Genomic DNA, 72,089 nt, shown 5'->3' on the forward strand with positions numbered 1-72,089 from the left:
AGCTCAAGAGTGGAAAGAAGAAAGAAAACACCCATAAAAGGCTTCTACTCGTCGAGTTGCCCCTTGACTCGACGAGTCCGGTCGCGGATTCAGGAAGATAAGCATTCGGAAGTCAAGATAGTTATCGGATTACGACTATTGTGAGAGGGACTCGATGAGTCACCATAGGACTCGACGAGTCGGAACGCATATATAAAGATAACTCTACAATGCGAGAAGGGGAGAATTCTGGGAAGTTTCAGAAGTGCTTAGCTGCGAATAAGAAGCCAGAAGAACCCTTGAAATCGACCAAGGAAGCTAGAATCCAATTCCGGGAGTAATTAAGGCGTAATTTCACCATTCTACTTAATTCTTTTGTTTTGTCAACATGATTAAGCAACTTGAACTTATTTGTTTGCTGTTATTTACCTTAGTTATGAACTAATTTCTTTAGACTTCTGTTTGGGGATACAAAGTTGACAATATGGTTTGATTGATTGGTAGGATTAATTCCAAATTGGTGATTAATTGTTATTTTAGCTTGCTAAAGAACCTTGTGTATGAATGATAATTAATTTTCTGTTAATAGGAAGATAAATGATTAGCATGAATATCTATTGATTATCAACCTCATATGATATGTGACCACTATATCATATGTCTAGGATTAATGAATATGAAACTAGGATTAATAAGGAAATTGAGTAAACTCATGTGCAAGCTTGTAAGATGACTATCGAACAAGAGGTTAATTAAGAATAACGAATTAATTAGCTATTGCAAGTCTAACTTAACCCGAATAATTAATCTAGTAAATATAATTAAATTAAGCAATTGGCCACTGTTTGAATTAGTTTATTTGCTAAGGATTAGGGTAGTGAACACAAACTTAATCACTTGAATCGGTAACCAACGAAAGAATTAATTCATTGCACTATTACCTTAAAATCAACCATAAAGTTAACCGAGTTGAACTAAACAGAAGTTTCTTTCCCATTATTGAATCTAGTTAATTTGTTCTTTTCTAGTCTTGCATTAGTTTTGGTTAGTAAGTTTCTAGTCTTGTAAAACTAGAGAAAAAACCCCTATTTGCTAAATCAACTTAGATAGAATTAGTTTTTAATTTAATTTGCCGTTCCCTGTGTTCGATACCCTGCTTATTTAGCTATACCACAATTGATAGGTTCACTGCCTTTTGTGTGTTATTTGATAATTAAAGTAGGATTAAAACTAAGTGAGTTTTACACACATCAAGTTTTTGGCGCCGTTGCCGGGGAACGGTTCTAAAATTAGCATTAAAATTCTAATTCAATCGATCCTTTGTGTAAGATTCATCTTACACAAAGTTAATTTCTGTTTCATTTTTTTTGTTTAAGTTTTAGTAAAAAAAAAAAAAAAAAAAAAAAAAAAAAAAAAACATATTTTAACTTGAACTCGCCGAGTGCATTCGCCCCGACTCGGCGAGTCTGACGCTGAATCAGATTTAATTTTTGTTCTTTTTTACGCGTTTTGTTTTGTTTTAGTTTGCAGTTGGTTCATGACCCGAGGATCTGCTGCGCCTCTAGTTCCCCCTCTTGAAGATCCAGAAACCACATTAAGAAGAAACAAGGGCAAAACCGTTGGAGAAACCGCTTCTTCAAAGAACTCACCACTCAAAAACCTCAAATCCGTTTTTAGCAAGAAGAGGAGCAGCAAAGCAGGAGCATCCAGTGCGTCGTTGACAACCGAAGATCCGATCCCAAAAGACACCGATTACGAGACCGAAGAAGAAAGCGAGCACACATCCGAGTTTGAAAACGACTTAGCCACCGCTATGGCTAACATTGACGAAATCCCCATGGGGGAATGGAAGAAAAGGATGCGTGATGACACCGGCCCGGGACTTGTGCAACCCGCAATCCCCACTACCGCTACGTTTGAACTAAAGGGCCATATTCTCGCTCAACTCAAGGAGATACCATTTCACGGGAGAGATCATGAAGACGCCTATAAGCACTTAGATGAAGTAAATGACGTGGCGGATTACTTCAATGTACCTAATGTGCCCCGCGAGATCCAGCTACTACGCATGCTTCCTGTCACATTTAAAGGAGCTGCAAAGGATTGGTTGAAGTCACTCCCTCCCGGATCGGTTACCACATGGGCCAAAATGAAAGAAGAATTCATAGATCACTTTTGCCCACCTTCCAAGATAGCCAAGCTAAAGAAAGTCATTGCCAACTTCGAGCAACAACCCAGCGAATCTCTTTATGAAGCTTGGGAAAGATACAAGAGCCTACTTCGAAATTGCCCCCACCACGATCTCAATAGCCAACAAGAGGTCTCTATCTTTTATGATGGAGTAAATGTCACCACGAGGCAACTACTCGATTCACAAGGCCCACTCACCCGAAAGCCACCTCCAGAAATAAAGGAGTTAATTGAAGAATTCTCCAGGCACTCTAGAGAATATCACAACCCAAGGAATGAAGTGAGTCGAGGAGTAGTAAATTCGGTAAACGATGGTATGGCGGCGGTGATAGCTAAACTCGATAGCCTAGACCGAAGAATGACAAAAATGGATCAAACGATCCATGCTATTAGAGTTGGATGTGAAAATTGTGGCGGTCCCCATCTTACCAAGGAATGTGATCGAGACGAGAATGGAAATAAAAAGGCTCACGTATTTTACTCCAGCGGCGATAGATACGATGAAGACTGGAGGAAACCGAAGAAGGAATGGCTCCCATACGAAGAGTACAGAAAGGCTAAGGAAGAGAAATATAAACAGAGGGAGAGGGGATATTATCAAAAGGAAGAACCGGTGATGGACAAGAAGACGAAGTTAGAAGAATTACTTACAAAATTCATAACCGCGTCCGAGAAAAGACATAATGATCATGATGTAGCAATGCAAGAAACCAGAAATATGTTGAGGAATCAGCAAGCTTCTATTCTCAACATAGAGAAACAGCTGGGCCAACTTGCACATCAAGTAAACGAAAGAAGACCGGGCCAACTTCCAAGCGACACCCAACCCAATCCAAGAAACGAGAACGTGAGCGTAATAACCTCCAGCGGTGAAGAAGAATTGGCAGAAACACTAAGAGTTTCCAAGGAGAAGGCAGAAAAGGAAGAAAAATCAGAACAAGAAAAACTCGATCCGACTCGTCGAGTCACCAAAATGGACTCGACGAGTCCAGTCGGGAATGAAGAAAATGCCAGTTTTCTGAAGCCATACAATCCTCCTTTGCCATACCCATCCAGAGCCATGCCTTCAGAAAAATTTCAAGCCTATAGAACCTTCATGGAGCATGTTAAAGCTTTACAAGTCAATATGCCATTTGTGGACACAATGCTCCAAACTCCTAAATACTTTAACTTGCTTAAAGGCCTGTTTGCTGCTAGGAAAGATCTTGCTGAAGTCGCGGAGATATTGATGAGTGAGCTGCCTGAGAAGAAGGGTGATCCGGGTAACATAGTAATTCCGTGCCAATTTGGTAATGAAGTTTTTACACAAGCATTGGCTGATTCAGGGGAAAGCATTAATTTGATGCCCTATTCATTCTTTAAGAAGCTGAATTTACCAGCACCAAAGCCGGTAAATATGAGAATCCATTTGGCAAATAAAACAATAATTCATCCACAAGGCATATGTGAAAATCTCCTTATCAGGGTGGACAAGTTTATTTTCCCAGTAGACTTCGTGGTGGTAGAGATGAAGGAAGACCCCGAAATACCAATTGTTTTGGGAAGAACATTCTTAAACACCGCAGGTGCCCTAATTGACATATGTGAGTCTACTTTGACATTAAGAGTGGGTGATGAGTCGGTGATGTTTAAAGCTAATCCAGAGGTCAAGCAAGAAGAAGTAAAAGGAATGGAGGTCCATCATGCCGATGTGGCATGCCTTGATACGATGCCATTTGGAGAAGAGTCGAGCACAAAAGAGGATGAGGACATAAATGGAAGCAGAGCGGAAGCTGATCACCAATTCACTACTAAACCTAGAGCACGGACCGCTATGAAATATGAAGTTATCAAATTTAAAGAAAAAGAGGTTCAAAGTTGGTGAAAAAGCATGGGTTGAAAAAGAAGAAGAGGAAAAGAGAGGCCCAACCAGCTGAGGATGATACAGAGAAAAAAAGAAGAGACGAATTAAAGAGGGCTTACAAGAAGAAGATTCACGCCTACAAGACTAAGTATAAACCACAAAAAGTGAGGCGTACATTCCCGATGCTTGAAGATGACAAAACGTAAATGGGAAGGAGTGTAGCTAATGACTCCTCAAAAAGAAGCGCTTGGCGGGAGGCAACCCGTCGTTAGAGTTTGCTTTCTTTTACTCTTTAGTTTTTTTATTTTTGTTTTGTGTTTCAATTTTAATCTTCCAAATCATCGGACTTGTCTGCTTAAGGGAGCGCCTAGCTTAAGAGTGGGGTGAAAAGATTTTGAATAAATAACAAAATTTTAAAAAATTAGTAATGTTTTACAAGAGACTCGCCGAGTCTGACCCTGACTCGACGAGTATATACTGATTTCAGAAAAAAGTTTGAATGCGCGATTGGACTCGCCGAGTCTGACCATGACTCGACGAGTCGAGTTTATTTACAGAAAAATTAAACATTTTTGAAATTACTTTTACATCTAATAGGATTTTAACCCTAAAAATTCAGTTTCCACACCACACTCGCCGGGTGCCTCTCTCTACAACTCTCTCTCAAGCATTCAAGAGTTCCTTCAACTTTTCTTCCAAATTCTCAAGGTTTAAACTCAAAAGGTAACAACTTTCTTCTTGATTTCTAGATAGAATGTGATTATAAGGTCATCTATACTTGCAATTTCATGAAAAAAACCCGTTTTTGAAAAAGTGATTAAATTCTAGGTTTTCGATTTTGTCATGAATATTGTTGTTTTGAACGTTTATTGTGGCCCTATTACTTAGTAGGAAGTCCCTGAACAAAACCCTTGCAAGAATTTAAAGGTTACATGGTTCAATTTTGTGAGACCCATCGACCGACTCGTACAGGTCGCGCGACTCGCCGAGTCGGGCATGGACTCGACGAGTCCAGTCGATTTCCAGAAACAGTTCGTTTTTTTTAATTATATTTTGTGTTTTCTGGGTCTGGTTTATATGTTTTGCAGGAATCATGTTTAGAAGAGGACAATCTTCATGTGGTAGCTAAGGGGAATTTCCATGGTTAAATTTCCCACAAATCGAATCCGCTTCAACAATGCGGAAGTGGAAGAAGAAGCTTTCCGATATCAAAAAGAAGGAGGTCTATGTACTGAACAGAATTGATTGGGAGTGGTTGCAAAATGTGCGATATGAAGAAGAGTTAGCTCCGTACCTTTTAAAGGAGTTTCAACATGATGGCGAGTCAATGATATGTGATGGTTGGAGCCGGGTCTTCCGCATACAAGAGCCGGTATATTTGGAGCTTTGCTTGGAGTTTTTCTCCACGGTGTCTTTTACCGGTGGAGTGGATTTATATCATCCAGCGAGCTTCACTTTTTGTCTTGGGGGCGAGTATCATCAATGCTCGGTGGTGGATCTTGCTTGCCGGCTAGGGATTTATGATCAACCTTTGGTTTCGACGAACCTCTGTCGGGCCTTTTTGGCAACCACTCACATGGTGTTTCCCAATGGGGTTACTAGCACGGGTTGGTGGAATACTATAGGGAATAAAGTTTATATCCCGAAGTCTGTGCAGGAAGGGAGCATCCGATCCCCGACCCACCGCCTCATTCACCGCCTTATTTCCTCCACCATCAACCAAAGGAAGGACGATGACAAGGTTTCCAACCTTGATGTTTTCTACCTATGGAGCATTATCACGCCCGGCGTCTTTTGCAACATCCCGTGGTGCATTGCTTCATACCTCTCAGCGGGTGCGGTCAAAGATCGCAAAACATCTCGTATCAATGGAGGAATGTTTGTCACTCGATTGGCTAATTCATTCGGGTTGATGAACCGTGGTGCCTGGAACCTCCTGACATTGATCCCGACACCCCCATTTAATCCCATTCTTTTCCGCAGAGCATGAATCATTGAAGACTATGGTGGTGGCCATTATTCCATCCCAAATGATGACCCAGTTGTAGGTCCCGAAGCACTGGGAAGGAGGGTGAGATCGCGAAGGGAAAGGGATGTGGAGGATGAGCCGCCAGTGATTCCGGTAGAGACTGAAGATGTACCAATGGATTGGTACAATATAGAGATGAGGCGGATGCAAGACCAAATGGCTAGGGGGCTAAATTTTAGCAACCAATCCCACATACGACTTTTTGACCACTTCCATATTCCACATATTGATGGTGGGAATTATCCATACATTCCATCGTGGGACGAGAGGATTAGTGCACGCCGAAGCGGAGCTGGGGGAAGTGGAGCCAACGATGATGAGGAGGAAGATGAGGATTGATATTCGTGTCTTTGTGTTTTTAATCAAACAATTTCAATTTTTATTTTGTTTTGTTTTTGGTGTGTATGCTTTAAGATATTATTTTGTTTAATAGTTGTTTGCTTTAGTTATTTTCAGGATTGCATTTTGATTGCTTGCTTAGGATGGTATAGAGAAGTAAAGCATGGATGTTTTTGCGTGTGAGAGCGAGTCAAGGAAGCGAGTTTTTAACGTCAAAGTGTCAAGTCCGGTCTTAGGGGTATGAGCGATTGAGTCCGCATGTGAGGAAGGGTTAACGAAGTTGTTAGAGGCTAAAACAGTTGCCACATACCAAGATTTTTCATTCAGTGGCCAACTCGTCGAGTGCACTAAGCTGACTCGACGAGTCGCTTTGTATTTCCAGAAATTTTTAGAAGGCACGCTGCTACTCTGCGAGTCCATCATCAGACTCGACGAGTCATTCATTTTTTTGAGCCGAACGACTGCTGATTTGATGCTAATACTTATTCCACTTGCATCCTTCTAATTCCATATCCATTCTTGAAGATCTTATGCCGATTTTCGCATATTAGAGCGACCCACACGATACATGGAATGAAGTTTATTGAAGATGGAGCTTAAATGAGAGTGATCAACCTATCCACTGCTATCCCAGGGGAGTTTGTTCCAATTCCCTCTTTATTTTTCTGTTTTTATGCATAATATGCAATGAGGGCATTGCATCACATAAGTGTGGGGTAGGGGGTTGGTTACATAATAGTCAAATTTTAAAATTTGCATACCAAAAGGATTATTTAGGATTTAATTTAGAAAATTTTGGTAAAAAATTAGGATTCCATGTTAGAATTGTGTTAATAATTGCATGATAACCCAAATGTTTAGTTGAGCCTATATACATTATAGTGCATTTGTGGCTTCCTTATTTCAGTGAAATCATGAGACAAAAACACGACCTTGCTCATCCTGAGGGATGCAATATGTTTAGCAGCCTAAACCTGAAATGTATCCAGGAAGATTTTTATCATTAGCCAATAAAGGTTGAGATTGAGCGCCCCTGCTTAAGCATGTAGGGATTTGAGTGAAAAAAAAGTGAGGTATACATGTAAAAAAAAAGAGAGAATTACAAGAAGAAAAAGTTTGAAGAATTTTTGGAGCATCAAAGTCAAATGTCAAATATGAAGATCGAAAATTCCGAAGAAATTCAAAAAGTTGAAGATACCAAAAATCAAACAACAAAGGTGGTGAATTCAAAGATATCCAAGATCAAATTATCAAAGAATGAAGAATTCCAAAGAGCTCCATAGTGGTATCGAAAAGTTGTAATTCTAGATTATGTATGCTTGGGTTGCTCAATTAAAAATACCTTGAGGGTAAAGAGGTTTTCTGAGGATGGATTCGGAGGGTTGCATAAAATGAGCATAGTTCGGGGTGAGTGGGCGAATGTTTATGAGGATTGTGAGTATTTGGAGTATGGGGGGTTTTAAGGAATTTTAGACACAAATGCATGCGTTGCGGTCTTGGCATAATGGCTGGGTTGGATTGGAGTTATTATATGTGATTCTAATGTGTTAAAATTCAGTTTTGCTTGAGGGCAAGCAAAAGACAAGTGTGGGGTATTTTGATATGTGCATATTTAGTGTGTATTAAGTGTAGTTTTTTATTCATATATTAGCTAAATTGTTGCATAATATGGACAAAAGGTACTTAAAAATGTTAAATTATGTTTTTCAGTCCAAAGATGAAGCTCGGAAGCGAAAGGAAGCAAGAGAAGCGGTTAGGAGCTCAAGAGTGGAAAGAAGAAAGAAAACACCCATAAAAGGCTTCTACTCGTCGAGTTGCCCCTTGACTCGACGAGTCCGGTCGCGGATTCAGGAAGATAAGCATTCGGAAGTCAAGATAGTTATCGGATTACAACTATTGTGAGAGGGACTCGACGAGTCACCATAGGACTCGACGAGTTGGAACGCATATATAAAGATAACTCTACAATGCGAGAAGGGGAGAATTCTAGGAAGTTTCAGAAGTTCTTAGCTGCGAATAAGAAGCCAGAAGAACCCTAGAAATCGACCAAGGAAGCTAGAATCCAATTCCGGGAGTAATTAAGGCGTAATTTCACCATTCTACTTAATTCTTTTGTTTTGTCAACATGATTAAGCAACTTGAACTTATTTGTTTGCTGTTATTTACCTTAGTTATGAACTAATTTCTTTAGACTTCTGTTTGGGGATACAAAGTTGACAATATGGTTTGATTGATTGGTAGGATTAATTCCAAATTGGTGATTAATTGTTATTTTAGCTTGCTAAAGAACCTTGTGTATGAATGATAATTAATTTTCTGTTAATAGGAAGATAAATGATTAGCATGAATATCTATTGATTATCAACCTCATATGATATGTGACCACTATATCATATGTCTAGGATTAATGAATATGAAACTAGGATTAATAAGGAAATTGAGTAAACTCATGTGCAAGCTTGTAAGATGACTATCGAACAAGAGGTTAATTAAGAATAACGAATTAATTAGCTATTGCAAGTCTAACTTAACCCGAATAATTAATCTAGTAAATATAATTAAATTAAGCAATTGGCCACTGTTTGAATTAGTTTATTTGCTAAGGATTAGGGTAGTGAACACAAACTTAATCACTTGAATCGGTAACCAACGAAAGAATTAATTCATTGCACTATTACCTTAAAATCAACCATAAAGTTAACCGAGTTGAACTAAACAGAAGTTTCTTTCCCATTATTGAATCTAGTTAATTTGTTCTTTTCTAGTCTTGCATTAGTTTTGGTTAGTAAGTTTCTAGTCTTGTAAAACTAGAGAAAAAACCCCTATTTGCTAAATCAACTTAGATAGAATTAGTTTTTAATTTAATTTGCCGTTCCCTGTGTTCGATACCCTGCTTATTTAGCTATACCACAATTGATAGGTTCACTGCCTTTTGTGTGTTATTTGATAATTAAAGTAGGATTAAAACTAAGTGAGTTTTACACACATTGCCTTGCAAGCTAATCTGAACAAGAAGCAACACACCCTCACGACTCCGATTGCAAGACGCACCCAACCACCCACCTGGTGGCGTTTGGTTAAGGCAGCAGCAACTCAAGTGGCTCATCGGCGTTGCAACAAAGAACTAGAGAGAAGAAGGGACGAGGAGGATGAGCGGAGACCACCTAGGAACGAAGCAATGCCCACATCAGAAGTGGACGACACAAGGGCCACCGATGTCGCTGTGGATGCGGCGTCCGACGGTGGCATCATCTTCTTCACAAAGGCAGTGCAGCGGTGACAACACTCCTGTCAGTCTTTGACGGTTGTTTATGACTTCACCGATAGCGGGTTATGGTGATGAAACAGTGGCAATGGCGTCGTCATCGGCAGTACGATGGAACGCCGACTCTCAAAGTCTAAGGCTTCAGTTGCGGCGATCGTCGGAGCTTCACTTGATCGGAGTGCGATAGGGGAGAACGGGATGTTGGCGGCTGAAGACATGAGTGGCGGCCGATACACACGTAGGTTTAGGGCTTGGCCGGATGTCTCGCTTTATACCCGGCTCCACATAATTCTTTCCCATATTTACATTTCTAGACTCTCCCCTTAGAATCTTTTCAAATCTAATCCAATAATTACCCTTTTGACCTCGGCTTCTAAAATTCTTTTCATAATAAGGCCCAAGATTACTAAACAGCCCCTCCTCCATAATCTATTCTCAATTTGAATCCCATACTTGCACTTTTAGCCCCCTGACTTTTAAAATTCTTCACAATTTAGTCCGAGACTTTCATTTGTTATTTTATTTAAATAACCGGGGCGTTACACTTTGTGATTTATGTTGTGTAATATATTGATCTTACTGAATTAGGACCGAAGGGTCCACCCGAGTTGTGGGACCGGAGGGTCCTAGTGAGACACATTGAACAGAGAGTCTTATTCAAGCATATCCATGAGAGGCTAATGAGATATGTGTGGTATTTTGGGGAACACACTAAGCTTCGTGCTTACCGTGTTATGTGTTATGTGTTTCAGGTAATTCTTACGATCATGGGAAGACGCCAACTTGATTGTACACACGAGACTGAGTTATGAGGATCTTGGATTTTATTATTATGGACATGTGTTTTGATAATTTGATATTTTTGGGAATTCTGTGATTGTGTTAATGAGATTAATGTGATTTTTAAATGAAAATTTTGTTTGAAAATTTACGGTGTTACATATATATATATATATATATATATATATATATATATATATATATATATATATATATATATATGATCACCATGACGTGGTTAAAAGGAACCACGTCGTGGTCTTCATGAATATCCCCTATTCTCCAATTCAGTTCATTCGTCGAGAATCTTCCGTTCGCCACATTGTGGTGGATGATCATCATGACGTGGTCTTCTATCTTCAAGCCTTCTTTGTCTTCTTTTGCCTTAGCTCATTCATTCCTGCTTCCAGCTCCTTGTTTTCTTCATTTTTCTTCCCGAGCATGTCTTTGCTACTACAAAATAGATTTCAAACACAATAAGTACATTATGTCCCAAAATAATAATAATTGTTGCTAAAAGTATTAGAAATATGTACAAAATACATGACTAAATATGCACATATCACATATCACCGATACCTCATTTCGCATATGGAAAGTGTACATGCGATCTAGGGATCGAAGAGGTTGAGTGAATCCAAAGAAAATGAGAGAGTGTGAATTGTTTATGGGTCTTAATAGCATTTTCTTGACAATAAACACACATATCCTCGCTTCTAAACTACTCCAACTCTGGGGACGACCTATCATTTTGTCTCTAAAGATGAACAACAACGTGTTATTTCAACAACAAGGAATCCAATACAAGAAGCCGCTACCTTCCAAGGTTCCATGTTCGATGCCATTTTATGCAAATTTTTGGGTAGTTTTCATTATCATTTAGGATTATATAGTAACATCCAAAAATTTAGACCCAAAAATTTCATTTTTAGATTATCAAAATGTGATGAGAACTACAATGTTTTCAAAACCATTAGGTCACGGAATATTTTTAGTTATATAACCAAGATAGTACATAGAAAATCATCATCAGAGTATAAAATTATAAATCCCAAGATCTCAAATGCGGAGATCGTAATGTGATGTGATGCGATCACGACGACCCTTTCCCCTTTGAGTTGGAGGTACCTAAAACACAATCTGAACCAGTAAGCATAAAGCTTATCGAGTTTCCCCTACCATACCACATACAACATAACATACCGCTATGCATATCTGGGTGCCCCACCTACCCTGCTGAGAATATTTGGGTGCTCAACCTACCCTGTCAGACATACCTGGGTTCCTGAACTACCCTTATCAGGCATATCTGGGTGCCCGACCTACCCTTCGGTCTTATTTCAACCGATTACGGGGTCTATTTCATCCCTACCACTACCATAGAAAATCATGCATATCTCATATAAACAAGAAACAATACATATCACCTCAATAATTATCACAAGGACAATTATTAAGCTATAACAATACTAGTGGGTCGGCCTTGTTGACTTCGACCCACGGATTCTACGAAAGGGGACTCAACTCAACTATGAATGTCGAAGCATACTTCTCGGATGACTCGGGGCTCCTCTCCCTAAAGCATAACAAACTTCCTAATCAGTTATAGGATCCAAGAATGACCCCAAGGGCCCAAATTCTATTTTGTAGCATGAAGGAAAGGTTCCCTGGTCCTTTCCCTATTGGGCCTCTTCCTCAAAGTCCTAACTTTCCCAATAAAATGCCCAATCCCAACTAATTAGGCTTTAAGGCCCAAAAAGGCCAAATATCGTAATCCGAGTTCTAGGCCCAAAGGTTTCACTCCATAGGTTGGCTTCAGGCCCAACAACTCCAAGCCCGATATCGCATGGCCCAAAACAACATTTGACCCCCTATATGCGTACGTGCGGAGTACTCAACATGTACGTACTGCATACACTTGCCTTGACCAGAAGCGGGAAACTAACTCGGTACGCGCAACGTACCAGGTGTCACAACTAGGAATTTTTTATGCTTGTAACAACAACAATGACAACCTTTGTGAACCAAAAATGTGAAAGCATGTATGATGCTTATTCAATAACAACAAATTGTCCATCAAACACTCTATGCAAGCACTTCAAATAGTCAACAAAGAATTGAAAACCGTAGAAATCCCGGTTTAAGTCCATTATGGACTAGGATTTCCTTATTGGGCCTAATGGGCCAATAAGATTCCAATTTGACTATTTTGGGCTTAGAACTCTTAAATGGGCTTTAATTGGATCCACTTCCATTTATTTTAACATTTTGGGCCATATTGGGCCTAGAATGAAATAAAATACCCTAATGGACCATATTGGGCCATAACTAACCTAATTAGCTTTAATGGGCTATGAAACCCATTATTTTCGCCAAATTGGGCCGTAATTCATCATAGGAGCCCAATGGGCTAAAATCCATCAAAAATGGGCCCATAAGATGGAATTAAGCACCAAAGGCCCAAAACTCTCTTCTTTCTTCCCTTTTTTTGGCCCCCCAAAAAAAAGAAAACAAAAAAAAATAAGAGAAGGGTTGACTTTAGGAGGTGCCACCTCCTTATTACATACCATGCACCCATGCATGGACCAACATGTATCTAGACTAGTCATCTCACCCTCACTCTCCCCCCTCTCTCTTTTCCTTCAGCCGAAGACACCAAACACACACACACCCCTCTCAAATTCTTTTTAAACCACTCTCAAGATCATCCTCTTCTTCTTTGAAGATCTCGAAAATTTGGCTAGAAATCTAAGGATTTTCATCAAGTAGTTCACATCCTTGGTAAGTTATTTCTTTGATTCCTAACATATCTTCTTCATTTCATCAACAATCCCCCTTATCTCATACAAAATTCGTGATCTTGCCTCTTAGAGCACATCTAAGTCAAAAATCCTCCAAGAAGCTTGTTAGGCCGAAAATAGCATCAAACTTCTTCTATTCTTCATCAAAACCGAAACCACAAACTCTAGGTGAGTTCATACCCCTCCTTTTATTGGTTTTTACTAGTTTTATGAGCGATAATACAAGTAAAATGTGTAGATCTATGTGTATGTGTGTGTTATGTATGATTTTATGCATGTATGTGTGATTGTATGTCTTTATGTGGTAAATATGCAACAAAAAGAGTAGAAATCTCGAGATCTATGGCATAAGAAGTAAAACAAACTTGATCTAAGTTATACCACACTAAAAAAGTCAAGAAAAATACCCTCAAAGATTTAACATAGACACATTGTAACATAAAACAAATTTTTGGGGCTTAAATTGTCAAATAAACAAAAGTTGGTGGAAAGGTTGCTATTCACGGTTTTCTTGAGGGGAAAAAGAGTCAAAACAGTTAAAATAAATGTTTTTGTGACAATTATGCTCTTCAAAGGATTTGAAATGTAAATAATAGCTCAATGGGCCAGTTTTTGGGCTTTTCGGCCCATTAAGCCCAAGATTGCGAAAAATCTGATTTTCAAAGGGCTAAAATGAAAATTTTCTCAAAACAGGGGATAAAAAGAGTAAAGAAAATCATTTCAGGGGTTAAAATGCTTTTCTTTACCAAAAAGGATAAAAAAATGTAAAGTTTTTGGATTTTGGGCCAAAATTGTAAAAGTTGAAAAAGTTTGGACTTTAGCCGTAAAAATACTTTTCTGGAAGGGATGAAACTGATAAAAGTAAATTTTGAGCTTAAACCACCACATAAACAAAGTCTATGGGTAAAAAATGATAAGAAAATGGTTTTAGGGCCTAAAATGTCTTTTTATATATATATATATATATAAAGGGCTAAAATTGTCATTTTTATCCAAGAAGGGCTTGAGTCAATTATTTTATTATTTAAGATATTTGGGTCAAAAAATACCAAACCACAACTTATGACAAATGGCAAGATGAATGTACATAAATTTCGTATACCCAACAGCCTAAAATAACTCACGAAGGTAGTAGGGCTTTGTATTTCCTCTTCTCCTTGTTTGTTAGGCTTACACGTAACCAAAGTAAACAAATACAGGTCGATAATCAATAGTAATCAAAGTCAATTGGAATTTAGTGAGTAATAACGGGTGGCACCAACGTGTGTCGGTCGTAGTCCGTAGTTATAATCAAAGTCTCCTGGAGGGAGAGCGAGAGTTTGTGTATAGATCTATACGGGGGTGACTCCCCCACACCTCAGTTGTTTGCTATAGTTAGACTCGGCCAGTCTAGGGTGACAAAATCTTAAGATCAATTTCGGCGTTCACCAGAGTGCCAAGACAGACGAACTAGTCATTATCATGCATGGTTATAACGACTCACATAAATAAATCCAATGTAAACAAAGTAAACAAGGTAATTCAAAATCATTCACGTAATGAGTAACCATTCAAACCGTTACATGATATTTTTATTTTGGAAAACATCGGGTTTTCCGGGGAAGTTCAACATTTTCACTTGTACGTTTAATACTAAGTTTTTCAATTATACATGTTTTGATATCATCATGCATATATTTACGGATCTTCACACCTTTTTATAAACAATGGTCTTTTCAGAAAGTATCGGGTTTTCTGGGTTGGTTTCGTTCAAATTACACAAAACATTTCATATCAAACCTGCTTATGAACTCTCCAACATTCTATATGTCGACCCGTTTTCAAAATAACTTGTATTCTCAGGTAACAGGTAAGCTGAGGAATAAGTACCAAGTATATTAGTGTGTTTTGCTTTTAAAAACTATCAAACAATTTATGTATGGATTATTAATGTTAAAACAATGTACTTGATGCGAACAATGTCAGTTGTAATATATTGATGCATGGTGATGTTTATGTTATGATTCATGTATATTCATTGTGATGATATTTAATTTAAGTCACACGAGCCCTCGGACGTTTCCGTCGTCTAGTTTGGGGGTGTGACAACAGGGGTACGCCCAACGTTCCTGCCAACCACCCTAAGATCCTTCTTTTGACATAATCCAGTAAGTCCAAACATCCAGAACATAGATCTAGACTTCTAGCAACGTCCTAAACCATAAAGTTACAAACTTTATGTCTTTGCATGCATGGGTGGGGGTTAAGACATGATTTAAGTCCTTAAACACACTTTATGGCCATCTAACACTTTCATTGTTGTGGCTTAACCATCAATGTCTGATTTTTATGGTTCAATATGCTTCTAAGAGCTCAAAAGGAATGGAACTCTCAGAACACAAGATATCTCAGCTATGGAGCCAAAAAGTCACAAAAAACACCTTAAAACTAAATATAAGCATGCAATGGTCAAGGTTAAAGCTTGATACCTCAAATGACTTAGAAAGGATGCCAAACTTCTGGATCTACAAGCTCCCTTCACGTTTTTCCTCCTTCTTGTAACTCCCTCTTCTTCAAAACCACCAAAAATCACCCAAAAGTACACCAAATTAGCTTACAAAGCATGCAAGAAGTTTAGGGTTCGATTTATACTCTTTAGGGAGAGTGGAGGCTGAAAGGATGAAGGTTGGGGCGATCATAAGCTCTTTATATAGGATGCAAACCCTAAAAACTGGAATGGTTACTCCCGGTGTACGCTAGGGTACGCCCAACATACACAAGGTTTCCCCCGCTTCGCGCCTCAACTATGTACTTCGTGTGTACAATATGTACGCTTATCGTACGACTCGTCTCCACAATAAAGCATAAAATACTTAGATAAATCAAAGGGAAAATACTTGGCAACTCCGGCATTATAAATCTCCCCCACTTGAGTTAGACTTCATCCTCAAAGTTTGTTGTTGCTGTTGGGAATAGATATGGGTAATGCTCCATCATCTCGTCCTCTGGCTCCCATGTCCATTATGAGCCCTTACAATGTTGCCACTACACCTTTACCAACTCTACATCTTAGTCGCCCCATGATGTATGTAAAATCTGGATTTGTGCGCCTCCTTCATCAGGATTTTAAGCACACCGCCAGAGTATGGAACCCAGACTCTACAATGGAGTGTCAATAGCCTGTGGCTATCATAGTCGAAGGAGGAAATTTGACCCACGATACGCTTACTCTTCCGGTGCTCCTCCTTCATAACCTCATGCCGAGCCTCCCGAATCCGCTCCAAAAGCGGAGTCACCACTATCGTTCTCAAATATATGTCTCTGATCAGAGCTGTGACTGCCTTGCGGCTAAGAGCATCGGACACCACATTGGCCTTCCCTAGGTGGTAAATGATCTCGCAATCATATTCCTTCACCACATCCAACCATTGATGTTGCCTCATGTTCAGATTTGGCTAATTCATTAGACACCTCAAACTCTTGTGATCTGTGTAAATGGTACAACGGTCCCCATAAAGGTAGTGTCGCCAAATCTTGAGGGCGAAAACTGCTGCCCCTAACTCTAAATCATGTGTTGGGTAATTCGCCTCGTGAGGCTTCAACCGCCTCGAGGCGTACGCAATGACATGCCCCATCTGCATCAAGACCGCGCCCAATCCTGAAATAGACGCGTCACAATAAACTACGACATCCTCGACATCCTCGATTAACACTTAAATCTATCATGCAATAGATAGAAAGGTCAGAGCTTTATGGCTTAGAATGGTCCAAAAGCTCTGCAAGAAGGTGTGGTAAAAGCTGGATTGCCAATATGTTGCTCCACCAAGGTCTTCTTCCACTTCTATGAGATAAAATCCACCAAAGAGAGCTTCAAAGATACAAAAATGGTTAAGGAATCCAAGTAGGTCGATATTAGGGGTTTCATGAGGCAATAGAGTAAAGGAGGCTAATGATGGGCAACCTTAGCCCTCTCATTCCATTAGATACTCGAAATATTATGGTTTTAGTCATCAGACCGTCCTCACGTCGTGAGCATCCAGAGTCTCACGTCGTGAGACTCAAAAACACAGGTCAATTAGTCATTGGCCATTCACGGCGTGACTACCATGTCTCATATCGTGAGCCTTATCCAAAAACTATAATTCAAGTAAATAAATACCTCCATGACCCGACTGTTACAACTAAAGAAGAAGCACTTCTTAGCATCAAATATTCACTACACTTCAAAAGACAAAAAGAGAAAGAAAGAAGAAATATGCTATGGTTTTAAGAGGGAGCAAAAGAGAGTAAAAGACTAGCCAAAATGCAAGCCCCATGCATTCTTTTATAGTCCGATCCAAGTCAAAAGTTACCCCATTAAATAATCTAAAGTAATCACTAGTGTTTAGAGGCATGGGGGACAAAGGAGGGAGGTTGGCAAGCAACCTCTCGTGCCCTTGTACAACTTCCGACCATGAAAAAAAAAGAGAATTTTTTTTATCTAGTTTCTCCAACTAGATAAAAGTAACTAATTAGCATGTCTAAAGTTAACCAAATTCTCCAAAACTTTATGCATGACTTATTAAATCATATTATATGATATAATAACTAGTTATATTGTCTTTAATTATTATTTACACAAAACAATAATTATTATCTAATTAAATACAAGAGTTGATTTTATTTATTAATAATTGTCTTAATAATAAACAATCTAAATGTTCCAACTAGATAAAGGTGTGACCCTATAGGATCATATGTTATTAGCAACATCATTCAATAATGATTATTGAGCATAGAGATCCAACATTCATCTTATATGGTTTTATAGTGATGGTGGAGGGGGTGAGTCAAATTAGCCTTGTGACGATGACCTTTATGGTGGGTTATTGTAATTGTGCGAGGAGGTATTTCTATTTTGGGATATTCATCATCGTGTTTAGGTCGGTGACATTTGGTTATTGCATGTGGTGGTGGTGGTGGTGTGAAGAACAAGGGAGTAGAAGGAGGGTGACGAGGGCAGTGTGGTCAATACGTTTGGAATTGGAGCAAACCCTTGAATTGATAGGTTTTTGTTGGTGGTCGGTGAATGAGAAAGCCCTTGGAGGAGAGTTATAGGTCTCTTGAAAGCAAGAGATGACTGTGGTCCAACGATGCATGCCCTCTCTTTCTGGTTCTTGTTGGCCTTGATTGCAACTGCGGCCACATGTTTCTTAGATAGGAAACTATCCTATCATCGGAGACATTGTCGTCGACGAGGAGGATGATCCAGAACCTGAACCATAACCAGATCCCTATGCTTCACAACAACCACTACAACTGCCATCAGCCTTGGTGCTATTGGTTGGAACTTGTCCATGATTTGGGCGGTTTTGGTGGTGGACACGTTAGAGAGAGAGAGAGAGGTCTACAATTAAAAAAAGGTAAAAAGGTCTTTTCATATTGGATTTAACATAAAACTAATGGTATTAGTCATAAGGACCTGTAAGGCTGTAAAGTTACAAAATTCATAGTTGAAGACCATTCATGAAAAAAAAAGTTTCAAAAAATCCAATAAATGTTTTTGACAAGAAAGACTATTTGTTAAATTTTGTCTAAAAAAACTTTTGGGTTTATGCTACAAAAGCTATAATATATAATCTTGTTCTGTTTTATCCCCAACTTTATTTTTTGTTTCTCATTTGCTATTATATATTAAAAAACATTTCATTTTCGATCCCTTAGCCGGTCACCTACAGGTTATGATGACGTTTCGGTTTGACATTTTTTCCGTTTACATTTAGCCCAAACATTTATGTATAAGTTTGCATTTATCTCCAATATTTACGTATAAGTTTGCATTTAGCCCCAACATTTTTTTGTTTCCCATCTGACATTATTTTTTTGATTTTTTTTTTCATTTTATTCATTATCCAACCATGAATAGATATTTTATAATGTAATATCTTAAAAAGAAAAAAAGAAAAAGACAAATGCAAGAGTCGAGACTATGACTTCTCCTTGAGGGGCGGAGCATGTTAGCTACTAAGTCAATGACTTTTTTTTTTGTATTATCAGTGCTTGTTGTATTTAATATACAAATATATTTTAAAATGAAGGAAAAAGACCTAGTGTAAGTCTTAAGTCTATGACATCTAATAAACAATATGACGTGCTAATCTATGAGTCAATCAAAATTGTTAATTGATTCATAACTCATCTAAGAAACAATTGACTATTTCTAATGACATATTTATTGAGAAACAGAATATTTCTAAAGAGTCGAAACTGCTACTTCTCCTTAAGGGGCGGTGCATGTTAATTAGTAAGTTAATGACTATTTTTTTGTATTATCAATGTTGTTGTATTTAATGTAGCTCGCACAATATGTGGAGTGTAGACCAACTTTTCTTAAAGGGAAATGATGTTAGCTTTCATTTGGCACCGACCACTCGCCCCCACTCACTGCTGGAGTGGTTGGTGGTTCGGCTGCCGACTAAATGGTGCATTTTTATATCTTAACTTAAAAAATTCATAACTTTTTCCTACGAGTTCCGTTTTGGACGTTATTTATATTCACGTGTAGCTATTAACGAGTACTACAACTTTCATTTAGATTGTTTCAAGTAAAAATGGATATATTTTTATGTATCATTTTATAAATAAGCGTATATACTTTTATTTAATGACAAAACTTGATTTAAATGCCAACTATTTGAATTATGAGATGGCCTACCTTTAAATACCTGTATAATTATGTTTTCTTAAAGTAATACATAATATATCCTTGAATTATGTAAAATATGTAAATGTTGGGGAAAAAAGCAAATGTTGAGGCTAACTGCAAATTCATAGCTAATTGCTGGGGTCAAATGCAAACCGAAAAAAAATGCAAAAGTGACACGTCATTATAAAGTGACCGACCAAAGACCCGAAAATAAAACATTTTATAAAATATAATAATAACTAGATGCGTTCCCCTACGTTGCGGGGGTTTAAAGGTGTTTCTTTTGTGTGCAACTATAGTACATCACGTTAATTGGTAACCACAATAAAATATGTTGATATTCTCTGCAATTCGCCCATTTGCAAACACAGTAAAAAAATGAATGTACATTGGTATTTTGATGATCAAAATCACAGAAAACGAAACATTAAAATGAAAGTACATTGCTTTATTTTGTTTACTATATGCCAAAATCCACCAGCGGTTGAAATTGCTGAAACAGTTATGCTGTAAGCATATGCTCCACTTTTTCTTTTAGCTGATATGTGTTATCCCATCCAGATGGAAGTCCTTCATCTTCATAATCTTTTTGTTCCATGTTTAAATCTGCGGTGCGACACATTAGTTTTTCCAAACTACGAAACATCTGAAACTTACCATGACAAATTATGGGGTCATAACTTTACTAGAAAAAAATGATGGAAAAATAAAGGATGTAAGGGGGTGTTTGAACTCAATTGGTTTACCCATAACCCGTCCGCTAAATCGGATCAAATAAAAATGGGGTTTTTAAATATCGACACCCTACAGTCTTTTTTAACAGTTTTTTGGTAGCACCTTGTAGTTCTTATTGTAGTTAATTTGTGGTTTTATTTATTATACAATCTTCAAATCCAAAACTTATGCAGGAAAATATTCAGTTTTCCTTCAGGTAGGGTTACCCGCGTAATAAAAAAATAAATGAAACTTCAACACAATCATTGAAGATGGAAAGATCAATAGAATAAGTAAAGAAAGAAAGAAAGTTACAATTGCATGTTCTGTGAAATTTTTCTATAACATAACATGTATGAGTAAAAAGAGTCCTATTTTAACAAAAAAGATAGAAAACTATATGAAAGTGATTCCCTTTTATCTCGTGGACATTAAATTCGACAGTTGAGCGAATTTAAGGTGATAAGGTAGTGGAATGATCAAAGTAAAGTGATTTTGTAGGTGTTCTTTCAGGCGATGTACTAAAGTGTGTTACAGTTAATTACATAAGCAAACCTGTGAGTTACTTTCTCATATTTCATCAGTTTACTACTCTATGTATGTGTACCAATGCAGAAAAAGCAAAAAATGCATTGTAATGAATTTGTTAGTTAGATGAGATACATAAAGAAATTATACAATAAAAAAGTAGAAGCTACATCAGCAAATTATAAATACCTTGTTTACATAAGATACATCTTCCTGTAATCCACTAATGTTGCAGCCTGTTTTCACATTTGAAGCTTTTTGGTTAACCTGGGTGTCTACAATTCTATAACGGGGCATGGTAAGGGAAATTAAGTTAGTCAAGAAAGTTAAACGATGATGTGCTCCTAAATGGTACGATGAGCACATTCATAGATTCTAAACAAAGCATTAAGGACCTATATAAATGAATGATTCATTAAAACAATTATATCCATCCATTATAGAACCGAACTTATAATGGGAAAATGTAGCTGCTATAGGTTTTAAGTTCCATAATATTTCCATTCTTAATATATATTTATTAATGCATTACTATTATTGCATCGGGTCCTGAATGATTAAAATAAAAAGCCTTCAACTCCATTGAGAAATTGCAGCTAACACTAAATGATCACAAAATACTAAATTACCCTTGGAACAAAATCTTTATTGACCTTTATTCTAAAATGGATAACATAGTGAAAAAGTGAAAGTCAACTCTTCCAGAAGTAACAATCTGAAGTGTCAACATAAAATGCATACAAACATTTGTACATGGTTAATAATTAGGAAATTAGCCCCCCAAAAAAAGTTTCCACATGATAAGTTGTTGCTTATTTATGCCAAATCCCAAGAACCACATGTCATGATTAAATCTTAAGGGCAAAATAGTCATTTAGTCTTATGTACACAATTTATTCAGTATAAGAATAAAAAGAAAGTAGGTCTTACTTGTAGAGTATTAACTTGATCTGCCTTCTTAAGAAGAACTCGAATCTTATCATCTTGACCACGTAAAGACCAAATATGTAGAAGGAAATAAAATAAGACAGTTGACTCAAATAATAGAAATCGATAACCTTACCTTGAAGAAAACAAAAGAAGAACGGATGTTTTAAATGAAAAAACTACCCTTGATGAAAGGCATAGACAAAAGTAAAAGAAAAAGGAAGTCACTCAACCTAGTAGATATTTTAAAAGACAAAACTACCATTGATGAAAATCATAGACAAAATACATACCGCAATGTTCCAAAATAATAGTAGTATTCCTTCTTCCTTAATGATAAAATCATAAATAGTTAAAGAATATCTTAAAAAAGATGTCATTACCACCTGTTTCAAGGTCCGAGATAAATTTTTTTGCTTGGAACTACAACGAATATCTTAGGAAAAGTGAAAAGCCCGAAAAAAGCTGCAAAAGAAATCCCAAATTCAGCAACATTTCCATCAGAACAGAAGGAAGTTGGTTCACGGCAATGAAAGGTACCTGTTTCGTCATCATCAATGTTTGAACCTTTATTATGAAGACTTAAAGCCTTTTTTATGATTTCCTTGATGATTTTAAATGTAAGAAATCACAAAGCTAACCCAAATTGGACATTTTTCAAATGGTTATAAAGCTTCCACATTGTTGCCAAAACAAATAGCAGTGTTGTCATGTATCAGATGACACCCAGACCTGATTGAACCAAAACAAAAAGTAAAAGCTGAAGTGAGAATCAATTGCGGAGCTACAGGTTGGTAGAATCTCTAACTGAAGATAGAAATTTTGTATGAAAATACTTGTGAACGAAAATCAAACGGAAAACAATGTAAACGATTAACGAATAAAATTGTTAAATAAATTGTGAATTTAGAAGCCATGGTGCTGAAGATGCGAACATATTGTTAGATTCTGATACTGAAATTCGAAAGGGAACCAAGTCAGTTCAGAAATTGTAAGTAAATCAGGTTTCCATACCCATGGGGCTGTAAAACAAAAGATTGAAAATTGACCTTGTGGTTCCACTGTAGTTGATTGAACGACACAACTTTCCATCTACTAAATGTAGCATTTGGATCGATTATGGAACTTTTTTTGGAAATACAGGTTTCAAGAATCTCTAACTAAAGATAGAATCTGGAATCTTGAGATCGATTGTTCCAAGGGTGTGAAGGAACCAAATCAATTCAGAAATTGTAATGAAATTAACTTCAATTCCATTTCCGCACCTATAATTAAAGTCCGAAACAATAAATGGAATAAAACATTACCGTAACTGAACTGAAATCCAACAAAATTCTTCAGCGCTTCCAGTCAGAAAACCTTCAAACAAACGAAGGTAAAGGGTCGGTCGATCTGCCATGAGACCGGGTCCCGAAGCTTGAGAGCCTGCCGATCGAAGACCAAACGAACCTTAGGAGTAGATAGAAGGAGGGGCATGGTAGAAGGAGAAGAAAACAGTCGGTGATTTGAAGTAGTGGAAGCGGTAACAAATGAAGGCGGTGGATGCATCAATGGATCGATTTAAAGAAACCCCGGTGGGTACTTCGAAAAAGGGACACATACGGTGGAACTGTGTAAGACTTTTATTGGAGAAGCAAACGGTGGAGAATCAGAAGCGGACACGTACGCCTACTCAAGCAACGGTGAGGAAGCAAAAGAAACCCAACAACAATATAAATAATGACTTAAAATGACCCGATGCACAGAAGAGACAAAATTGTACGGACATGTATTAAAAGAAGGACCAATTTTGCTAAAACTGGTGGATGTTCACTGTAGCTAAGAACAGAGAAATTTAATATATTGTATAATTAATAAACAAAAAATAAAACTAAAATAGAACAAACTTGTATATATAATTTCACATTTTGTGGCATAAACCTACCCTACTAAATCAAAAGGAAATCCTCACCCTAATGTTTAAAAAAAAAAAAAAAAAAAAAAAAACCTTATATATTTTTTTGGTACAAATTAACCATTATTCTATCTAAAACCGCATAAACTATTGAATTTATCCAGTAACCGCTGTTCTTTTCGGTGTACGTGGGGTACCTCTTTCCGTACCCATTTTTTTTTATCGATCATTCTATACACGAAAGAAAGGAAAAGCTTCGTGGAAGAGTCTTTTATCCATACTTCTTATTTTGTTGTTTGCATTGATTCTTTATGGAAGCTTTAACCCACAGCTATCACTTCAAGTTCAAATGCATTAGTTGAATTTTATATTGAGGGTTTGAATGGAACAGATGATGAGCTTGATGAATAAGAATACGTTCCTTCTTCTATGGACAAGACAATATGTGAAGGGGACAAAAATCTAGTCTTTTGTGATGATTTTGATTCTTGGAATTCAGTATTCCTAGTCTTTTGTTACTGAAATTGAGTTAGTATTAATGAAATTGTTGATTTTGTGTATTGGTATCAATGAAATTGTGTGAACTTGATTCTGTTTTTCCTTTTTTTGTCTCTGATTGGTATCAATGAAATTGGAGTTTTAAAGATTATCTTGCAAATATATTTACTTACATATTAGTTTGCTCATCCATTTCTATTTATTGAATTAAAATAACTTTAACTAGATATCGAGTATTAATCAATTTATGAAACTTTTTGTAAATATTAGTTGTGTGGCTACTTGTTACGTTAACATTTTAATATTTTCTGTCAATATGAAAAAAGATTTAGTTAAATATTGAAAAAGCAGTATTTGATTCGATGATAAAATAATGATAATACCAAAGAAAGAAAAGACTTTTGATGCATAATCACAAAAGTCAAACATTACTCCGTGGCTTTGTCCATCAAAGTAATTAAGTACGTTCAATAATACTAAATTCCATTCTAGAGTCGGCACTAATTTTTTAATATTTTTGTTATCGATGTATTTTTCCTTTTCCATTTGTTTAATCATAATAATCCATTTTTTCATGACTAAGTATCTATTTTCTATTAGTGATTTACCATGAGCTACAACAATGTCAAGACATCAAATATTTGAAGTCGAGAATTGCAGATGATTAGATTTAAGGGGGAAATTGTCAATGACTGTTGTTGGCTGTGATGTTGTTCTTGTGTTTAACTGTGGCTTTTTTTATGGTTAAACAAAGAAGCATACCAGTTAGTCCATGCTCAGTAAACAAAGAGAAAAATATACAACCACCAAAGCACACATTACAATTTTACATAAACATGACCAAAGTTACATAACAAGGACAACATTACAAAATAGCATTATAACTTCTAGTTTTACATTAACAAGTTGTAACTAGAACAATAACAACCTAACTTTCCATATTACACATATTTATCACCTCAATTTATCATTACTTTCTTTTGAAGGGCCTGTTCTCATTCTCCAATTCCATAGTCTTCTTGGACATGATCATATTATCCTTGTACAAATACATATTCTCCTGTCGCGACTCATTGATTTTATACTTATACTGGTTTAAGTTAACAGGTAATTCAACATCCATCCATAAAAAATGTTTACAATCTTTTGAAAGATCCTACAAAAAAATTGAAGTTTTTGTGTAAACATTATGGAAAAACCATCAATTTTAAATGAATTTCACATACCTGAGAATCACGGCACCGAATGAAAGGTGGACATGGGTTCTTCTTTGTCATTGAAGTCCATATCTTGATTATTCACCATATTTACACTTTTTGATTTCATAGCTTGAAGTTAAGGATTCTAGGGTGTTTGGGATTTTTTTAGAATAACTTTTTAACTTTTAACTTTTATAAAAAGTTAAAAAAAAAAAAAGACTAAAGTTGTTTGGATAATAAAAAATATATTTTGAAATGACTTTTTGTAAAAAAGAAAAAAAAAAAAGGGAGGGTTTAGAAAAGTCACATTTCGGAGACTTTACGTATAAAAGCTAGACAAAAGTCATTTTGTTAAATCCAAACACATTTTAAATATCATTTTTTGCATAAAGTCCTTTTATTAAAGATCCTTCTACTAAAAGAACTTTTAATGTTCAAAAGCAATCCCAAACACCGAAGAAGATCATCCATTTGAGATTGCAGCACGAAGTTTAGGAAGAAGAAGTAGAAAACGAGATTGCACCGAAGAAGAAGAAGAAGAAGAAGAAGAAGAAGAAGAAGAAGAAGAAGAAGAAGCCTTTTTAAAATCATGTCAGCTATGTTACTGATTGATTAGGGCTAACCGGTTACAAAGCATGAAAACAACGAAGGTCAGAAAGAATAAAGGTTAATTTGTACAAAAACAAAAAAAAAAAAATAATAATAATAATAAATAAGAAACATATGAGGGTTTTTTTTAAGGGTATAACACAGAGGGTTTTTATGAGTTTTTCCCTAAAACAAAATAGTAGAGTTTGTAGTGTTACACTTTCTTTGAAAACAAACCCAATTAATCCTTCCCCAAGTAGGTTTACAGATTTTGTGTTTTACAATGAAAACTAGTCATTCAGAGTTTTAAGTCCTGATATGTGGTATCAGTAAGCACCTCAAGATTATTATTCAGCTGATCGACACTCTTTTCTTCTGCAATGGAGGTAGATATATCAGAGGTCTTAAGGGTACTCGATTCTTCACTTTCTCGAACTAACTGGCGTCTCAGAGCTTCATCAAAGCGTCGTCTTGAGACAGGTTCTAACCCCTTCATGCTTCCCTTAGAAATCCAATAATATATATTCGCAATCGTATCTGCTGTTTTTACTCTTATGTTTTTTTCGGTTTTAGGAACCCTAATTGAGCAAGTATCTTTCACGATCATGTAAAAAGTTCGAACCATGATACAATTGTTCGAACTGTAATTCATAGCACTACTTCAACATTCGCTAAAATACTCCAATAATGAGAAATAGTGCTAATACTCTGGATCAAACTCAATATCAGCAACTTGTTGTCAATGAACTGATAGCAACATTTGCTTACATGTATATTTCGGCAGATATCCTGGCATTATGCACTGGAATGAGACCAGTAATAATGATAGACTATGGTGGAAAGATGCCTGAATTGAGAGAAAGACTATGTGCATTTCTAAAGCTTAACAAAGAGGTTTCATTACAACTTATATCTTGAATCGATATTATAACATCTCTGCATTATTGTCAGAAACTCAGCTTTTCAAGTTTCAGAGATGCTTTTAACTATTGTTTCTTGTGGTTTTTGAATGCAGGAGTCTTCTATCTTTGAAAACTTGAGAGTCATGGTTATTGAAGATATGATATATCTAATACATGTCAAAGCGATTGCAGATTTTATGAAATCAACAATAAACAAAGAAGTCAAACTGCATTTTGTTGACCTTGAACACGATCCACCAAAGGTTAAAACTTATAAATATAATTCACAAAGTTGTATTTATTTTCCAATTTCTTATTTTAAATCAATTAATCCAGATGATACCTGAGGTTGAAACGAGTTCTATAGGAGCACAATTCATATCACTTCAGAAGCTGTTTTCATCATTCTTTTCTACTGATGTAATAACAAATAATGATGATTCTGACTTCATTGATCTCACTCATTTTATGCAAGATACACTCATCACTTTGCCAACTTTAAATGGGTAATTAATTCATCCATCTTGAACATCTGTCTTCAAATATTAGAATTATATTGACGATTATACCCTTCTAGTAGCATGAACATGATTCTTAGTAAAAGGCTAAGGTATTGTTTAGTATGCAGTAACCAAAGAGGGAATGAAATGGAGTGTTACAAAGGAATGGAAAAATCATGTTTCTTTTCCAAATATACCCTTATATGCTGTATACCCTTGTATGTCCTTTTATGTCATTTTACATATTTGTTACAGGTGGCTTCTTGGTTACCCAGTGGTGTATATTTTTGGGAAGGATCATATAGAAGATGCTGTATATAATCTTTCCACCAAATCACTACATCTATTTAACATTTTTGTCCAAAGGTTTGTGGTTTTGGTCTATTTTACCCTTTATATTCTGTAAAGTAGCAAACTTTATGCTCTAGTTTTAACTTTGGTGCATATTATTATTAAACTTTAGGAACAGTAGCTCCAGTAAAAAACCTTCAGAAGAAGAATTAATGAGGTAAGAATCTTTTTAACTATTTTCATTTTTATTTTTTGTTCATTATTGTTGTTTATATTTTTTTGGTGGAAACAGTTTTTCTGTACCTTATGATCTGAGCATAGATGGGGATAATGAAGTGTGGGCAGAGGTGTTTTTGGTAGGCATGAGGGCAAAATGGGAAGAATGTAAAAATGTTTGGGGGTCATTGAGAATGGAAGTTAGTGCTACTTATCCACAAGCAATTGCATTGTAGTAACTATATTTTCAGTTGATATAGTTGTTGTATGTTGTCCAAAGACCAAAGGGCAAAATAGTCATTTACACTTTTGAAGATGTTTTGGTTTGGTGATGCAACATGGAGATAGTACAAGCATAGAGAACAAGAATTGATGACTTGTGTTATATAATTTTTATTCAAAATTTCGGGTTGTGTATTGATTATTTAATATTGTAATTGGGAGTAGTTGAATTTGTTTGGATTTTCTTTATTTTTTTGGAGAAATTAATGTATTATATACGGATTTTATATATGACTTGTGGAATCATTAAAGTTCATCTTGTTTATGTAAATCCAAAGGTTGTTAAACATTGAGGACTAAAAACGTTAGACGTTGAAACGATGATCTAAAAGGAGGATTGTTTATGATCATAATCAATATTTGAAAGGTTTCGACATTTAGGGATGATAATAATAATAATAATAATAATAATAATAATAATAATAATAATAATAATAATAATAAATAAAAAAATAAAAAAACATTAAAAGAACAACAGTTTCATCTTGTAGGAAAAGCCAAAAATAACATCACATTCTAAATACTTCTTCTTGGAACAACCTAGGCCATGTCCTAAGTCCTTTTAGCACATTATAAAACCTCTAGAAACAATAAACTTATTCTTATACTTAATTTTCTAATAATAAGAAGTATTTATTGTTATATTTTTATTTATTAAAAAATACTAATTAGGCTGCATTAAAATGATCTGGCCCTCCTCTACTTTGTTTTTCTTGTGAAGTATGTTTCTTTGAAAGAACACAATGTTAGGTGAGATATAGGGTTGTGGGGTAGGTTGATTAAAGAATAATTAAATTTATTATATATATATATATATATATATATATATATATATATATATATATATATATATATATATATATATATATATATATATATATATATATAGAGAGAGAGAGAGAGAGAGAGAGAAAAGATCAATTCACTTGAGAAAAAATAAAAAAAATTAAGAATGAATGAATCATTCTCGGTCAATCATTTATTTTTACTGTAAAACATTCTGACTTACCGGGCCGACAGAATATGAGTAATATTTATATATAAATATAAATATAAGTGTATTTATATACGAAATAAATGATTCAAATATAAATATAAGTGTATTTATATACGAAATAAATGATTCAAATCCATTCCTTCGTTCTCAACTTTTTTTCCCAACTGAAACCTCCCGTGTTATATATATATATATATATATATATATATATATATATATATATATATATATATATATATATATATATATATCAAAAAGTCAATATTCTTTTTAAAATACTATTTGTTATTTATCAGTATATTTAATTCATCATGTGACTAGATATCTAGTCAGAAGGTGGCTTAATTGTGTATTGTAAATTTGCTGATGTGAATTATTATAAGTTTATTGATAAATTTAATAAACATGATAAAAAAAACAATAACAAAAAAACTAATTTACCGCATTTATCTTGTAACAGTTTAATATAATATTTTTATACATCGTTATATGTTTACTATATCAAAATGGATTATATGTATTGTTAGTCGAAAAAGAAAAGATAAGATGCAACCTTTTTATATAATAAGAAAGATGTTATAGACCATTGATGATTCTCTTACATATCCGTTTAGAAGATAACATAACTTGTAAGTAATAAGTTTTTACCAAAATATATTGAAACTCTCCTGAATAAATGTATAACATTATCTCCATTGTCCCATTGCTACCAAATTAGGTATGATTAGGTAAAGAAGTTGTGTTATAAAAAATTAATGGTGTATGGGAGTATACTTCACACTACATGTGCACCAACTCACTGCAATCAAACTAGAAAAATAGACGTTTGTAACATTGATAGAGTTCGACACATTTTTGTGTGGAAGATTTATGAATGAGACATTTATTTAGTAAAAAACAAAATATTTTCTGATTTATATTAAATAAGTACTTTTCATAAACTCTGATGACTCAAGTAACCGAAGGGGTCTCTAATTAATAGAATATTATTATATTACTATAATGCATATAAAAATAAATATGGACTTTGTAAAGAGATACACCAACTCATGTTCACATCATCATTGTTGATCAAGTATCCTCATTTCTTTTGTTTTAAGATGCATGATTCACGACGTAGCATGATCCTCGTTTCTTTTGTTTTAAGACGCATGTTGTCGTCTTGATTCGTCGTTTTACAATCTACAATAAAAATTGTACAACAAAACTTACAAACTCTTTTGCAAATTAAATAAACCAAAAATAAATATACAACACAATTTCAACCATATGCAACCACAACATTCAACACATACAATTTTGGGCTTAAGTAATGTTTTCGTCACAATGAACACTTTAATAGTTTGTTTTATTAAATCATACATGTAGTTTAATAAGAAAATAATATCCAAAATATATCAGCTTACAAACCATTAAAAATATCAAATCAACTATTTAACAATTATAGTATTTTTGATTTATTTTTCAAGAACATGATGAACAAACAACCAAGTTACTGCAAATTATGTGTTTTTTTTTTTTAAAACGCCTAACACACTCTCTTTAAATCCAGCTCCTAAACTACTTATTTTATATATCACATCACTTGAACCCTCAACCCCAAACAAGAGAAACACTTTGATACCACCATGTCAAAGGCCCTCAGGTACTATAATTAAGTGATAATAATTTCTAAACATAGCTCTTATACCATTGTTGGTGGAGGTGAGCGTTTGGACTTGTGGACCGGACCAAACCAGTGAATCGGATAGGACCAAATCATTTTTTTGAATCCTTGGGCCGATTCTTGGTTCTAGGATTTGAGCAAAACCGGTCCGGTTTTTTTTACCGGTCCGGTCCGTCTGGTTCCGAGTAAAAACCGGTTTAGGATCGGCTTATTTTAAAAAAAAAATTGTATTCTGTGAAATTCTTTAAACAATCATATCTCATTCGTTTTAAGTCGGATTGACATACAGGTTTCCCAACGTATAATTTAGAGTTTGTAGATAATTTTAGACTATAATTTTATTATTGTTTGTGTTATATTTGATGAGTTACAATCCTTCAAAGATGAAATATCAAAGCTGAAATATTTCAGTTTTCAGCAAGAAATTTAAACTTTTGTATTCTGTGAAATTCTTTAAACAAACATATCTCATTCTTTTAAATCGAATTGACATGCAGTTTTATCTTAACATTTAATTTAGAGTTTGTAGAGGATTTTAGACTATATATATATATATATATATATATATATATATATATATATATATATATATATATATATATATATATATATATATATTCGATGAGTTACAATCCTTCAAAGATATGATATCAAAATTGAAATATTTCAACTTTTCAGCAAAAATTTAAAGTTTTATTATTATATGAAATTCTTTAAACAAGAATATCTCAATCGTTTTAAATTACACTGACATGCGGTTTTTTCCAATGTGTAACTTAGAATTTGTAGATGATTTTATACTATAATTTTGTTGTTTTGGTGTTATATTGGGGATGAGTTACAATATTCAAAAATGAGATATCAAAGCTGAAATATTTCAGCTTTTCAACAAGAAATTTAAACTTTTGTATTCTATGAAAGTCTTTAAACAAGCATATCTTATTTGTTTGTCGAACTGACGTGCGGTTTTTTCCAACATGTAATTTAGATTTTGTAGATGAGTTTAGACTATAATCTTGTTGATTTTAGTGTAACGACCCAAAATACGACCGAAAATTTTTTGTTTTGATATTACTAAAAATCGCAACATCAACCATTAAATAATAAAACCATGAATCATATGTCTCAAAATGTCATAGTAAATGTATCAATTCAAAACTGAAGTTAATATCACATCAAAATATGAATAAAACTCCCAGGAATAAACTGCAGCTGTGGTGTATACCATGCCATTAACCCGAGTTCTTCCCCTTGCTTGCGGAAGTACTTGAAACCAAAACTGAAATTGTAAGCACAAAGCTTAGTGAGCTCCCCCAAACTACCACATACCATAAGTAACATATAAAGCACATACTGGGCCTTGCCCACTGCATCAGACCAAAGTTCGGACTAACCGGGGCCTTGCCCCCTGCATCGGACCGAAGTCTGAAAACTGCATCGGACCGAAGTCCGAAAACTGCATCGGACCGAAGTCCGGACTAACTGGGGCCTTGCCCCTACATCGGAACAAGTCCGGCTAACTGCATCGGACCGAAGTGCGGACTAACTCCTTGCCCCCTGTATCGGACCGAAGTTCGGCTAACTGCATCGGACCGAAGTCCGGTCTAACTGGCTGAACATGGCATAACATAATCATAACTACTAACATAAACACATATATTGCATACTGCATCAGACCGAAGTCCGGAACACATAACACAAAAACATGCTTGAATCACAAAGACATCAAGCACACTGAACTAGTGCATTGAACCGAAGTCCGAAGACTACTACTAACTAGATGGGCCGGCATTATGGCCGTAGACCCGTTCCTACTGGAAGGAAAATCACCTGAACTGCTGAACTCGGCCGATAACCCTTCGATTGCTAACTGATAACTTTCCGAAATGCTGCTCCTCTAGCCCCCCTGAGCAACCAATACCAATAACAACACTTAGACTAAAATGTTTTCCCGAGGTCAACTAAGTCAACTTTGGTCAAAGTCCTGGTCACAGTCAACCTTCCTGATTGACTCTACTCGCCGAGTCTACCCGTCGACTCGTCGAGTTCTTATACTCAGAAAACTCTTATAACACGACTCAACTCGCCGAGTCGCCCCAGGACTCGTCGAGTTGAATGATCTCTGAATTCTGTCTTGACCAACTCACTGAGTCGCCAACCGACTCACAGATCCGAAGCTTAACCAAAAGAGGTTGGGGTTCTGCGACCTGACTCGCCGAGTCCAAGGCAATCTTCAACAGACTCACCGAGTTGTTCTTCCAACTCGTCGAGTCCATGCACATGTTCATACAACTCGTCGAATACAACCATGTGACTCGCCGAGTCTCTCCAGTTCTCAATCCATGTAGAGGCTTTTCGAGCCATGCAGGGGCTCCAAACTATAGATCCACACTTCTAAGGCCCACCCTTCACGAAAAGTTGCAAACTTTACGTGAAACCAAGGAGTTATATGCTTGAAACACTCTAGAGGCTAGGGTTTGAGACAAACATGCTTCACCAATACACCAAAGATAGATACTTTATGGGTTTCTAGGCCAAGACAAACCTAGATATGAAGTTCTCTTTGCTCACCAAGGCACAATACACGAATTGACCTTGGAAATAGCCCTAAAATGATAAAATCTAACTAGGAAAGGGGATCTAAATGAATAACAGCCAAGGTATGAGCTTCATACCTTCAAATGATATGAAATATCACACCAACTCAGAATCTACTGTCAATTCTTGAATCACCAAAGGTTCCTTTCTTCATTCTAGCTTCAAAGCACCCAAAAATGGCAAAGAAAGCTTGAGAGCACTACAATGGAGGCTTAGGGTTTCGAGAGTAGGTAAAGGGAGTGATGGAGGCTGGGGTGGAGGCCTGAAATGATGCTTAAATAGGGTACCAAGTCCGGAAATTAGGGTTTCCCAAACCAGACCAGACTCGCCGAGTCGGTCGCTTAATCTGCGACACGGTTCACGCTCCGACTCGTCGAGTTCCTCCTTGGACTCGAAGAGTTGACTCCTTTGACTTAGGGATTTTCTTTCCTTTCTTGGTCTTCCTGATTCTGGGTGTTACAATTAGTATTATATCCAATGAATTACAAACCTTGAAACAAATGGTATGAAGTATAAATAATCAAAGCTCACCCCTAGATGTTGGGGTTTGTAATAATCTAAAATAGTTGTAAAAAATAGTTTTTGAGTGTTTACGAGCATCACATGTTCAAGATTTTCTTCTAGCTATCCCTATGGATGGCCTTGGCTAACATATGTCTTATGTGAAGTATTACACTATCCTTAAATATCGGCTCATGATTCTTATATTTCCAACTAAAGAGATGTGTCTGGTGTGCCGCAAGGCAAGTTTGAACTCTTTTGGAGATCATGCAGCTCATTGTAAAGAACTCTTGGGGTTTAAACATCGACACGATATGGTGGGGATGTTTTTCTTGACATATTTAAGTGTGTCGAAGTTTCCGCCAACAAAGAGTTACCTTTGAATATCTTAATTGGCCCGATAGAAGGAATGTCAACTCTTAGACCAGCTGATGTTTTGGTTGTTGGATGAGTTGGAGGGAAACGTGCTTGTGTGGACCTTACAGGGGTATCCCCTCTCGTGGGCTTAAGGGTTGGGGGTGTCAAGACGGGATATGCTGCTTTAAAATCTACCACATGCAAAGTCACAAAACATGAGAAATCGTGCTTGGAAAATCAATACGTGTTTATACCATTTGTGTTTGATATGTTTGGTTTCCTCGCACCGGATGCGGTGGATCTTCTTAATAGTGTAACACCTGTTCCAGGTATTATTTAATTTATCAAATTATAGGGTTTTGTGCATGGACTCGGCGAGTTAGCTCCAACTCGTCGAGTAGAAGTCATTATGAGGACGCGGATTTTAAATCCTACTTGACGAGTCGGAAGGCCCCGACTCGACGAGTAGGCATTGTTAAGGAAAACCCTAATTTTCAGGGTTTGCATCCTATTTAAAGAACATAAACCGCCTCTTGTGGCCTCCCTTACCACTTTATTAGCCAGAGAAAACCCTAGTTGAACCTTGCACCTCCTTGAGTGAGAGAGAGAGAGAGAGAGAGAGAGTTTGTGAGTAATTTTGTTGTGGTTGTGAATGATTTTGGAGCTTGAAGAAGAAGGAGCAAGAATAGAAGTAGTAGATCTGACATCTACTCTGTATTGGCAACCATCTGGAGGTATAAAGCCCTTACCTTGATCTTTAGTTGCTTAGATCCCTTTTCTTTGAAGTAAATGATCATTTTTGGTGCAAAATGGAGTCATACTCAAATTTTGGACTTATCACGAGGATATGGTTCCAGATCTGGTCCTCTCTAGGTCCCTAATGACATAAAGTTGCTTACTTTATCCAGCTTAGGCCCTTTCCATGCACTAAAACCTTGTATGAAGCCTAGTTTTGATGTTTTATCCTTGTGAGGCCTTGAATGCACGTAAAGTTTGCAACTTTATGTGGTAAATGCATTAAGGGAAGTTGGATCTAAATTTTGGGACCCTAGATCCCACTGAAAAGGGTTGAACAAAAAAGGAACCGAAGGAACTCGTCGAGTCCCTTAGTTGACTCGACGAGTCGGGTAGGGTTTACCTGTTTTCGAGATTCGGAATGACTGTAGTGAAGGATTAGGGTTTTGGGACTGCATGAACTTTGAGTTTTCTCGACATTTGACGAACTCGACGAGCCACTTAAGTGACTCGGTGAGTTGGCATGGGATTCAGTGGAATGGACTCGGGAGGAACTCAACGAGTTACTAAGATGCACTCGACGAATTAAGGTCAACATGTACCGTTGACCTTGACTTTGACCAGGGTTGACTTTGAGGGCACCTATAGTCTTTCGACATTTTAACAAGTTAATTACATGTTGATTATAGGTAGTTGAGTTGGAGCAGCACGCGTGATTTATCTGATCTTAGTTTGATAGTTCAGCATTCACGTGAGGTGAGTCTCCTCACCATACCAATGGGTCGAAGGCACCAAGGCCGGCCCATTTGTGATATGTGGTACACTCGTTGTTGTAGAGATATGTGGTATGATAGTTAGTTATGCTTAGTGTTATGTTAGCTATATATGTAATACTTATATGGAAGACCATGGAAGGAGCCTATGACACTTGAATGTAAGACCATGTGGGGAGCCCATGGCTTTTCAAGTAAAACCCATGGGAGGAGCCCATGACACTTGGATGTAAGCCCATGTGGGGGAGCCCATAGCACTTAGGTGTAAGACCAGGTGGGGAGCCCATGACATCCTGGAAATAGACCTTGGGAGGAGCCCATAACATCCTTATATGTTTGTATGCATGGCTTATGTGGTATATGTAGCTTTTATAGTTAATATGATATGTGTTTATGTGGATTGGGTGTAAGGTATGCTCTGGGGAACTCACTAAGCATTAGCTTACATTTTGTTGATTTGTTTCAGGTACTTCAGAGTCTAAGGGCAAGGGCAAGGCTTGATGGCGCGACGTGCACTCTCCAATATTTGTTTTGATGAGACACTCTGGTGTTTTGATTAAAATGTTAATGTTAGGAATTTTTTAAAACAGTGGTTAATGTTACTTCACATTTTATGGGAATGCTTGGCTAATTTAAAAATGAAAACTTTAATTGAAAATATTGGGTCGTTACAAATAGAGTACAACGGACGATGCATAGCAATGTTGTGTCCCCTAGATCTATAGATGTAGCCTTCAAAATAATTGGTTTTATCATACAAAAGGGTTTAGTGGCGCAAATTGTTACACATTTGCCTTCTCACTCTTTGTATTGTGATCACTAATTTTTGTGTATTGGAAATGTAATTCTCATTGTATTTGATATTCGTATTAACAACAATCTCAAAGGATCTAAATAGACATAATATTATCTGCTTAAAACACAACCATAAGAGATATGTAACTTAGAATACATACCTTCAGAGCTTCGATGTAGGATACAACCACCAAAGTAGGTTGTATATGTGTGTATTAACACAAGCCAATTCTGATGAAGTATTGATCTTTAACTAATCAAAGCAAAATATCAAGGAAACACCTTCATCTCGTGAAAAATCGATAAACCTGAATGAGTTTATTGATATTCCTTAGCTAGTAGACATCGCCAAAGAAGGGACGAGAGTAGATGAAATTAAGGTATTAAGTTTGTCTTGCTTAATACCATAATTATGCTTATTACCTCCTTAAATACTGTTATTTTTTTTTAAGACTATTAAGCCTTTTCTAGCTCAATTAATAAGTTAGGTCAACAAATTAATAATTTAGTTAAAACAAAATAAACATTTTATTTTATAAATAAAACTCTTTAACTTATTTTGCTTTAATTTGCTTGGATTTATATATAATAACTAAATCTCTATTACTTAATATTTATTTGGTTGATAAATAATAAGATATTTAATAAATATTTATTATCCTTTATGAATCTTTTATAGATTCTAGTGTGTGACCTCATAGTCTCACACATAATTAGTAGTACAAAAATTATCTACTTCTTGCACATTATTCCTAACAGTAAGAATATGTGGAGTCATTGGTTTAGTCTCACACATATATGTGTGACATATAGGACCGTGCCGTACCATTATGAGATACGCTATAACATTAGATATACATAGTCTTGGTTTACTTTCCAAAAATTATTTGTGACGAGATGAGAAACATCAACATATATGTGAGATAGGATCATGTGATATCATTGAGATGCACTACACCATTAGATATATGTAGTTGTTGGTTTGCTACTCCTTATGAGAGAGAGAGAGAGAGAGAATATGTGTGTGTGCATGCGCATGTGTGTATGTGCATGTGTGTGTGTTTGTGTGTATGCGCTCCCTAACACCCCCCCCCCCCTCCTACCTAAAAATAAGAGCTCGATAAGGATAGATATTGATATGTATTGAGATACTAAATGTTAACCATAATACTTGATATACGAGGAGTCCTTAGTTTACCCTCCATAAAAGCCTTTGGAGAGAGAGGGATGACTACAATATATATAGGACTCTGTTGCATCAATATTATAACACTATAACACTTTGGATAGATGGGAGTTTGGTGAGGATAAACAAAGATTTGTTAAGACACTAGGATGTTGGACGCTACCCGGATATCATGTAAAATATATGGGAAGATGAATTAAACATATCTAATTACATATGTATCATGTGTCACCAATGACGACGAATTCAACATTAATATTTTTTAATTAATTGTTAATGTTACCATCGTATATTTTAAAGCTTATATATGAACAAGTTGCTTTCCATTTTCATTATATGTTTTTGATTTATAATCAAACAAGTTAAATAGCTACTGAGAAGTCCATGTATTGACGAATTTAATTTATTTATTATAAACTTTTAATATAAAGCCATAAAAGTTGGGTTTTTTTTTTCAATATTGTAAATGTAATTATATAGATCAATTGAATAACGTTCTTTTTTTGTGCATTTTTTTTGTATAATATATCAACGCCATTTTTTTTTTTTTGTTAGTTTAACCAATTTGCAAGGGGTAAAGGATGGAAGCAAAAAATTGGAAATTTAGTATTTAAATCAAACCTTTTTCTAGAACACAAAACAAAACAAAACAAGAAGCAATCTAAACATATAAATCTCGTCAATTCAATCACAAAATCCCTAGTTTTGCCACTCGATTTCATCTTTTGTTTTCTTTAAACACCGATGGATGATAACACAAAACCATTATTATTCGATCAAGAAAGAAGACCAAAAACAATAGACAAACAAAGTTTTCCCTAATTGTGAGAAGCATCCAAAAAGGTATGAACTTCCGATACAGAAGGAAGGGCCGGAATCGCCCCCTTTTTGGTGGTGGTGATAGCTCCGCAAGCACACGAAAATCTCAATAACTCTCTCAACTTTCCTTCATCCTGTATTTTCATATATAATCAAAAAAAATTAAATACAAAATTTATACTTACAAACAATTATATTATACTTTAATTTATTTAATAAGTTCGTTACTTAGGCTTCTATAGTTAGTTTCAATATTTTTAATAGTTGGGCTTTAACACTAAAGCCCAACTACTTAGCTGTTGAAGCACATCAACAGCTAACACTGATAGTTGTATTACCTCTAGCACGGAATGATCATCAACAAGCTTAGTCAAAAGTGCACCAACAAAGGAGTCACCCGCACCCGTTGTGTCAACGGCTTTAACAGCGAACGCACCGATTGTTCCATGAAAATGCTGAAACCAACCACAATGACAATATAAATTAAAGAATAATGATAAAATAATTGTTGTTATTATTTTATTCTAGATGCAAGAGTAGGGGTTAAGCCTTTAAATTGGAGAATATTTTACTTTTGGCATGAAAAGCACATTATATCAATTGTCAAGTATGTACACCATTTGTGGATATAATCATGATGTCTGACTCTTTAACTCTTTATTGTCATTTCTAATGAAATGGAATTATTATATAAAGTTGGAGGTGGCCCCTTTTCGCGTACTAATCAAGCACTTTAAGCTCTAATCATGAAATATAGCAACAATTGGGTGAATTTGAAGGAGAAAATTGAAATTTTCAATTGATAAAAAAACATAATTATGAGCAAGTTTACCAAAATAGTTAAAAAAAAATGTTACATAAATAAAAGTAAATCCAAAAAACAACTCATTTAGCACTAAAAAAAACCAACGATTCCAACACTACTTTCTTTTCATATATAGATACTCTTTTCCCTTTTCTACTTAATGTCCATCCAAAGTTGTACTTTCTCGTATTGGTATTATTTCAAAAAAACATAAAATTTGGTCTAAACATATTCTTTTAAATCGTGCGTTAGGTATAAGAAATTAAGAACGCGTTTTTTATTAAATTCACAAAACCCAAAAATTTGACCAGAGAAAAACGGTCAAAATATGCCCACTACCCCCTTTTTTTATGCCATGTACCTTTTTTTCAACATTTTTTAAAAAGTGTTACTACATTTAAATTACTTAAAACAAATTTAATTATTTAACATATACCTTGGTGTAGTAATTGCAACCTTTGTCACCAAGAGTGACCAATAAAAGCTTCAAATTAGGGTGCCATAAAGACATAGCACATTCATCATCAATTTTGTTATTTCCAGTGAGAAATTCAAGTTCATTATCACTGACTTTAATGACTTCCGCCTTATCCCAAATGCTCATGATTTGCTCACGCGCCTCCTCCGGCGATGGCCACAGTGGCAGCCGGAGATTTGGGTCATATGACAAAAGTGCCCCTGCATCTTTCGCCACCTCCATTGCTTTCAGATGCGCTGATCTGCATGGCTCCACTATCAAACTAATTGACCCGTAGTGGAAAACCTTCGCCTGAAAAATAAAAATTAATAATTTTACATAGATTCTTGGAATTAACGAAAACTTAGTGGGATAATTATTGAATTTTGAAAATTAAAAAATGGAAGAGTAAAAAAAAAAAAAAAAATTGCTGTTAGATTTACGCAATTGTACAAAACCACGTGTAGATGCACACTCTTCTGTTTCGAATCAGTGCATGAAAATGTGGATCACACCCTACTAATTTTAAAAATCCCGTTTATCACATTAATGCGAAGAATAATAGTAATTGTTTATATTTATATAAAAAAAATAGCATATAAGTCAATGGATAACTACAACTTGTTTTAAATTATCCAGAAATAAATGCATATTTCCAACTTCCAACGTCTTTAAACAATTAATAAAACTTTTTTTGGGGTTTTGCTACGATTTTGACTAATTGGGAATCGCTTTGAATTATCTTTACTCAAAAAGATTTTCGCAAACACAAGATCTGTTTTAGTTTAGAAGATCTCTCTTATTATTAGGAATATTGTATTAGTAATCAAAGAGTACAAATCGGGAAACATATCAATTAATTGTATTCGATTGTTATATTTATAGATTAGATTTTTGGATTTTGGAACTAATCTGGAAGTATCCATCTGTATGTATTATGTTTGTATGCTTATGCCTAAATTTATATATTTATGGATTAAGAAGACGACCCAATCGAATTAAAAAAATAGCAACTTGAAGCTATAAAAATTTAAAAAATGGGTATAGTTTGTATTTTCTTCGAAAATGAGGGTAATACATGGAAGTCAACAAAACTGTCCTTTTTGGTGGTTAATTTATGTATTAAAAATCTAAGTGGTGGTGGGTGTGAGGAGGAGGCGTGTGAAAAAGATTAAGGCGCGTGAAATACACGCGCTGCCACGGTTTCAACAATATATGACGTCAGGCATATAGATATAGAATCTACTGTATATATAGGTGTAACAGAGAAGGGTACGAAGAAGGAATACGTACAGATCTAATGAGCTCAAGGTTGAGTTCATCGGGAGTTAATAACATATCGGCGCTAGGGTTTCGGTAGAACATGAACTCGCGATCGCCGTCGGCTTTCAGTGTAACAAATGCGAGAGCAGTACGTGCTCCTTTATCGAAGTTGATTCCTTCGCCGGAGACGCCGTTCTCCTTCAAGATCCCGGCGAGCATGTGTCCGAACTCATCGTCTCCTAACTTACCGACGAAAGCCGACTTTCCGCCGAGCCGTGACACCGCGATCGCGACGTTTGCCGGAGCACCACCTGGTGCCTTCAAAAATCCCGGCGCCTCCGCCAGCGATACGCCGGAAACTGTCGGTACAAAGTCGATCAGCATCTCGCCGAAGCTGACGATCAATCCTCCCTCCTTAGCGACTCCATTGTTGGCTGCCATTTTTGATTGAGCAAGAAATTGAAGAGGAAAGAGAGGAGGAGAAGAGTTTTGGGGGTGGGGTATATATAAGCCAATATTCATCCCCCGCCCCTCCAAACCTTCAAAGTTTTTTATTTTTATTTTTTTTACAGTAATTAAATATTTATAAACATGATAAATACATTAATGTTTATCCAGTTATAAGTTCAATCTTATTTTAAATTTTAAATTTTAAATAAAATAATTGAGTAAATTACACGAATGGTCCCTATGGTTCGGGGTAATTTGCACGTTTAGTCTCTAACTTATTTTTTTAACTCGGAAGGTACCTATTAATTGATTTTATTACGTGTTTGGTCCTTACTATTTGTTTTTGTTACGCACTTGGTCCTTATTTTACCTAAAAATACTATTATTTAAATAGAAAAAATTGATGGGATATGTAAGGTAAAGTGAAGAGGTGAGGTTAGGAGTGTGTTTATCTAAATAAATTAAAAAAATCAATGACAAAATAGTCTTTTTAGCTAAGATAGAGACCAAATATGTAACAAAAACAAACAGTAGAAACCTTCCGAATTAAAAAAATAAGTTAAGGATCAAACACGCAAATTACCCTAAACCATAGGGACCATTCGTGTAATTGACTCAAAATAATACATAACTGAATGGTTGGATAATCCAGTTTTATGTAGAATACCTTAATATTTATTTATTTTATTCAAGTTTTAACAACGTGTTTTTATAATTTAATGCAAATAAAAACATAATGTAATAGTCAAATAAGTTGTTGATGTGGCTAAGGAAAAATGGGTTGAATTTTGGTCGAACAATAATAAAAACATATTGTGATTTACATAAAAATACGTCATCCAAGATAAAAGTTCATTTAAAATACATTGGTATTTAACCCTTAATAAAATATAAACTCAAAAAATGACATGGTTAATTTTTTTTTTATAACGATTTACGTATATTTACTAGTCTACTTCAAAAAATAAAAGCGAAGTGTTGGGTTAATGCAAATGGACCGATGCCATGTAATTATTGAGTTTAATACTCTATATACCTATCTCGATACATTACTAGCTCCATGTTCTGTCAATGCTATTCTGCAATTAATCCGCAAGAATACAAAATAATTTAGCATTTTGAGAGAATTTTTTATTATTTTATCATATGTTGGTTGCCTGGTTGGTGGTGAAAAGTGGCCCAAGGTTTTGCATGTAGTTTTTAGTGTACCATTGTAAATATGTACGATAGTATACACTCATCACTAATACCAATACAGTATCTCAAACCATGTTCATGAATAATCATGCTAGTTTTTTTTTTTTTTCACATTTAATCCATTTTTTGTGTATACAAAGTACCGTCGAACTTTTTGATTATGTTCATCATAACCATTTTGACCGGCTATCACTTGTAATAGCCGGTCAAAAAGATTATGGTGAACACAAACAATAAGTTCAATAGTATATTGCGTACACAAAAAGAAAAGGGATCAAACGTGAATAAAATCAATAATTTATTACGAATCATTTGCCATTTTATTACAAATGAGTTGAAAAATATGAATTGGAAATCAATGAGATAGTATATGCCAATGCCAATTACATGTTTAGGGGAATAAAGAGGTTTTTCAACTATTATTGAAATCAAAGTACAAACAATTGTAATAAAAACATTAAGTAATTTTTTTATGGTTAGTTCTTCTCGTATGGATATGAAGTCGACAAACATGTTTAACATCAACATCAAATGCTAAAGTTGACATTGATCATCTTAATCAGACTGATGACAACTCTTCTCATACTTTTGTTGAATTAGGTGTCTAATCCCATAACTATTTTTGTGACATCCTCAAAATCACGGTTAGAAAAAACCAATTTAATTTATGTATTTAAAATAATTTCAGAGTAAATCCTTTAATTAAAAAGGGTTGCGGAATTTGTTCCCAAAACAAAATATGATAAGATAAAATTTATCAAAACATTTCTTAAAGAAATGTATTTTCATTAAATAACAAAACATCGGGATGTCATGTTCCGATACAAACCAAAAGCATAAACAATACAAAATAGACCTTACAACAGTTACATATAACTACTAGTCTATAATCCAAAAATATCTTGACAATGTCATCCAACTTATGCTCTCGTGCCACTTCCTGTAATACAAAGAAAAACTGAGTGGGTCAGGCTTGGGAGTCTGGTGAGCATATAGGGTTTTCAACCCATAATAAATAATTATATTTAGTTCATCAACCAACAATAACTCAATTACCCATTCCCGTTATCCTCACTTTACGTCCCTATGACAACAACTATTATAAGGAACCTAATCTAGGATTTTCATCGGGACGGACATTACTACAAAGGGGTTTCCTTGATAATAGATGTCCTAAAGGCAACCATGAGGGGGATGGAGTACACCGGTGAAACACATCGTTCACAACACCTACAGGTTATGAGCCTGCTAGCGTTCCACAGGACAGTCTAGAAAGAGTCTGTGGTCGTCATCCATACTCCGCTAGATGACTAGATCAACAACAACATCGAGGCCTCTCATCATTTTATTTCATCACATATCTACTATCTACCCATGTTCTACCCCAACATCTTTGTAGATAAAAATATATACATTTATATACAGCTTAAAACCAGTACAAAACATATGTTCAACAACTAGTTCAAATAAACAAATAATATATAAGCACATAGCACGCATTTTATATAGAATACTTCATATCTGTGTGTTAGAAGAAAACGAATATATACTCACTTGATCAGAAGATGATCGGACAGCGCTACGGCTTGTAGAAGTAGTATTCTTTGGTGAAACCGAGAGATCTTCACAAAAACCGGGCTTCTCGCGGGTAGAGCCTCGGCTCGGGAATCTCACTTCTCGGGATCCTCGGGGCTTCGAAGCTTGTTTCGGGGCTCGGGAATGATACCGGGGCTTCGGGATATTTCTTGCACGCAAAACGATGCAAAAATGAGAAAGAGAAAGAGAGAGAGAGAGAGAGAGAGAGAGAGAGAGAGAGAAGAGTTTGAACAAAAGAAATTGGTAGCCCTCGACATCTATTTATAGGGTGCTGAAACCTTAATTACGTTGGGCGTAAATCCAGGTACGTTGGGTATACTCGGTATGTTGGGCGTACGCTTCGAATCAGGCCGAAGACGTCATTGCTTACGATCTTGGGTACTCGAGTGTTGGGTCAGGTCGACGTGGCCCATTTCAGTTCATGCATATGGGTACGCTGGGCGTACTCCATTATGCTTAGCGTAACCCGATTAATCAAACTTCTAAATTGTGTAACTTTCGCATACTAGCTTCATTTTCGACATTCTTTATATCCACGCGTAGGCGGGACTATGCTCTACAACTTTCGTTTAGACTTCTTCGGCTAATTTTGACTTTATTTTTATTATTTATTTTTAGTAGGACGGGACAGGAAAACTCCATTATAAATTCATAACTTCTTCATCCGACGTCCGTTTTCGTCTGTCTTTTTGTCGTTGGACTACTATCGACGAGATATTCGATTCTCGTTTAGATTGCTTCGGCTAAAAACCGTTGGATCTCAAATCGAGTATTCGGGTTGCATACCGTTAAGCTAAAACTTAGAAAAATCATAATTTTCTCATACGAAGTCAGATTTGGGCATTCTTTTTCATCCACACTCTCGGTTTAACGAACTCTACAACATTCGATTAGATCACCAGGGCTAAATATCGCTCTAACTTAAATTTATATTTTACGTCACGCAGTGTCGCATCGGTTCTGTCGCGAAACTTCGACAGGTCATAACTTCTTCGTTATAACTCGGATGTCGGCATTCTTTATATATTCGGAAACCTCGTTTCAACTGTTACAACATTATCTATAGATATCGGCTTTATCTAACATTTCATTTTGGTGCTTATTTTTATACTTAATTCAATTAAGTCGCACAGTTAAGCACAAAACACATAATACTCAAATAATACACTTCTATTATTTCAAAACGGGTTACAAAGGTTAACCTAGACTGTTACATCATCATTAATGTCTAGCCTAGAAACACGGGCATTACAATTCTCTCCACCTTAGAATGATTCCGTCTCCGGAATCACACATTAAAAAACAAATGCGGATAACGACTCATCATGTCACTATCCGTTTCCCAAGTGAGATTTGGCTCATTCGTATGTTTACATCGGACAAGCACTAATTTGACCATCTTGTGTCGCAACTTCTTAGTGTTTCGGTCAATGATTGCATCTGGTTCTTCAATCAACCTTTTGTTCTCATCAATTCTTAACTCCGAAAGTGGAATCATTTCAGGAACTTCTCCCGTGAACTTCCTCAAATAACACACATGGAAAGTGTTATGAATTCCATTCAATTCTTCGGGTAATTCGAGCTTAAAAACTTGATTCCCAATCCTCTGAAGAACTTTAAACGGTCTAATAAACCTTGGACTAAACTTTCCTCTTTTTCCAAATCTTATAATTCCCTTCCACTGTGAGACTTTAAGTAAAACCGAATCTCCAACTTCAAAAGTCATCGGTCTTCGCTTGTTGTCAGCATAGCTCTTTTGACGATCCTGAGTTTCTAACATTCTCTCCCGAATTATTTTCAACTTTTCAATAGTTTGATGGATTATCTCTGGTCCCATAAACTACTTTTCCCCAGCCTCAAGCCAACAAGACGGCGTACAACATTTTTGTCCGTACATAAATTGATAAGGCACCATCTTTATGCTCGAGTGGAAACTATTATTGTAGGAAAATTCTACCAAAGGTAAATGTTCATCCCAGTTACCTTGGAATTCCAAGGTACATGTTCTCAGCATATCTTCAAGCGTTTGTATTGTTCGTTCGCTCTGATCATCAGTTTGTGGATAGTAAGTTGTACTCAAACACAACTTGGTACCCAATTCCTCTTGTAGACTTCTCCAAAATCGCGATGTGAAACGGCTGTCACGATCTGACACAATTGTTAACGGAACACCGTGAAGCCTCATAATTTTCTTCACGTAAGAATTCGCAAGCTTATCCATAGACCATTTTTCATTGGCGGCTGTGAAGTGTGCACTCTTAGTGAAGCGATCAACGAGTACCCAAATCATGTCGTGACCATTCTTTGTTCTGGGCAGTTTAGTGACAAAATCCATAGCAATGTCTTCCCATTTACCCATAGGCACAGGTAAAGGTTCTAAACTCCCGTATGGTTTTTGATGTTGTGCCTTGACCCGCGCACATGTCACACACTCCGCCACGTACTTTGCAATATCAAGCTTCATTGCTGGACACCAGTAATAGGGTTTCAGGTCCCTATACATTTTAGTGATGCCAGGATGAATTGAGTACATGGTTTTGTGAGCTTCTTCCATCAGAAGATCTCTTATTCCTCCTAACTTAAGTACCCAAATATGATTTTGGAATACCTTCAGTCCATGAACGTTTGTACCAAACACCAATGTTTTGCCCAAACGTTCCTCCTTTCGGTTATTCTTCTCAGAAGCTTCTTCTTGAGCTTTCTTTATACTTTCCAAAATGGTTGATACAACTTCTATTCTCAACGCTCTTGGCCTTTTTCTTTCAAGATTGACTTTCCGACTGAGAGCATCAGCGACAATATTTGCTTTACCAGGGTGGTAAAGTATCTCACAGTCTTAGTCCTTAAGTAACTCTAGCCAGCTTCGTTGCCTCATATTCAATTCTTTCTGATTAAAGAGATATTGAAGACTTTTATGATCAGTGAAAAGTTTGCACTTCGTGCCATAGAGGTAATGTCTCCATATTTTTAGAACGAAAACTACCACCACCAACTCCAAATCATGAGTGGGGTAGTTCCTTTCATGCTCTTTCAGCTGTCGAGACGCATATGCTATCACCTTTTCTCTTTGGGTCAAAACACAACCCAATCCAACACCAGACGCATTACTATAAATAGTGAAGTCTTCAACTCCATCGGGTAGAGAAAGAATCAGTGCTTCACATAGCTTCCTCTTTAGCAACTCGAATGCTTCTTTGTGCTTATCATTCCAAGCATAAGCAGCTCCTTTGTGGGTCAAAGCTATTAATGGACTAGCAATCGAAGAAAAGTGTTGGACAAACCTCAGGTAACATCCGGCTAATCCTAAAAAGCTTCGGATCTCCGTGGGACTTTTCGGTTGTTCCCACTTCTTCACAACTTCAATCTTTGTTGGATCAACCTTTATCCCTTCTTGGCTGACCACGTGACCCAAGAATTGTACTTCTCGAATTCAAAAATCACATTTGGAGAACTTAGCATACAACTTCTCCTTCTTCAAGACTTCTAACACTTCTCGCAAGTGTCTCCCATGCTCCTCTTGGCTTTTCGAGTAAATCAGAATGTCATCTATGAACACTATCACAAATTTATCAAGGAACGGATTACAAACTCTATTCATTAAATCCATGAATGTTGTTGGAGCATTGGTTAGTCCAAACGACATAACCAAAAACTTTTAGTGTCCATATCGTGTTCTGAATGCAGTCTTCTCGATATCCTGCTCTCTTACCTTTAACTGATGATATCCTGACCTTAGTTCGATATTTGAAAAATAGCTCAAACCTTGTAGTTGATCGAACAAGTCATCAATCCTTGGAAACGGATATCTATTCTTTATTTTTGCCTTGTTCAACTCTCTGTAATCGATGCACATTCTCATACTTCCATCTTTCTTCTTCACGAATAACACCGGAGCTCCCTACGGTGATGAACTAGGTCTTATGAAACCTTTGTCCAATAACTCCTGAAGTTGCATCATCACCTCCTTCATCTCCGTCAGTGATAATCGGTAAGGTGTTTTTGCTATTGGCGTCGTCCATGGTAACAAGTCGATACGGAATTCTACTTGTCCATCAGGCGGTAATCCAGGAAGATCTTCGGGAAATACTTCTGGATACTCACATACGACATGAATTCTCTGCATCTCCTTTTTCTCCTTCTTAGCATCGATCACAAATGCCAAATATGACGTACATCCTTTGGCTAAACACTTTCTGGCTTTCATTAGAGAAATGATCCAAGAACTTACTCTGCGTTTGTCCCCATACACCATAAATGACTTTTTCCCTGGCGGGTTTATTTTGACTATCTTCTTTCTGCACAATATCTCGGCGTCATTGGTGCTAAGTCAATCCATTCCCAGCACGATGTCGAAACCGTTTAGTTCGATAGGCAATAAATCCTCCTGGAACTTATTCCCATTCAAGTCAATTAATATGTTTTCATACGATAGCTAACAGGTACAAACTTCCCACTAGCAACTTCGACTAATAAAGCATTATCTAGTCTATCAACAGGAAAAGCTAGTTTTCTACCAAATTCATGCGAAATAAAGGAGTAGTTGGCTCCAGAATCAAATAAAATTTGGGTAGGCAATTTGTTTAGGAGAAAGGTACCTGAAGCGACATCAACTTCATCTTTAGCAGCTTCCAGTGTCATCTGGAAGGCTCTCGCCTTCAGCTTTGGTGGAATGTTAGGTTTTGTTGCCTCCTTATTTTTTGGACAATCTCTCGAGATGTGCCCCTCCTTACCACAACCATAGCAGACTTTCTTGGTAAGGGTGCATTCGTCGGCATAATGCCCTGGCTTTCCACATTTGAAGCATGTGGTTTCCCCACCACATTTCCCAAGATGCTTATTCTGGCATTTTTCACACCATTTCGCTTCGCCTCCTCCACCTCCTCTCGAACTAGACTTTGAGAATTTACCCTTTTTGTTGGACCCCGAGGGTCCATCATGTTTCCTCTTTTGACCAACCTCCGACCTCTCCAGACCCTTCTCCCTGATCTAGGTCTCAACATTTGTAGCAACTCAGATGACGACTTTCAATGTGGTTGTTTGCTTAACCATTGGACCACAGTTCGCTGGTAGTCCAAGGGAAAACTTATTGACCTTTGAGAGTTCATTTGGAACTAAATAAAGGATAAGCTTCATCTTTTATGCGAAACTAGCAGCGTATTCAGTAATGCTCAATTTTTCCCTTATTCAAATTCTTAAACTCATTATTGATTTCCAGAAGGTCCTACTCAGAGCAGTATTGCAGTTTCAGTTGTTCCATAAAGTCTTCCCAAGACATTTTGCTCGCTTCTCCCTTGGGCATAGAGTCATCTAATAGCTTCCACCAACTTAACACGCCAGATTTTAACAAAGGGATCGCAAGACCGGTCTTCTGCTTGTTGCTGCATTCGCAACTTTCGAACATTGTCTCCATTTTGAAGATCCAGTCCATAACTTGCACTGGTGTCGGGCTTCCGGATAGACATGGTGGCTTAGATGCCATAAAATCCTTGTATTTACATCCTCTTTCATCATTTCCTCCATCACGGTTGACTCACCTAACAATCGGAGGATTGGCTTGACCAACAGTCCCACTGAAGTTTCCTCCTTCCAAATGCCCTTCATTTAATTCGGGTTGTTCAATCGGCATTGAAGGTTCTTCGCGATTCTGATGAAGCAGATGTCTACTTTCTTCCATTTGACGACCCAACATCATTTGGATCATCGCTTGTACCCCAACCATTGTCATTGACTCAGGTGCTGCTGCTACAACAAGTACTCGCTCAATCACAGGTGGTTGATTCCTGTTTTCACCTGCGTTTCCAACGCCACTTATGGTTCTTACCATTTTGATCTATACACAGAATAATGTGAAATTATATCCTTATCCTTGAAAGATAATTAAATAATCTTTATCACTCTGAAACGTTTACATGCTAGTTCTAATGTCGTAACCATACGCTTAGAATCTTAAACACATAAGGTCTCCAGATCCGGTTGGTAACAAATTGTAGATCCGAACAAATAATATCATATATGGCAACATATAACACTTAGCACATAAAATCATTTTAGGAAGCTTCCTAAAATATATCAGTGCTCGTCTCTTAAAATACCCCAGACACGAATCTCACAATCTTCACTTAGCATTCTAAGTTTAAGTCTAGAAATCCTACAAATTCCTAGTTCGCTTAAACTAACGCTCTAATACCAACTATAACATCCCCAAAATTACGGCCAGAAAAGACCAATTTAATTTATGCTTTTAAAATAATTTCAGAGTATATCCTTTGATTAAAAAAGGGTTGCGGAATTTGTTCCCAAAACAAAATATGATAAAATAAAATTTATCAAAGAATTTCTTAAAGAAATGTATTTTCATTAAATAACAAAACCTCGGGATGTCATGTTCCGATACAAACCAAAAGCATAAACAATACAAAATAGACCTTACAACAGTTACATATAACTACTGGTCTATAATCCAAAAATATCTTGACAATGTCATCCAACTTATGCTCTCGTGCCACTTCCTGTAATACAAAGAAAAACTGAGTGGGTCAGGCTTGGGAGTCTGGTGAGCATATATGGTTTTCAACCCACAATAAATAATTATATTTAGTTCATCACCCAGCAATAACCCGATTACCCATTCTCATTATCCTAACTTTACGTCCCTATGACAACAACTATTACAAGGGACCTAATCTAGGATTTTTCATCGGGATGAACATTACTGCAAAGGGGTTTCCTTGACATAAGATGTCCTAAAGGCAACCATGAGAGGGATGGAGTACACCGGTGAAACACATCGTTCACAACACCTACAGGTTATGAGCCTGCTAGTGTTCCACTTGACTGTCCAGAAAGAGTCTGTGGTCGTCATCCATACTCCGTTAGATGACTAGATCAACAACAACATCGAGGCCTCTCATCAATTTATTTCATCACATATCTACTATCTACCCATGTTCTACCCCAACATCTTTGTAGATAAAAATATATACATTTATATACAGCTTAAAACCAGTACAAAACATATGTTCAACAACTAGTTCAAATAAACAAATAATATATAAACACATAGCACGAATTTATGTAGAATACTTCATATCTGTGTGTTAGAAGAAAACAAATATACACTCACTTGATCAGAAGATGATCGGACAACGCTACGACTTGTAGAAGTAGTACTCTTTGGTGAAACCGGGAGATCTTCACAAAAACCGGGCTTCTCGCGGGCAGAGCCTCGGTTCGGGAATCTCACTTCTCGGGATCCTCGGGGCTTCGGAACTTGTTTCGGGGCTCGAGAATGATACCGAGGCTTCGGGATATTTCTTACACGCAAAACGGTGCAAAAATGAGAAAGAGAGAGAGAGAGAGAGAGAGAGAGAAGAGTTTGAACAAAAGAAATCGGTAGCCCTCGACATCTATTTATAGGGTGCTATAACCTCAATTACACTGGGCATAAATCCAGGTACGTTGGGCGTACTAAGCCTTACGTTGGGCGTACGCTTCGGATCAGGCCGAAGATGTCATTGCTTACGATCTCGGGTACTCGAGTGTTGGGTCAGGTCGACGTGGCCCATTTCAGTTCTTGCATATGGGTACGTTGGGCGTACTCTATTACGCTTAGTGTAACCTGATTAATCAAACTTCTAAATTGCGTAACTTTCGTATACTAGCTCCGTTTTCGACGTTCTTTATATCCACGCGTAGGTAAGACTATGCTCTACAACGTTCGTTTACACTCCGTTGACTAATTTCGAATTCATTTTTATTATTTATTTTTAGTAGGCCGGGACAGGAAAACTCCGTTATAAATTCATAACTTCTTCATCCGACGTCCGTTTTCATCTGTCTTTTTACCGTTGGACTACTATCGACGAGATCTTCGATTCTCGTTTAGATTGCTTCGGCTAAAAACCGCTTGATATCAAATCGAGTACTCGGGCTGCATACTGCTAAGCTGAAACTTAGAAAAATTATAACTTCCTCATACGAAGTCAGATTTGGGCATTCTTTTCATGCACGCTCTCGCTTTATGAACTATACAACATTCGTTTATATCACTAGGGCTAAATATCGCTCTAACTTAAATTTATATTTTACGTCACGCAGTGCGCGTTGGTTCTGTCGCGAGACTTCGACAGGTCATAAGTTCTTCGTTATAACTCGGATGTCGGCATTCTATATATATTCAGAAACCTTGTTTCAACTATTACAACATTACCATAGATATCGGATTTATCTAACATTTCATTTTGACACTTATTTTATACTTAATTCAATTAAGTCACACAGTTAAGCACAAAACACATAATACTCAAATAATACATTTCTATTTTTTCAAAACGGGTTACAAAGATTAACCTAGATTTTTACATCATCATTAATGCCTAGCCTAGAAACACGGGCGTTACAATTTTGGTATGTACTTGACCCGATTATGAGCATGGTCCTTTTAGGTTGCCTTCACCATAGCAACTGATAGGATGAATTATGGAGAAAGAGAATTAATTATGATTTATTAATATATTATATGAATAAATATTAAAGGAGAAATCATATTTTTAATTAATATTGATCAAGAATTAATTAGCATTACTTTTGTGGTCAAAAGAGATTAATTAAACTTAGGGGACTGATACTGTAATTATAAGATAATTGCAACTGGGCTGATGGATCACCTTCGAATATAGGTTTGACGAATTCTATGGGAAGCCCATAAGGAAATCGTTAAAGGGATATTCTAGAATGAGTCCATGGGCTGCTTAAGGCTTAAGCAGTCATATTAGGGTTTCAATTTAAACCGCTTAGGTTTTATAGTTTAAATTTGAACTTAAAAGTTTTAGTTTTTGAATTTAAATAGATAAACCCTAATGTTTTGAAAGGTTTTAAAACTTGTCCTCAAGTTTTGGAATTTAAAATTCAATTAAAAGGTATTAATTTTAAAAAATTAAATTCTAAGACCCTAGTATTTTGAAAAGTTCAAATTACACCCTTATGGATTTATTAAATTAATTAAATGTGTAATTAAAAGAAAGTTAATAAATCCATAATGATATGGTTTAATTTTAATTAAATTAAAAGTATAATTTATTAAATTAGACCACCTAGCATTTTAAAAGTGTAAAATACACCCTTATACTATACAGATTTAAAAGTTTAATATTATATAAGTATAAGTAAAGAGTCAGTCTTACCGTTTGTAGGTCTCATTCACGAAGCTGGTCTCTAAGGGTGTTTAAGGAAATTGCCTATAAAATGGCGATTGAATGAGTATCCACTCTTACTCACCGCACTCTTGACTAGTAGAGGGTCGTTAGCCGAACGGGTAGGATAGGACACAACCTTCTATTATAAGTATAATGAAATACGAAGTAATTAAACACTCTCATAAATTCCCAAATCTTAGTTATTTTAGGAAAACTGTGGAATTGGTGTTAATCCATGAAATTGCACATTGCACCTTGTTGGTTGTTAGTGGAGCGTGTGTGGTTAACTGGCACACTAATATGGGACAAATGAAGGATGGCAATGGGTAGCTCGTAGATTATCATAGAGTAATGGAGTGTGTGTGGTTAACCGTGTTGGATTAGTGTCTAAGCCCGTAACTATATTTGGTAAGTTTTTTACCCGATTGTGCATGGTCCTTTTGGGTTGCCTTCACCAAAGCAACATGATATGATGTTTTATGAATAAAGAGGTTATTATGATTTATTAATATGTTATATGAATAATATATTAAAGGATAAATAATATAGTTTAATTAATATTGAATAAGAATTAATTAAGAATTAATTCTATAGCTAAAAGAGATTAATTAAATAAAAGGGATTGAAACTGTCAATTGTGTGATAGTTGATTTAGGCTGAGAATCCTTTGGAATTAAGGGATGGACGAAATTAAAGTGGGATCCCATCTAAATTTCGTCCAAGGCCTTTATTCTAGAAGGTTCTTTGGATTGCTTAAGGCCTAAGCTATCCAATTACGGTTTTGACTGAAACCCTAGCAGCAGAAGTATAAATAGACCCCTTAGGCTTCAGAAATACACTAACCCTATTCCTAAGAGTGCTAGAGCCGAATTCTAGAGCCCCCAACCTCTCTCCAAGACCATCCTTTTTCTTGTGTTGTTTGTAAGCCATTAGAGGAGTGACATTTGTGACTCTAAGCTCCAAGGACAAGAAGATTCAAGCTTTGAAGAAGAGGTAATCATCTAGATCTTTTTTATTATGTTAATTTCGAATTATACACACTAGATCTAGGGTTTGCAAGACTTGGATGAATTGCATGTACAATAGAGAAACCTAGATCCAAGCATTAGGGTTTGTATGACCACATAGGATGTTCTTTTGGCTCAAACCTATCAGTGGTATCAGAGCTTTGTTTGGTTTCTATTGTATTGATGCCTTGTCAAGTTCTCAATGGAACTCGTCGAGTTGGTTGAACTCGACGAGTTCCAATGAGAACTCGACGAGTTTAGCTGTCAGACGGAGAGATTTTCGGGATTTCTTGCTGTTTTGCTTAAAGATAATTACCTAAATCGTTTTTTACTAACAAAATCCGAATTTTATTACTGTTTTATGATTATCCTTACCAAATCAAAAGATAATTACCAATTGTTTGAATAATAAATTCCTTATTTGATAATATTTGAATATTTAAATTAATTGTTGAATTATTTTGTAAATAAAATTGATTAGGTCAAATTTAGATAATCATTAAATTAATTGTTTAATTTTAAATTATTTTCTATTTGATCCTATGTGTTTTTGAAAAGTTCAAAACTTGCCCTCAAGTTTTGAAATTTATTTTTTTTAAAAGTTTAATTTAAACTATTTAAATTTCAAACCCTAGAATTTTACAAGTTTAAAATTCAACCTTATACTTTATAATATTATAAGATTAATATATATATATATATATATATATATATATATATATATATATATATATATATATATATATATATATATAAACTTAAATGATAGTCTTACCGTTAGTAGGCCTCATTCATGAAGCCGATCTATAAGGGGTATAAGATTATGACCTATAAAATGGCCATTTAATGGGTGTCCACTCTCTCGCACCACTTCCTTGATTGGTGGAGGTTCGTTAGTCTAACGGGTAGGATATGGAAAACCTTTCCTCATTAAAAGTATAATGAATCTATATAAAGTAACTAAATGTTTTTAGAAAATTCTCAATCTTAGTTACTTTAGGCAAAAGTGAATTGACGCAATTCCATGAAATTACACTTTGTACTCTTGCTAAGACGTTAGTGGAGCGTGTGTGGTTAACCGGCGCACTAATTGGGTTCTAAGCAAAGGTGGAAAAGGGTGACTCATTGTTTGTCATAGCTCGATGGAGCGTATGTGGTTAACCGGCAAATTAAATAGGTGACTGTAACAATGAGGGCACCATGTACATTTGCATGGTTATTCACACCCGCTTAGTGATCCTCGGCATCCCAATCACAAACTTGAGGGGCATATCGAGATTTAAACATGCCATTGAAAAGTTCAATGAATCTCAAAAGATCTAGGAGTTTTCAATACATTTAAAACTTAATATCTTTTTAGTTTTTCATGGTGGAGAATTAGTGAATCGTCATTTACTTTACTTCAAATTATTTACTTATTAGATTATGGCATCCCTCTTCTAATTTGTAAATAATGTTGTTGGATCCTAGCCCTAATTTCTCATTTGGGTGTTTAATTGGGGATTCATTTCTAATCAAACTTTGTTCTTTTTCCTTTTTAGATGTCGAACTTGAACAACAATGCTTCCGACTCGTTCTCACTCATGAACTTGTGTGGGAGAGTGATCTTTGACGGGTCCAATTTCAAAAGGGTTATTGGTGAACATAAACAATAAGTTTGATGGTATATTGCGTACACAAAAAGGAAAGTGGCCGAATATGAACAAAATCAACAGTTGGTTACCCTCCTGAGACATTTTCCATTTTATTATAAATGAGTTGAAAAATATGAATTGGAAATCAATGAGATAGTATATGTCAAGGCCAATTACATGTTTAGGGGAATAAAGGGGTTCTTCAACTATTATTGGCAAAATCGTTCAACAAATACAATTCGAAGTACAAACAACTGTAATAAAAAATTTTAGTAAGTTTTGATGGTCAGTTCTTCTCGTATGAATGTGAAATCGACGAATATGTATAACATCAACATCAAATGCTAAAGTTGTCATTGATCATCGTAATCAGACCGATGACAACTCTTGTCAAACTTTTTCTAATGATTTCGGGGAGGACATTATATAGTTTCTTTAGATGATGAGGATGGTGAATACAAACCTTTATTAATGACCAAAACTATATTTTATCTTTATTGAATATCATAATAGGTCAACAGATGGATTTACTTGATATATCTCAGTTGAATCTTTTTAATGATAACGTTGACAAGAAGAAGAGAACAATGAGTAAAATGTAAAAATTAGGGTCTTATTCACTATACACAAATGTTTTCTTTAGTTAAATATGCTGAAACCTTGCTTTTGAAAAATTATGGAAAATGACTTGGGGTGGTAACCAAATGTTGATTTTGTTCACAATTGGTCCATTTTCTTTTTTTGTACGCAATATACCATCGACCTTGTTGTTTGTGTTCACTATAACCCTTTTGACCGACTTTCACTTGTGATAGCCGGTCAAAAGGGTTATGGTGAACACAAACAACAAGTTCGATGGTATATTGTAACACCTAGAATCAGAAAGACCAAGAAAGGAAAGGAAACTCTAAGTCAAAAGGGGTCAACTCGTCGAGTCTAAGGAAGAACTCGACGAGTCGGAGCGGGTACCATGTGCAAGATTAAGTGACCGACTCGACGAGTTGGCAAGTGGACTCGGCGAGTCAGGTCTGGGTTAGGAAATCCTAATTTAGGGACTTGGTACCCTATTTAAGCATCTTATTCACTTCCCAAGGGCTCATTTGTGTCCTCTATTGTCCATAACTCGAAACCCTAGCCACCCATCTCCATTATTGAGCTAGTTCTTGCCTTGAGAGTGAAATAAAACTTGGAGAAAGAAGAAGGGCCTTGGGGGTGCAAGAAGAAGCTATAGATCCAGAGTTGGGGTAGCATTTCAGACCACTTAGAGGTAAAAAGCTTATACCTTGACTGATAATCATTTGAATCCCCTTTCTAGCATAGATTTTGTCACATTTGGACCATTTCCAAGGTCAATCCGAACATTGAGCCATTGAGGACGAAAAGGACTTAAGATCTAAGCAATTCTGAGCTTTAGAAGCTCTGAGGGGGCAGTTTTAACCAACCATGGCTACGTTTCATGACCTAGGCCTTCTTTGAAGCTTGGATTAAGTGTTCTAGCCTCATAACACCTTGCATGCACGTAAAGTTAGCAACATTACGTGAAATGCTAGCATTAGAAGTCGAGATCTATGGGTTGAAGGTACTGGAATGGACTGTAATCGATAGAGTAGAGATGTCACAAGGTGAACTCGGTGAGTGAGTTCATGGACTTGACGAGCCCAAGCCAATCTTCTTAGTTATGAAGATGAACTTGACAAGTTGTTCATACAACTCGACGAGTCATGGCCTAGATATTCATGTGATGATAATGAACTCGACGAGTTCAAGGATAACCTCGGCGAGTTGGTTGAAGATAGTTCCGAAGTGTTAAATGAAGGAGAACTCATCGAGTTCTCGCTAGACTCGACGAGTGGAGTCGAGGTTGTTTGGGATTTGAAGAGCATGTACTCGGCGAGTTGGTAGAACAACTCGATGAGTCGAGTCAACTAGAAGGTTGACTTTGACTAGGACTTTGACCTTGAGAAGGACTTTAACAAGAGTTAACTTAGTTGACTGCTTGAGGACATTTAAGCTAAGTGTTGCCATTATTTTTGTATTGGTAGCTCGGGGAGCTAGAGGAGCAGCAGTTCGGGAATTGTCACATAGCAGCCATAGGGATATCAGCAAGGGTTCAACAGTGCAAGGTGAGTTTCCCTTTGTGTAGATGGGTCTACAACCATAATGTCGACCCATGTAGTTGTGAGTAGGAAGACCTGGGGGTTATCCCTAGGAATTGTATGCTAGTATGTTATTCCGAACCAACGTCCGATGTCGGGCGGGTGCCTGAGGAAGGTTTATCTGTTAGTTATTTCGGATCAAGATCCGATGTCGGGGAAAGCCCGAGGAAAGTTGCATGTTAGATTATACTCGTTGTCTGTGTGATACTTGTATGTGCCTGGTAGGGAGGTGACTATGGGTGAGGTCCCGTATCTCACCATCAGCAGGAGCTTGGACAGGGTTCTATGGCTTACTAGTAGCAGGACAGGGGCGAGGCCCAAGACAGGCAGGGCCTTAGGACAGTAATGCAGTAGGGTATGTTCATTTCATGTGTTACGTGTTATGGTTATATGATTGTATGCTTAAGTGGGCGGGGCCAAGAGACAGGTGAGGCCTAAGGAAACACATCTGTATACCGAGCGGGGCTCGAAGCCAGAAGGGGCCTGGGATCGGGCGGGGCTGATGTAGTGGGCGAGGCATGAAGTAGTGGGCGTGGCCCAGTGGTTGCAGTATGTTATTATGCATGGTATGTTATTGATGGGTTTTGAACATTCTAACACTTCCTAAGTGTACATGCAACCCTAATAAACCTTGGATCTATGTTTGTCTAAGATCCATGCAAATAATTATTTTTCCAAGGTTCATATCCTAACTAGCATGGCATGGGGAACATGAATCAAATAAAGCTAGTAGAAATACTTACCTTGTAGCAGTAGTTGATTGCTTGGGGTTTTAAAGCCTAGCACCAATAGTGTAAATGCCTCAAATTGAAATCACAAATCACCACAAACTTGGAACTTTGAGAGAATAGTCACTACTATTCTTGAAATCGGCCTTCACCTCTACAAGTGTCAACTAGTATGATTTCAAGAACCAAAGCCTCCTTTATATAGTGTGGTGGATTAGGGTTACATCCATGTAAACCCTAATACCCATGTCTCTTCATTTCCATGAGATCCATGGGTTAAAGCTCCATGGAGTATCCATGGACTTTTCCATACAAGCCTAGCTCATTTCAAATAAGCATTAGCCCACACTATATAACTATAGAAGCCCATATTTAATTAGTAATATCTTTGATCTCTAAATTAATCCTAGATTAATTATAGATCAATACTAATCAAATAATATGATCTTATACTAATATATTAGAACTTATAATATATTAATAAATCATAACTTGTACTATTTTCAAATATTATCCATAAAGTGTTCTGGTGAAGTGTAACCCAAATGGACCATGCCGGGTCGGGTCAAGTACATACCAAATATAGTTATGGACTTAGACACTATATCCAACAGTTATAGGTTGGGAAACTCACTAAGCTTCGTGTTTACAGTTGCAGTTTTGGTTTCAGGTACTTCTGGTGGCGAAGGGAGGAGCTCAGGGTGATCGCATGGCACACACCATAGTTAGTCAGCCTGGGATGTTTACTCTGATAATAAGAACATGATTTGAATTGATACTCCGAATTTATGTTATGAATTATGTTAAGGTTTTATAAATATGGTTTTAGTAATGTTTTTAAAGGAATTTTTTGGTTGCGATTTTTGGGTCGTTACAAGTTGGTATCAGAGCCTTGGTTTGAGGGATTCGGACATACTTTCGGGTGTGTCTGGACTCAAACTGAGGAATTGTTATAAGAATTTTCAAAAGAAAATCAATTTTCCTAAATATGAATTTTTGAGAAAAGAAAAAGAGTTTTAGAAAAAGCGAAAGGAATTTTAGAAAGAAAAGAACTTTGAAAAGAGAAAAAGGTGTGGTGTATGCAATTAGCCGAGCTCAAGTAAGTTCTCCCAAAATACCCATACAAGTTATGTTATGATTATCAGTTAGTAGAATAACATGCTAGATTAGGACTAAGGATCTAGAGAGGATGCCTTATGTGCCTGTTATATGTGCTTTTGAGCTACATGATAGTATTAGTTAGATAGTAGTAGGATAACATGTTTAGGTTATGCCTAAGTATATGAGCTTATGTCGCATGCTAGTACAGATTCTTGATATGTGAATATGATTGCTTGATTATGTTATGATTGGATTTTCCTTGTCTGAATGTTGCTTGCTCTGTGCTTTGTGGGATTCTGAGTGATGGGAGTTAGCTATTAGGTGAATATGTTAAGTCACATGTAATTAGGGTTGAATAATCCTAGAGTATTGGATTTGACCCTATTGCGCAACTCTCGTATGAGTCTAACCGTTGTAGGGATGAGTCCCTTACTCGAAGGATTATCTGAGCCTCGTTACATGTGATGGTATTCAGGTGATTTCTAATTGGCATCACGAGGAGACCTTCAGCAGTTGAGGACTGGTTGGGTCGGAGATTTCCCTAGGGTAAGCCTAGGATGAGTTTAGTGTTGGGAGCAGTAGTAGTAGTAAAAGGGACTTGGTGGAGTCGAAGCAGTTCTTGAGGAAAGTACGGATAGATATGGAAGGTAGTATGGGCCCGTACTACTGAAAGCAGAAGATTCGTACACGATTCAAGAAAGGCCGAAATGAAACCGGGAAACTTGTAGGGTGTGTATGTGTGATCATGCAGCAGTGATGTGTATGTTGATAGTTATTATGATATGGTTTCAGCATGGTGACATTACGCGAGAGACCAGTGGGCGGATCAGGCGTCGGAGAGGGATCAGGCTCGGGTTCAGGGACCGAGCAGCTTAAGGAGCGGATGAGAGAGTTTTGTATCATCTAAGATCAAGCACAGTATCTTGGACCAGACTCCTGTGATCTTTGGCATGGTCAAGGAGGGTATACTACAGATTTTGGACGAGAGACTGGGAGCCTTTCACGCAGAGATGATGGCTTTGATGGGAGCGCGTACCTTGACATTATGGGAGTTCAGATCCCGTGGAGCTCTAGATTATCATGGGGAAAAGGACCCCATTGCTAGAAAAAGATGGTTGGACAATGTTGCCAACGCTTTTTGTACGAGCCGGTGTCCCGAGGGGGACAAGGTCCGACTTACCTCCTGTCTTCTGAAGGACAGAGCACGAGATTGGTGGGAGGATGTTGGACATGCCATTGGTGATGATGTCGCGTTGGACGCGATGACATGGAGTGATTTCTCGGCCAGGTTCAGGGCTGAGTTTACACCAATTATTGAGGTGCAACAGTTGGCACGGGAGTTCCAGGATCTTCAGCAAACAACTGAGACTGTGGCAGAGATCACCGCCAAGTTCAGAGAGAGGACACTTCTTGTTCCACATATGTCGTGGATGAGGATATGAAGAAGGACCGATATCATGAGATGCTGAGGAGTGATATCAGGGAGTTTGTGAGCAGGTCCAGCTGCAAGATGCTGGAGGATATGATTTCTCGGGCCAGAGAGAGGGAGATTGATCTGGAGCAGATCATGAAGAGGAAGTCGGATGAGATTCAGGTAGCCACAGGTTCGGGAAAAAGGCCCAAGGGGTCAGATTCGAGATCGAGGGATTATCAGAGCCGCACCTGATGCGGGAATTGTGGAAGGACGCACGAGGGTGCGTGTAGGAGTGGTAGTGGTGGGGATTCTGGTTGCTTCAAGTGCGGCCAGACTGGTCATTTTAGCAGAGATTGTACTGCTGCCACCACTCAGGGATCAGACCTGATATGTTTTCATTGCAGTCAACGAGGCTACAAGAAGGCCCACTGTCCGAGTCTGGTTCTGGCAGGACGGGTGATAGCACCTGCCCCTACAACTTTGACGATCACCAACAGCCATCAGGGATTCAGGGATGAGCTGAGGCGCCTGCGGTAGGAGTCAGGGCTTTTCAGTTGTCTACCGTGGAGACGCGAGCAACACCGGATGTTGCAAGTGTGTATCTTTTATTTCCCTGTTAACTTTTACTCATGATTATATTGTTATGGTTCTGCATCAGTAAGGATAATGATATTTCGGAATTTTGTGGCGTGCTTGTGATTGAGTTATATGTCATCTGTACACCTTGGATTTTAGAATGATAGTTAAGGACGTCCCCTGTAGAGCAGACTACTTCGGATGTAGTAACTATAGCATGTATGCACGAGACTCGATAGTGTCTTTCTAGTTTCAGGAAGGTGTCATTTGGGGATAAATAAGTTAGATCTATAGTTGTGGTAAGATTGGGGTGTTCAGCGGTTCGGTCAATGGATAATAGGAAGGATTAGGAATCCTTTTCAAGCATTGAGCCGAAAGGTATTAGCAGGATCAAAGTGGGGGAGAACCCTTCAAATATTAAGGTGCCGGTAGCATGCTAGACTTAGAAGGATTAGTGACCCCCGAGAAGGAACCGAAAGCAGTCTGAGGGGTGAGTGGGTTCAGGAGTTGGTTTGCATAACCCTAGATAGGTGAGACCTTGGGAGAGATCACTCCAGGATGCAGTTGGGTGAGACCCGTGGGTCAAGCCCGTATGTTAGTAGCAGTATGGGTGAGACATGGGAGCAACATTGCTCAGTAGTATGGTTTGGGTGAGACCCGTGGGCGAATCCCGGGTGACAGTAGCTAGATAGGGTAGACTAGAGGGGAGAACCACTCTAGGATATAATCGGGTAAGACCTGTGGGTGGGGCTCGTGGGATTATAGCAGCGCAGATAGGACCTGGTAGGGACCTTAGGGTCAAGATGGGGGATCGAGGATCCCAGGACTTGTAGCGCCAGAGTGGCAGAGTAGATGGAGCAGCTTAGATAGCCGAAGTATCCTCAGAAGTCGTTGGGAGCGACTAAGAGATTTGTGTTGGGTGTAGTAACCAGTGGGAGTCCGGTAACCCAGTTAACGGCAAATTAGTTGGGACCAGGGTGGTATTGGTTTATCGGGAAAGCGGATAAAAAGATAGCAGGGTTCTCAGTCAGAGGGAGTAATGATTAGAGGAGTTTGGTGTGAGACAGCTAGTTAAACGAGGAGTGTTACGCCTCTCACAGCAAGGTTAAATAATCTCAGAGGGAAGGGTTTGGCCCTGTTGCGCAGCTCTTGTATGAGTCTAATCGTTACAGGGATGAATCTTTACTCGAAGGATTACCTGATCCATTCGCTGGGTTGGGTGCTCAAAACTAAGTTATAGTAGCAAGAAGTATTCAGTGAGTATCAACAGTAGTGACCAGCACTAGGAGTGGTTAGAGTAATGGATACCGGGAAGGATATGTCCTTCACAGTGGTAGAGGAGTTAGTTAGTTGTGGAACGTTGCCTTGGAAAGGCCAGTAAGCGCGCAAGGAAAAAGGGGGTGAACCCCTAGGATGTCCAACATAAGTACTCGAGGAGTACCAGAAGGATTGTCAGTTGAGTAAGTTATGTTCTCAGGATTAATGAGATCAAAGTGCATTTGAGGAGTGTTATTTGCAAGGACTAGTGTTAGTCTGAATGACCGGCCGAAAGGTCAATGGAAGTGGTCAGCAGGAGTTAGATTCATCAGGCAGGAAGGTTGAAAGCATATTACAGGACAGTTAGCCATAGCGGATTTTCAGGACGAAGTCTAGTTTAAGTGGGGGAGAGTTGTAACACCCAGAATTAGAAAGACCATGAAAGGAAAGGAAACCCTAAGTCAAAAGGGGTCAACTTGTCGAGTCTAGGGAAGAACTTGACGAGTCGAAGCGGGATCCGTGTGCAAGATTAAGTGACCGACTCGACGAGTCGGCAAGTAGACTCGGTGAGTCAGGTCTGGGTTAGGAAACCCTAATTTCGGGACTTGGTACCCTATTTAAGCATCTTATTCACTTCCTAAGGGCTCATTTGCGTCCCATATTGTCCAAAACTCGAAACCCTAGCCACCTAACTCCATTGTTGAGAGATTTCTTGCCGTGAGAGTGAAATAAATCTTAGAAAAGGAAGAAGGGCCTTCGGGGTGCAAGAAGAAGCTATAGATCCAGAGTTGGGGTATGTCATACCCCCGAACCAGACGGCGGAAACGTCCGGGGGCTGTTGTGACTTATTTGAATACCATCACAATGATTATACATGAATCATAACATCATTCATCACCATGCATTGAAATATTACAATTGATATTTTTACATTCAGTACATTGTTTTAAACATTACAATTCCATAACATAAACCGTCCGATCATTATTCTAAGCAAAACACCATGATATAACTTGATACATTTTCTTCTGTTTACCTGTTACCTGAGAATACAAGTTATTTTGAAAACGGTCAATATATGAAATGTTGGTGAGTTCATAAGTAATGTTATGGAAAATGATTTTTGTGAAGTTTGAAAACCCAGAAAATCCAATATTTTCTGAAAAGAGTATTGTTTATAAAAAGATGTGAAGATCCGTAAATATGCTTGTTGATTTTGAAAACATGAATAATTGTTGAACTTTGTATACTTCACATAAGTTAAAATGTTGAACGCCCCGGGAAAACCCGATGTTTTCCCAATACATAAAATTACATGTCTTGTTTATTTTTATACCGTTACGACGATTATTTTTGATTACCCAGGTGACATTAGATTAACTAAGGGTTGTGAGTTGTTACAATTACGCATTATTGAAAATGACTAGTTTATAACTACAAATTATGAACGATCCTTGAGGCGTCGTCCATACTACTCACATAATCCAACAACCCCGACTTCTCTTGTTTAACGACACGAGTCTGCTTACTCAGTTTCTCATAGCCCCACAACCGAGGAGAAATGAAAGTAAGAAGCCTCCTTTATTTCCATAAGTCATTCAAAGTTATCGGGAATGAGAAAGGCACTTGGCCTGACTCGCATTTGAATTCTCGACTTCGCTAGCAGTACTAATGGACCCTTGGAGCCCAACAACACAATAGTGCTATCGAAAGTCCTTTTACATGTAATTGGGTCATAGAAGGCCCATTAACATGTAAGCGCGTTCCCTTCGGGCCCAAAGATCATGTCATTGGGCTAGCAAGGCCCAACAAGCACAATTTGAGACTTTCAAGCCCAAAGATTGAATAGTGACTCCTCGTAGTTATCGCGTGTTTATTGAAGTATATGATTTACTGATTTTTGGTTTTGTTATTGATTCGAGACCGAATCAATGCATCTGATAACAATATTGGTGTTGAAAGTGTATTTGTTATTACGATTCGCCGGTAGTCGTGGATCTCGCATTTTGTCTTAAGGGATTTGTTTGTTTTAAAGTAAGAATTTTACCTTTTCACAACCCTTCTTTTATAAAGTTAACACTTTTAGTCCTTTATATAAAAGAATTTCCATTTTAGTCCTTAAACCAATTTTTCTTGATACTTTAGTATCAAAACTTATGGAAAAGACATTTTCAGCCCATAATTACTTTATAAACAGCTTAAGTCCTTCAAAAAGGAAGTTTTCTCGGTTAGAACCCCCACTTTCGCAACTTTTACAATTTTTGCCCAAAATAGGAAATTTTTACATTTTTGATCCTTTTTGAATTTGAAAAAAACATTTTTGACCTTTGAAATGGTTTTAATACACTTTAAATCCCCTATTTTATAAAAAAAACTTCCTTTTCAGCCCCTCAAACTTAAAAATCTCGCATATTGAGGCTTATTGGGCCGAAAAGCCCATGTTTAGCCCATTTAGTTTTAGTCCTTCAAAAATGCTTTATTTCAGAAAGATTATTATAGAAACTGTTTGGACTCTGTTGACCCTCCAGAAACTATAACTTGTCGGTTTGGGCCCTTAGTTTTGCATTTTTAACAATTTAAGCCCAAAAATGGGTTTTATGTCCAAGCATGTTCATCCTAACCATATGAGTTATTTTTCTTGACTTGATTAGGGTAAAATAGTTTATGTTATGTTTATTTCCTTCCCTAGGTTTTAGATCTCGGTTTTTACATACTTTTTGGATAACATTCTCATCACAACACATGATATCACACACAAACATGCATCAAATCACACATAGCATACATTTACACAAAGATCTACACATTTACTTGTATTCTCCCCCATAAAAACTCATAAAACCGAAAAGAAAGGGGGTATGAAACTCACCTTGGGTGTGGTTTCGGTTTTGGAAGGAAAAGATGAGAAGAATTCGATCCTAGCAACCTTTCTTGAAAGATCTCGAACTTGGATGCTTCTAAGGTGCTAGATCATAAGTTTGAATGAATTAAGAGATGATTTTTGAATGAAATGAAATGGATAGCTTATGGATCCAAGCAATATCTTACCTTAGATGATGATTTTTATGGAAGAAATCCCTTGAACACCTCTTGGATCTCAAAAATATGGAGGAGAAATGAGAGAGTTTCTTGAGAGAATTGTGAGTGAAATGTGTGTGTGTGTGTGCTTGGATTCGGCCGAGAGCAAGAGAGAGAGGGAGAAGAAGAGAGTGCTTGCATGGAAGTATGGGAAATGCATGGATGTATGGGTTATGTTTGCATGGAAATCCTTTAGGCAATTGTGAGGTGGCATAGGAAAAGTCAACTCCTCTTTTACTTTGGGCTTGGGCTGAGAATGGAGAGAGAAGAGAGAGTTTTTGGGCCTTAAAGGCTTAAGCCCAATTTCATAGTTATGTTGAGTGATTTTTGGTCCTAATAAATATAAGTGTGATTTTTATGACCTATTAGGGCTCAATTGGGTTAATTATGCCCCAAAATGGTTCATATAATTAATTTATTTCATTCTAGGCCCAATATTGCCCAAAATATTGAAATACATGGAAGTGGGTCCAATTAGAGCCCATTTAAGAGTTCTAAGCCCAAGGTGGTCAAATTGGGAGCTTATTGGTCCATTGGGCCCAATAAGGAAGTGCTAGTCCAAAATGGACTTAAACAGGAACTTCTAGGGTTTCCAATTGCTTATTGACCACTTGTATTGCTTGCATGCTGTGTTTGATTGAAATTTTTTTGTCATAGATTATGCATCATACATGCTTTCATGTTTTTGATTCATAATTGACATAAGTGTTGTAGTTACAAGGCAAAAAAAAATTCTAGTTGTGACAGGGTAGCATCTCAGACCACTTAGAGGTAAAAAGCTTATACCTTGACTGATAATCATTTAGATCCCCTTTCTAGCTTAGATTTTGTCACATTTGGACCATTTCCAAGGTTAATCCGAACATTGAGCCATTGAGGACGAAAGTGACTTAAGATCTAAGCAACTCTGTGCTTTAGAAGCTCTGAGGGGGCAGCTTTGCCCAACCATAGCTTCGTTTCATGACCTAGGCCTTCTTTGAAGCTTGGATTAAGTGTTCTAGCCTCATAACACCTTGCATGCAAGTAAAGTTAGCAACTTTACGTGTAATGCTAGCATTAGAAGTCCAGATCTATAGGTTGAAGGTGCTGGAATGGACTGTAATCGAAAGAGTAGATATGTCACAAGGTGAACTCGGCGAGTCAGTTCATGGACTTGGCGAGTCCAAGGAAATCTTCTTAGTTATGAAGATGAACTCGACGAGTTTTTCATATAACTCGGCGAGTCATGGCCTAGATATTCATGCGATGATAATGAACTCGACGAGTTCAAGGATGAACTCGGCGAGTCGCTTGAAGATAGTCCCGAAGTGTTAAAAGAAGGAGAACTCGTCGAGTTCTCGCTGGAGTCGACTAGTAGAGTCGAGGTTGTTTTGAGATTTGAAGAGTATGGACTCGGCGAGTCGAGTCAACTAGAAGGTTGACTTTGACTAGGACTTTGACCTGGAGAAGGACTTTGACAAGAGTTAACTTAGTTGACTGCTTGAGGATATTTAGGCTAAGTGTTGCTATTATTTTTGTATTGGTAGCTCGGGGACCTAGAGGAGCAGCAGTTCGGGAATTGTGACATAGCAGCCAGAGGGATATCAACAAGGGTTCAACAGTGCAAGGTGAGTTTCCCTTTGTGTGAATGGGTCTACGGCCACAATGCCAGCCCATGTAGTTATGAGTAGGAAGACCCGGGGGTTATCCCTAGGCATTTTATGCTAGTATGTTATTCCGGACCAAGGTCCGATGTTGGGCGGGTGCCTGAGGAAGGTTTATCTATTAGTTATTCAGGATCAAGATCTGATGTCGGGGCAAGCCCGAGGAAAGTTGCATGTTAGATTATACTCATTGCCTGTGTGATACTTGTATGTGCCTGGTAGGGAGGTGAGTGTGGGTGAGGTCCCGTATCTCACCATCAGCAGGAGCTTGGACAGGGTTCTATGGCTCACTAGTAGTAGGACAGGGGCGAGGCCCAAGACAGGCGAGGCCTTAGGACAGTAATGCAGTAGGGTATGTTCATTTCATGTGTTACGTGTTATGATTATATGATTGTATGCTTAAGTGGGTGGGGCAAGAGACAGACGAGGCCTATGGAAACACATCTGTATACCGAGCGGGGCTCGAAGCCAGACGGGGCCTGGGATCGGGCGGGGCCCGATGTAGTGGGCGAGGCCCGAAGTAGTGGGCGTGGCCCAGTGTTTGCAGTATGTTATTATGCAAGGTATTTGATAGGTTGGGAAACTCACTAAGCTTCGTGCTTACAACTGCAGTTTTGGTTTCAGGTACTTCTGGTGGCGGAGGAGGAGCTCAGGGTGATCGCATGGCACACACCATAGTTAGTCAGCCTGGGGTGTTTACTCTAATAATAAGAACATGATTTGAATTGATACTCCGAATTTATGTTATGACTTATGTTATGGTTTATAAATATGGTTTTAGTAATGTTTTTAAAGGAAATTTTTGGTTGCGATTTTTGGGTCGTTACATATATTGCGTACAAAAAAGAAGGAAATGGACTAAATATGAACAAAATCAACAGTTGGGTACCCTCCTGAGTCATTTTCCCTTAAAAGAAAGAGAAAACTTCAAATTTTGTCCTTTTTTTGTTTATATGATTTTAAAATACAAATTTTTTTTAAAGGTTTACTGTATTTTTGGCTTCTCTTTAAATTGAAATGGTTAACTTGCCTTTATTTAATTTCATTTTGATTTTTTCTATAGATAAAATTATAAAAATGGTTATTGTGGTTTTTCATTTTATGTGGTTAAGGTCCAAACCTTTAAAAAGTCGTGGATTTGGTTCTTTTTGAGAAGTTTTATTGTGGAATAAGTCTCTGGAGTTAACCATTGTTACTTTGTGGTTGTTACACCCCTCGTGTTCATCACACACGAGGGCAAAAATGTCTTTTTACATGAGCAACAACTGTAACCGTATTAGCACCATAATTCCATCAAAATCTCACTTGCTTCTTACACTTCTCTCTTTTTCATCATTGATACGCAGCGTAAAAACCGTAATCGAAGAGATTTGGTCCAATATGCTTTATTATTTTGCATTTTAGTTGAAAATGGTATTCGTAATATGGGCAATAAGGCCAAAATACAAACATACTATACCTCATAGAATCACGGTTAGTTCTTATAATCCTCTGCTTCTAAAAATTTCTTTCGTTTCTTGATGATATGAATACTAGAGTTAAAATGCATACATGTGAGACTTTTTTACTTTATGTTTTTTTTGTATTTTTGTAGAGCATGCACCAACAATGTTTATCATAGAGCTACACCATGGTGGCGAGTTTACCAAGCAACAAATATGTTGAAGGTAAAGTGTGATATATCGATTCAATAAATCCATGAACTAGACATAATGATGCTAGATCTAGGCTATTTTGTGCCATATGAGATATTACAATTTTAGGATTCCCCATGAAGACAAGTACTTTGGTCTTAGAGCTTTAGGGAATGACAATGATGTCTTGAATTTAGCTAAATATATTGGAGATAACAAGGTCATTGAAGTGTATACTGCACATGGTAAAACTAATTTGTTGACCCATTTCATGTCTTCTAAAGGGAAGCCAAGTTATAATTAAGGAGCTCTATGATGACGATCTTCCAAAACAGAAAAAACATATTTTAATTACCATCAAAGGATAAAACCCCAATAACAAAGGAACCCGATGATCAAAAACAGTTGGGAGAATATATGTTACTTGATACTTTATAGTATCCTTAAACAAGTTTCACCAGAGTTCAAGGTAAGAGTAAAATATGAATCCCTTGTAAACATGACATTGCAACCCTTTATGAAATGACCAAAAACCCATAGGATGTTGGGACATTTAAGGTTCACTAATTGGACACATGGAAGAATGCATATTCATATAAAGTGGAGCTCATAAAAGGAAGAATAATATGGCCTAAAAGTTTATGTCCAACCAAACTTATTCCTTCCCCACATCACAAGAAAATATGTATACCTAAGAAAAAGAGGAAGAAAAGTGAAGATGAAAGGTTGAGTCAAAGTCAAAGAGGAACTCAAGTTATTAGTTGAGAAGAAGGTTGTAAAGTTGGTCCTGAAACCATGTTTGATGGTTTCAGGACTTGAGACGTATGCTCAAGTTCGAAAGGGAGCTTCATCTTATTCATAAATATGTTCTTAAGGATCCCTACATCGTTATCTCATAAGGTTGTTTAAGACAAGCATAAAATATCTCTCAACAACTCAAAAGAAATGGCTTACCTCATATTAGTCACGATGTTTCCTAGAACATCTTGATGCACATGACACAATAAACCATCTTAAGGACATGCTCCAAGGGCATGTTAGGTGGAGGCAATTTGAGACTATGAAAACCTTAAGGAGACGTAGTCAGAAAAAAGTAGAATTTATGTATGTCCTGAGAATAAAAGCGTATATTGACAACTTAAGGAGTATATGATTTCCCTTAGGCTAGGAGTTAGCCATAGATTGTACCCTCATCTCAACGAGTGTTTCATATGGTGATTTCATCTCGAACTTCAGCACGATGAACATAAATGTGCCTTTTATGAGATTGAATGACATGCTTATGAGTCTTATATGGTCAAATCCTCCAAAAATGCTATTCCAACTAAGGGTGTTCAAAAATATCCGTATTCAAAATTCCGAATCTGAATTATCCGAAAAATCGGATATCCGAATTTTTGGATATCCGAAATTTCGGATATCCATTTTTTCGGAATCGGAATTGGATAGTGTTTTTAAGTTTTTTCGGATAATTCGGATATCCGACATCCAAAAATTTTGATTTTAATGTATACATTATTTGTTATTTTGATCACATATATCTTATAATATGAATGTTAGTAACTAAAACATATTTATAATACCCTTAATTAAATACTTATATTACTTAAGATGTCTTTCTAATTTAAAAATATGTCTTTCTAATTTAAAAACTTCATATGCCTTTCAAATTTCAACAAAATTTCAAATTTTCGGATGTGCTCGAACAAGGTCCGCCATGGACCATTCGGGAGGTAACTGCCTTTCAGTTTCATTTAGTAATTGGTTTAATGTATGACTTATGCTTTCCAGGATTTCCGGAAATGGTGGAGCGCATTGCGCCTCTGACTCAGTACTTGATAGACTATCCAATGAAGAATCTGCGGATCCCAAGAAGTCCATATCAGTCTCTTAGGATAGCATAAAAAAAAGCTCACTCGGGCTTGGTTGCCCGTAGAGAATCAAAAAATCTTGTTCCGGTTGCATCCGAAAATAATAAAATAGTCGTGTCGCGCTCCCCTATCTTTGTTTAGGTAGCTTAAGCTTCTCTTTAGCATGACCAAC

The 72,089-nt window shown here is 36.9% G+C and overlaps 2 protein-coding genes and 1 long non-coding RNA gene across 4 annotated transcripts; 1 reads left to right on the forward strand and 2 right to left on the reverse strand.

The window, feature by feature from the left end:
* Positions 1-21,325: 21,325 nt before the first annotated feature.
* Positions 21,326-22,633, reverse strand: LOC144999462 (uncharacterized). Its single transcript, XR_013660907.1, has 3 exons — positions 22,600-22,633; positions 22,063-22,524; positions 21,326-21,415 (listed from the first exon to the last, which is right to left on the reverse strand). It is a non-coding gene; the product is annotated as an uncharacterized LOC144999462 (long non-coding RNA).
* A 3,816-nt stretch (positions 22,634-26,449) lies between these two features.
* Positions 26,450-28,571, forward strand: LOC145039684 (uncharacterized). Of its 2 annotated transcripts, none has more exons than XM_078987705.1 (7): positions 26,450-26,718; positions 27,023-27,132; positions 27,254-27,403; positions 27,477-27,646; positions 27,896-28,006; positions 28,104-28,148; positions 28,224-28,571. In XM_078987705.1, exons 1-7 carry the CDS (start codon positions 26,619-26,621, stop codon positions 28,381-28,383), a joined length of 846 nt encoding a protein of 281 aa, XP_078843831.1. In that variant the 5' UTR covers positions 26,450-26,618; the 3' UTR covers positions 28,384-28,571. The 2 variants fall into 2 exon arrangements, with proteins under 2 accessions (XP_078843831.1, XP_078843832.1); XM_078987706.1 differs by having other exon boundaries at positions 26,463-26,718; positions 26,812-27,132.
* Positions 28,572-38,619: 10,048 nt separating this feature from the next.
* LOC145039688 (fructokinase-2) lies at positions 38,620-41,867 on the reverse strand. The gene is made up of 4 exons (XM_078987712.1): positions 41,412-41,867; positions 40,098-40,430; positions 39,195-39,311; positions 38,620-38,990 (listed from the first exon to the last, which is right to left on the reverse strand). Exons 1-4 carry the CDS (start codon positions 41,820-41,822, stop codon positions 38,856-38,858), a joined length of 996 nt encoding a protein of 331 aa, XP_078843838.1. The 5' UTR covers positions 41,823-41,867; the 3' UTR covers positions 38,620-38,855.
* Positions 41,868-72,089: the final 30,222 nt, after the last annotated feature.

The sequence above is a fragment of the Lactuca saligna genome, chromosome 1 (assembly GCF_052625555.1).
Source record: "Lactuca saligna cultivar CGN05327 chromosome 1, ASM5262555v1, whole genome shotgun sequence".
In the NCBI taxonomy this organism is placed as follows: domain Eukaryota; kingdom Viridiplantae; phylum Streptophyta; class Magnoliopsida; order Asterales; family Asteraceae; genus Lactuca; species Lactuca saligna.

Bases quoted from the DNA above. Each gene is read 5' to 3' on its own strand.
- LOC145039684 (XM_078987705.1), top strand. From the start codon at position 26,619: ATGGAGGTAGATATATCAGAGGTCTTAAGGGTACTCGATTCTTCACTT. The intron at 26,719-27,022 runs GTTCTAACCCCT...ATATTTCGGCAG, and splicing joins AAAGCGTCGTCTTGAGACAG to ATATCCTGGCATTATGCACT. The intron at 28,149-28,223 runs GTAAGAATCTTT...TGGTGGAAACAG, and splicing joins TCAGAAGAAGAATTAATGAG to TTTTTCTGTACCTTATGATC.
- LOC145039688 (XM_078987712.1), bottom strand. From the start codon at position 41,822: ATGGCAGCCAACAATGGAGTCGCTAAGGAGGGAGGATTGATCGTCAGC. The intron at 39,312-40,097 runs GTATATGTTAAA...GGTTGGTTTCAG, and splicing joins GTTGCAATTACTACACCAAG to CATTTTCATGGAACAATCGG. The intron at 38,991-39,194 runs GTAATACAACTA...ATGAAAATACAG, and splicing joins ATGATCATTCCGTGCTAGAG to GATGAAGGAAAGTTGAGAGA.